The 72,089-nt window shown below is 39.9% G+C and overlaps 1 long non-coding RNA gene across 1 annotated transcript; it reads right to left on the minus strand.

Annotated features, from left to right (window-relative positions):
- Positions 1 to 31,045: 31,045 nt before the first annotated feature.
- On the minus strand, positions 31,046 to 39,549 carry LOC132210563 (uncharacterized). Its single transcript, XR_009446698.1, has 3 exons — positions 39,480 to 39,549; positions 39,172 to 39,405; positions 31,046 to 32,680 (listed from the first exon to the last, which is right to left on the minus strand). It is a non-coding gene; the product is annotated as an uncharacterized LOC132210563 (long non-coding RNA).
- Positions 39,550 to 72,089: the final 32,540 nt, after the last annotated feature.

Below are 72,089 nucleotides of genomic sequence, written 5' to 3' on the forward strand. Positions count from 1 at the left end.
AGTTGCCTTCCAAAAGTGAGATCAGAATGAGTTGGTAGAAGGTCAAGTCAAGTTAATTATAAAAAGTGGATAATTAGTAGTGAATTATACCATATAAAGACGTTGGCAATGTGCCGGCAGCATGCGATGAAATGGAATTTATAGGAGGATCTACAGACACTTACGTGAGATGGCCTTGTGGTATTAGTCACTTAGCTATTAATCCAGAGACCCTGGTAATACCTGGGTTTGAATCTTGCCAATGGCAGATGGTAGAATTTAAATTCAATAAATATTTGGAATTAGGAGTTCAATGATGGCCATGAAACAATGATCAAAAAACCCTTTCGGTTCATTAATGCCCTTTAGGAAAGGTAACAACCATCCTTACCTGATGTAGCCTATATGAATCCAGGCTCCCAGCAATGTGGTTGCCACTTAACTGTCCTCTGGGTGTTTAGGAATGGATAAAAAATACTGGCCTGGCCAGTGATGTCTACATCATGTTAATGTATAAAAAAAGGTGGAAATGTTGGATCTTGGCAGATGGTAAAATGGAGATGTGCACAGACCACCTGGAATGTGCATGGAAATATTCGTGTACATTACCCTTGTACATTAAACAACAGCATAGCGTGGAAATTTCCGGGCCAATACCTATTTTAATAACTGTATGTCGCGCACAAATAAATAGAGCCCTTCATAGTGCTTATAGTGATTTACTAATCTGCAGTGCCTATCATATGAAATTCTAATGGTCGTCTTACATGTTAGCAAAAGGTAGAATTCAGTTTATCTGAAATAAAATACCTTTCTACTAAAGAGGCATTATTCAGCTATAGCAATGATTTTAGCTTTAACTCAGTTACTTCAATTTGAATTTTGATATTGGTCTTTCTAACACTGATGGATATCAAGGTCTGCAGACTCTGTGGAAGGGACCTCACTTGAATCGAGCAGTTAGGCACATCCATGATGACTGCTACACAGCAGAAATGTAACTCTCTAATTCCTGGCCATTTTTTTTGTTGGTGATGAAAACAGGCAAATACTTAAAACTCAGTTACAACTATTCTGCTATTTTATTTCAAGTGCTAATACCTTTACCTTAATTTATTAAGTACCTGGCCATAAATTAATCTTGATTTTTTTTAGGTTACAGACTCCAAAACTGTTAGTTCCAGTTCTATCTTTATTAACAGTATTTCAACTTTTTTTTTGCCAATCCTGGCAACTAATCAACAATATTCAAAGTACTTTGTTTAAATTATATCTAAATACAAATATTGCTTGTGTAAATTCAGTGCCAGTTGTATTATATTTGACCAAAATATTTTCAATCAAATATTTGCCTAAGAAATGTATCCTCTTTATTTACATTGAATACAAATTGATCTGCTTTCAAATAATTTTCATTGTACCTGGAAACATGAAGCTCTATTCAAACCTAACTCCGAAGCAAAAACAATTCATTAGATCAACAATAGTAGAACTTGCTTTGCTGTTAGAAAGTCATTTGAAGGATTGTCCTAAATGGTCCCTTCACAGTGGTTGAAGAGTTGGTACAGGAGTCACAGTGCGGTTTCTGGCCACAGAGAGGAATCACAGATATGTCCGTCATTCTCCCAGAATTCAAAACAAAAATGCAACAAACAACATCACCTGCCCTTTCCTCTTGGACTATATTTTGGTTAACTGTCATGGATTATAGAGTATCGTCTTCTCATTTTTCTGCCTGACATTTATTACTGTCCTTCAAGTATTTCATGATAGCTTCTAAATTATGATTCTCCCCAGCAGGACCACCAACATTGAAGTCTCGGTTTAACAAAAAATGTTGAATCAAAACTTTTCTCTATTTCCTCACTGTAATATTGTACTTCACTTTCATTAAATGATGCACAAGGGTAGACATTATTTACAGGACAGATACAAAACAGATCAATCTATACTGCCTTCAGTCCAAACTATCCTACCTTCAGTCGCGGAGCTGAGTATACAGATGACACTTGTGTGCACGGCCACTGAGAAACTTAGCTTCAAGCCATAGTTGACTTCTTCTCAGAAGTATATGAGGTAAAGGTACTTTCATTAAACACCCAGAAAACTCGGCTCTCTTCCAATGTGCCCAGTGCACTATCCACCACTAAGATCAACAGTGAAATCTTGGAAAATGTGGAACATCTTCCATATTCCATAGGAGTTTTTTCTCAGCAAAGGTAGGTATTGTTATTAAATTCATCATTGTTTCCAAAGGGTCTGTTCAGCCTTTATCCTACAGGACCAAAGATCCTAAAATTGAGACAAAGATTACTATTTACTAGGATAAGGTAAACGACGTGTTCTAATTCTTCAGCTTTTTGAACAAGCTACTGAAAGTAGGCACCTGAAAAATACTATTACACTGCCTTCAGAAAATCCTCCAAATCAACATTCTTTCCTAAGCTGATTGCTCAGCACCAAAGCATGAATCACTCAAAACTAGCTCCAACATTCAGAATATGTTCCTGACGTCAAACTCCCAAAGCAACTGTTTTGGTCGGACTTTACATTACAGTAGAAACTCTTCAGGGATGTCCTCAAAGCATCCTTGGAGAGATTACACCTCGCCATTGACTCTTGGGACTACTTGTTTTGTGATCAACCAAAATAAAGGAGGTTGACTCAAGAAGGCATGAATCATAGAGAAGCTTCACTGGGAACAGGCACAAACCTCCAACTGTTTCAATTATCAGACACTTCAAGTAGTTGCCCTACGCAGCAGCTTATGGCAATCATACGTTGAATCTTACCAACCATTTCCGAACCCATTAAACACCAGTGGAGGAAAGTTATCCTTGATCCCAAGGGACCAATAGAAGATTTTTTTTAAAAAGTTAGGGAAATGATTCAGGCCACATCACCAAATGCTGTTTATTTCCACATTGTTGCTTGTGGAACTTGTTTTTTTTTCCAATTTTTTTACCATATTTCTTACATTAAAATAGTGATCACTTCAAGAGTACTTCACTGGCTGCAAATGCAGTGATGAATGAAAATCTTTCTTTCATTATCATATCTTAAGTCATAGGTCACTTTATTGGAATTATTCTGAATAGCTTTTTTATAGAAGATAATTGGAGGTTAAGTTACAGGCGTCAAAAAATCTTGAAAAGCCTAAGCCAATCCATGATGTCAATTACCAATCATTTCACAAATTTGTTAACAACTAGTTGGAAACATACAAAATATTTATTTTGCAGTCATATACAGTGAGGTTTAAAAAAAAGATTCTGGCTCTGTTACAATAAGGCTTCACAACCTTCCAGAAGACTGAGGGGAAATGTGTAAAATAATGAGGGTTGTATATAGATAGACGGCGATGCGTGTTTTTGGGACATTGCAGTTCATTCAGTTGGACAGAAGGCTAGTCTGTGGATCAGATTAAGACCTACTGAATTGAGTTCCACCCCTATTTCATCTCGTGTAGCCTTAAAGCCAGCTTTCACCTTTACTCACTTAGCTGTAATTGTGTGAATAAATTGACAATGATGGATAGGGAAGAACCTATTACCTTACCAAAGAGGTCAATAAACAGGAGGCATGGATTTAAAGCAATTGGTGGAAGGGTGAGAGAGGGATTAATTTTTTTTTCCCACCCAGAGGGTGGTGGAGCTCTGGAAGATATTGCCCACATTTGAGAAATAAAACACTTGTTTATATATTTGAGACACTGTTAACTAGAGGCCTAAATAGCAACTGTTTGAAAGTGGCTAACACAAACCTGATGGCTGAATCCCCATATATCTTTCTACATCATTTACTTGCCAGTCTTAAATTGTAGTCTGCCTATGGATCCATTTTAACCTTGCTGAATCACAATTTTCTCAGGATCACTGCTTAATACTTTGACCGCGATATGAGTAACTCAGCAACATTTAGAGACCGACTTGAATATCACAAAGGGTATTTTTCACGACAAAATGAAGGGAATGCCATTTTATAAAGGAAGAGACAGGATACCATGTGACACGCAGTGAATTTATTCCTGTACTAAAGTAATACTGCGTGGAAGTAATCTGTATCTTTATGACTAGAGGGTATAACTGTTATAAATTGGAATACTCTGAGATAGTTTGTAATCATTTGTAGACAGGCAGCTGATTCAAAAGTCAGTGCAATCAACAAGAAATTATTGCATTTCCTTTTTTTTCCCCTGCTTCTGACATTTTAAATGCAACACCTATGTGTTAGTCACAAGATTAGGACAGCATCAGTGGCAGTATTGACCTCTGAAGGGAACCTGCGTACATCTATCACACATACCAAGAGATGTTGGAATAAATGCAATGCTTTGAGGGTAAATGAGACTTTTCCCTGCTGGTGTTCAGATAATTCCACACTGCACAGGAAGATTAATAAATTTAGGGATGCTTATCCAGTCAAATCGTTCATCAGCTTTTTGAGACCTCTTGAAGGATTATTTATGGAAGTAACATAATTAAAAATCAACAAAAAGGTTTAGACAGGATGATCCCACAACTGCAGTGTGAGGCCCACTTAATGGAGCAGGGGTGAGGTTTATTGAATGCAAGTGTTGTGTCTTTTCACTTCGTTGGTGCATTAAGTTTGCCTTTGTCACTAACAACCCTTGATTGGGCACCACCCACCCCAAGTGTTCAGATTCTCCGTCTAATCTTCTGCTCTCATCCCAAATCGTAAAATCTATTCTGTAAGCCTTACAAAGTTCCCTGAACCTTCTAAGGTTTTCTACAAGTCCTCTGACCACCCCTCAGCATCACCACACATGCCACAGTAATGCAGATATGGGCTCACACTTGGATTGAGAAGACCAAATTTGTGAGAATTTTAAAGAAAGCTGGAAGATGCACTCATATTGTACATTAAGGTAAACCTCCAGGGAAAATCATAAACTACCTTTCACGATAAAGTTTAAAAGTTCCCAGCTTGGGAAAGCAAAAGAATGGAATTAAGTCTGTGGGAGCTATGAATTATGATCAACTAGGTTCCAGATAATTGAAAGATTACTGATGGAGCAGTGTTAGATAAATCTTCAAAGGTGTTAAAAGCAAAGAAGAAAGTTCAATTTTGTAATTTAAAGTACAGGTTGCCTACACAAATGGTAATTAGTCAATATTTCTTCAATTCCTTGGTTACAGTAAAAACGGTGCTTTACTTTTATTTGTTAAGTGGGAATTGCCTGTTTAAATAACCAACTCAACACAGAGATTACAGTTGGTTTGAAAAAAAAGGTGCTATATGAAGGCAGGAGATGTCAAGATGTGGAATCAAAAGCGTATTAACTGCCCTATGTTTGATTCATGAAGAACTAAGTTTTGTGTTTTTTTTCTGATTGTTACTGCCTGGGTGCCCATGTTAAAATAATGGGGGATGAAACTTGAGCATTTGCAGAATGCCCATTGGAATGAAAGGAAGGCTTTTCAGCAACTCCTTTAGTCATGTAAGCTTAAGTAAGTTCTCTGAGGAGAAAGCGAGGGGAGTTTGTGCATGGAGATGTCATTGTTTCTTGAGGCACTTGAAAGGATTTGGCCAACCGGCTATAAGCTGGAAAAGGGCTTTCCCTGTACATGCCATAGTTAACATGTGCCCCAGTTGACATGATCTTATTAAGCTCATTTACTTTGCCCAGCAGCTGAACCATCCAAGAAATTAATAATATCAGGAAAAGATTGAGTTCTGGCAGGAACATCAAAAGCCCAGACCTTCCAGTCTGATAGTTAAAGGTTGGTCATATAATTAGAGATACATGTTTGACAATTCAGCAGTCCCAATGCATTGACACTGTGAGAATTGCACAAGAAGTTTGAACTGCAGACTGGTAATTCCCTTGCTCCCATGGACACCGAATGAAGTCTCCAACTCTGAATCAGCAAAAGACTTCAGAGAAAACCAGCCCACCTGCTGGGATGGTTACCCAGGAAATGTTAATCCGATTAAAATCATGTATAACTCTGGAATAGCTGTAAAAGTGACTCCCCTTTGATTCTTTCCTCCACACCACAACTGTCTTGATTGAACCTTTAGTTCCCCTCATGAGCCCAACTCCCCACCAGACTGACCTGGCTACACCACTCCACTCATACCTAACTTTATGATCCTAACCCCAAAGACAAGATCCACACCAACCTGACTAGATCAAACCATCTAGTTCTCCCCCACCAACACCCCCCCACCCCCCACCCCCCCCATCAACCTGAATCATCTATGACCTCAACCTCCTGCCCAACTCAGCTTGTCTAGATCCTGCCACAGGCTACCTCTGAAACTGGATCCTTGACTTTCTGACCCACAGGCCGCAATCAGTGTGGATAGGCAACTGTGCCTCCTCCACAACAATCCTTAAACCCGTGCCTCACAAGGCTGTTTACTCAGCACTTTACCCCACTCCCTGTACACTATGACTGTCTGAACTCCAGCCTCAAGTTTGCTGATCATACCACCATTAAAGGCTGGATATCAAACAATGATGAGACAGAATACAGGAAGGAGATAGAATGCTTGGTGACGCGATGCAAAAATAACAACCTCTCCCTCAATGTCAGCAGAACCAAAGAGCTGATCATTGCCTTGGGGAAGCAAGGGGGAGAAAATGCCTCCCGCTCTTTGTATCAACGGAGCTGAGGTAGAGATGGTCAAGAGCAACAAGTTCCTTGGAGTGATAGTCACCAACAATCTGTCCTGGACCACATACATTTTTGAGCTGTCAAGCAGGCACAACAACACCTTTTCTTCCTAGGAGGCTAAGGAAATTCAGCATGTCCATAAGGATCCTCACCAACTTTTACAGAGTCGCCATAGAAAGCATCCTATCTGGGTGCATCACAGCTTAGTACAGCAGCTGCTCTGCCCAGGGCCATAAGAAACTACAGAAAGATGTGGGCACAGCCCAGACGATCATGCAAGCCAACCTTCCATCTATTGACTCCATCTACACTTCTCATTACAGGCAGGTAGCTAACATCAGCAAAGACCCCTCCCACCCTGGCTAGAATCTATTCCAACCTCTTCAATAATGCAGAAGACGCAAAATCTTAAACACGCGTGCCAACATGTTCAGAAACAGCCTTCTGTCTGTAGACAACTGAATGGACCTCTCAAATTTCAAGTCTAATGTTGATTTTGCTTTTTGTACACTTTCTTTGCAGCCAAAACTTTGTACTCCTCACTCTGTTCAATCACCCTATGAACTTTGTGTCTTTGTATGTTGTGATCTGCAGTACTGCATGCAAATCAGAACTTTTCGCTGTATTTAGGCACTAGTGACAACAAAACAAATCAAATCAATGTCTCTGCTGAGTTGATGAATTTCAAAGCCTTTTGAGTAGTTGCTTTCCATTGAACCTGGAAGACTTTTCTCTCTGTCATTGCATCCTAAAATATTTCACACGAAATGCGACTCTCAACAGCATAACGGCAATGTATATCAGTTTCCCTTGCTTGTCTGACATGTCCGGATGGTCTCTGCAAATGAAATATTCTTTGCAGATATTTTGGAGACCTAGAAGTAGTTTGAAGAAAATGCTTTGATATGGCTTGTGGTTCAACTCTACTGTCTTCTTGTCTCTTCTGAAAAGGCTATAAAATGCATACAGCAAGTACAGTTGTTGCGCACTCTCTCAACATGAGTGCAGTGTGATTCAAATTACACACTGACCCTGGATGTAAATAAAATAAAAAAAACCTCCAAAGGGAAAAATGAATCACCTTTCTCTTCCTTCAGGTTCCAGGGGCCTAACTGTGGACCCAAAGCCTTAGCCTGTCCCTGTGAGTTTGACCCGGGAGATTCTGCCCAACACATGCCCCTTGCTGCCAGGGGACCCCAGCTTAGCATGGAGCCATGTCCAACTCATCTTGCCGTTGCTGCTGGTGACATAAGAGAAAACAAGAATAAAATGAAGGGAAAAGTAAAAGGGCAAATGTAAAAAGAAAAGGAATGAAAGCCGACAGGATGCGGATGAGTCCCGAACTCAGCCCCTTGACTCTAGTTGAAAATTGTAACATGCCAGAGTTGAAAATTGCAGTTTTTATTCTTTTTCACTGTTTCCATTTTATTGTGTTTTTTTTCCCACGGCAGCTGCTTCCCTCACTGCTGACAATTCACTCAATCTTAGCTTCACGCTTCTGGTATCATGACTTGGACATTCCAATCAGGATTGGAAATCCCATTTCTGATCAAAAATGCATCCACTTATTTTTAAATGGCTTCCATGCCAGAAATTATGAGAGTGAGGTCTTCTATTTTGAACGTCAAATCTAAAATCGGAGATAGTCATTGTTAAAGTCCTGCTCCCATTCATAGCATTGAGAGACATATATTGAAATTCAGTTGTCCAGCAGACACACAGTTATCCTTTCACAGGAGCTGCATGTAATGAAAGTGGAAGAGATAGCTTGGGGGGTGGGTTGAGAGGGAAAATTGTCATCCCGTTGATATTCGATAAGCAAGGTGCGAATGGGAGGTAAGGTCTTGTTTTTGAAGGCAGACTAAGCATCAAGATTTAATAGCCTGTATTCAACACTTTTACCCAAAATGGTTGATGGAATAATAAAGGCATTGGTGAAAATATTCCAGAACTCATTAGATTTTGGAAGGGCTTCAGCGGGCAAAAAAGAAGAACACTAACGTACTGCTTTATTTTAAGAAGGGTTAGAGACAGAAAGCAGAAAACAACCAATCAGTCAGCCTGGTATCTGTCATTGGGAGAATACTAGAGACCATTATTCAAGAAGAAATAACAAGATATTTAGAGAAATGTAAGACAATCAAACAGACTCAACGTGGGTTTGTGAAAAGGAATTCATCTTTGACAATTTCACTGGAATTCTGAGGATATAACTAGCAGAGCTAATAAAAGGTAAAGGACAGAAGTGGTATACCTAAATTTCCTGAAAGCCTTCGGTAAGTCATGGGGGGTTATCTGGTCAATATGGGAACAGGAGTCAGGTCTGTTCGGGTGATATCACATCCGACAGGGGTGTGTTAGGTTGACTGTGTTTAAGATCAGGAAGGGAGCTGAGGTGTTGGGTTGGGTTGGAGAGTGATGGCAGGTTAAAGCATGTCAAATCCGGGGGGATGAGTGTCATATCTGACGGGGTTTGGTGGGAGATGTTATTGGTTTGGCTGTTAGGCCTCTTGGGCCCAAGAAGTATCGGAAGACTAATGGGGCAGTTTGCAACCATGGCCAGTGGCGAGCTGCGGTTCACCTTCATAATTACCCAGGAGTTAAAGCTGATTTTTCATCTACCAGTTAAGTAGTAAGCCTGATAGTTGGGACACATCATCAAGGTTTTGAGGCTTTTTTTGGAGAATTCCAGATGTAGGCAGATTGCTGATTGGAAACTTCAACGTCTCAGGCAATTGCCTAAGAATTAGCTTCATTCGGATTTTCACAAGGTCCTGATGTGAAATTGCAGTCGAAACTGCTGCAACCATCTGGCCTTTGAAAGACCTGGACCCACATTTCTTGCAGTGTTTTTAATGACTGTCATAAGCTGGTGAACATGCTCACAAGTTAGGTAGCGGTCATGACTGAAGCAGACCGACCAGTAAAACACCATTTTTCCAAACTCCTTCCACAGAAATCATCCAGGAGCTCTGATGCTGCATTGATACCACATCCTGTAGACTTCAGCTGCCTCCTCCATACAGAATTTAACTCATTGCTCCTAAAAGAAGCGGTATGCATTTTAAATTATTCATCATCAAATGCTGCAGTGAAGCACTATCAAATTTTTAAAAAATTATAAAGTTGATGCTGGTGTCCAAAAACAATGCATATCTGCGATACATCATACTCAATTATTGAAATTCAACCTGGTTTGTCTTGAATTTTTAATTTAAAAAGGATCTGTTAATTATTCACAAACATTAGAAAGGATTGTTGAGAATTATTTACGTAATGGTGCAGCTGAAAATCTTATAAATTATAGGCACTTTTGAAATATTTGTTAGCCCTATAGTTCCTTCTGAGCACGAGATTTGCGAGCTAGAATATTTTAATGCAGCCAACACTTCTTTGGGGAATTTTTATAATTCAATCACGGTTGGTTATGGACTAGCCTCAATTTAATATTCATAAACTGCAGCAGGGTATTTCACCATATATTGTATTTGTTGGTTATTGTTTTAAATTGCATAAAGCTCTTTTTTCATGTTTTATTGAAGATCATCCTTTGGAGTGCCTCAGTGCAGTAACTTACAAGTGATATTCAGAATAATGCGATAGAGAATTAAAAGCTTCCTAGATGTCAGATTATTAATACACCAGACTCTTGATCTTCAGTTTAGGCTTCCTTTCTTTGTTTATTGAAACTATCAGAACCTTCATTACACGTACATGTCTGGATGAGGAACTCTTGTTCTGTCGCCTCTGCACTATTTCTTTGACTGGATATGTAACCTACCTGCTGCTGACTCCTTCTCCTGCCTCCAACAAAACCCATCCTCCTCTACGCGCCCCCCCCACCCCGCCATGGCCTCCTACCCTCCCTTGGCCTCTTCATCTCCAACTGCCATCGCAACGTTAACAGCATTAACTTTCCCACCCCTCTCACTCACTCCAACCTCTCCCCAATGGAATGCGCAGCCGTCCGCTCCAACCCAAACCTCACCATCCAACTCATGGATAAGGGGGAGGTCGTAGTGGAATGGTGCGCTGACGTCTACATCATGGAGGCTAGGAGGCAACTCTCTGACACATCCTCCCACCATCCCCTCAATTATGACCCCACCCCTGATAACCAATCATCTCTCAGATCATTCATGGCCTCATCACTTCAGGAGACCTCCCACCCAAAGCCTCCCACCCAAGTCATGATTTCCCAACTCTGCACCACCCGTTGCTATCTCCTTCCCAAAATCCACAACCTGACTGTCCCGGTCGACCCATTGTCTTTGCCTGCTGCCGCCCCACTGAACTCATCTTTGCTTTGAATCTGTCTTTTCCCCACGGTCCAGGAACACCCTACCTACGTTCAAGACATTATCTATGTCCTCTATCTCCTCCAACACTTCCAACTCCCTGGCCTCCAAAACCTCATCTTCACTATGGACTTCCAATCCCTGCACACTTGTATCCCTCACACAGATGACCTAAAAACCTTCCGCTTCTTCCTCTTTCGCAGGCCCAAACAGTCTCCTTCCACCGACACCCTCATCTGCTTGACAGAACTTGCCCTGAACCTCAAAAACATTTCCTTTAACTTGTCCCACTTACTACAAACTAAAGGGGTGGCCATGGGTCCAAGCTATGCCAGCCGCTTCATAGGGTACATGGAACAGTCCCTTATCTGCAGTGACACTGGCATTATCCCTCACCTATTCCTCTGCAACACTGATGACTGTATCGGTGCTGACTCTGCTCCCATTAGGAGCTTGAACATTTCACCAACTTTACCAACATTCTTGACCTCAACCTCAAATTCATGTGGATCATCTTTGATACCTTCTTCCCCTTCCTGGACCTCTGCATCTCCATATCCGGTAACCATCTCAGCACCAACACCTACTTTAATTTCACCGCCTCCCACAGTTACCTGGACTACACCTCCTCTCACCCACTGTCCTGCAAGAATGCAATCCCCTATTCTCAATTCCTCTGCCTCTGCTGCGTCTACTCCCAAGATGGCATTCCACTCCCAGACATCCCAGATGTCCTCCTATTTCAAGGACCACAACTTTCCCCTCCATTGATCAAAAATGCCATGAACCGCATCTCTTACATTTCCTGCACTTCTGTCTTCAAACCCCCTTCCCCCAACAATAATAAAGACAGAATCCTTTTGTTCTCATATGCCACCCGATCAACCTTCGCATGAAGCACATCATCCTCCACCACTTCCACCACCTATAATTTGACCCCACCACCAAAGAGAAAGTTCCCTCCCCACCCCAATCTGCCTTTCATAGGGATCGGTCACTTTGCGACTTCCTCGTCCGCTCCACATTCTCCACCTCAACCGCAGGAGGTGCTACATCTGCCCCTACATCTCCCCCCTCACCTCCATCCGACAAACTTACCATATCTGGCAGGGGTTCACCTGTATATCCTTCAACCTGGTCTACTGTGCCTGTTGCTCCCAATGTGGTCTCCTCTACATTGGTGAGACCAAGAGCAGATTCGGGGACTGATTCACGGAGCACCTGCACTTTGTACGTTATAATCAACAACATCTTCTGTTGCCAACCATTGGTGACATGTCCATCCTGGGCCTCCTCCAATGCCACAAAGATGCCACATGCAAACTGGAGGAGCAACTCCTCATATTCTGCCTCGGGAGACTACAGCCTGATGGCCTAAACGTGAAATTCACCAGTCTCAAAATCTCCCCACCCCCGGCCTTGTACCATGTCCAACTGTCCCTCCCATTCCTACCTCCTTGACCTGACACAACCTGTCCATCTTCTTCCCCACCTATCCACCCTATGCTTTCCCACAGACCAATCCACTACCCCTGACCTGCATCCATCTATCACCATCCCATCTAAATTCTCCAGCCCCACACCTCCTTCTATTTATTTCCCAGCTCCCTTCCCCCTCCCAGTCCTGAAGAAGGGTCCTGGCCAGAAACAACTACTCTCCTGCTCCTTTGACGCTGCCTCACATGCAGCGATCCTCCAGCTCCACTCTGTATTCGCTCCATCAGAACCTTCTCCCTGTCTACCTACTTCATTGTCAAAATCATTGCTTATAATTCTCGAAGAGGCAGAGTCACATTCTTAATTTCCAGTGGATGAAATGAAACCACCAACAATCCAAGTGCTCAAAATATTTAAAAATGCAACAATAAATCTTTAAATAAATGTACAAGCTGGTGTCGTAATAAATTTCTGATTTAGTTTAATCCAAAACAGAACGAAATCGTACACTACCACATGCAATCTGATTTCTTAAACTGAAAGTAGAAATTTCATTTTGCAATTGAATCAGAAACTAAACTTCAAAAAATTGCCAAAGCTTGCTTGGTCAGTTGTTGCATAAAATATTGAAGTTATAGAAACTGCTAGAAGTTATTCTGTTACTTATGGTTCTTCAGGAAAATGTTATTTGGTACCTTTTCTGTTCTTCATAATTCTGGTACCCTTGTTGCGCATGTATTCAACTAATCTTTGAGATTCAAAGTGGATTTGGGTCCAGTTAGGAAATGATCTTTTAAGTTTCAACAATCAAATGAGTAATTGTAACTGAATTGTTGTGTATAATCAAGAGCATATAAATGGGGTCTGAAATACTTAAAATGCAAACTTAATTTCTTCATTGAATGGTTAGTTTAGTTAATTGATGAAAATGTGGTGAGAATTATTGATGGTATTGCGCTTTTTCGGAATTAACTCTGGAATCAGATAAACTGATCTTGACAGAACTCTCAGAGCAGATCTGTTTTAGAAAATGCTGAATTATGTTGTTACAGAATGATATAAAAAATTGTTTAGCCATTGGTTAATTTATCCGTCAATGAAATAAAGTCCGTAGCTCGGGTATGATTTAAAAAAAACACGTATGTCAGACGTGGGTGTCTCTGGCTGACTGACATTTATTGCACAACTCTAGTTGCCCTTGAGGAGGTGGTGATGAGCTGCCTTCTTTAACTGTTGCTGTGGGTTGACCCACAATGCCATTAGGGAAGGGATTCCAGGATATTAACCCAGTGACAGTGAGGGAGTAGCAATATATTTTCAAGTCAGGATGGTGAGTGGCTTGGAGGGGAACTTGAATTTGGTAGTTTTCCCATGTACCTCCTGCCCTTGTCCTTCTAAATGGAAGAGGTAGTGTGAGTGGAAGGTGCTGTCTGAGGATCTTTGGTGAATTTCTGAAGTGCATCTTGTACGTAGGACAAAATGCAGTGGTGGACGGAATGGGTGCTTGCGGATGTAATGTGAATTAAGCGGGTTGTTTTGTTCTTTGGTGTCAAGCTTCTTGGTTGTTGTTGGAACTGCATCCATCTAGGCAAGTGGAGAACATTCCGCCACACTCCTGACTTGTGCCTTGCAGATGGTGGGCAGGCTTTGGAGAGTCAAGAGCTGAGTTACTCGGTGCAGTACTCCAAGCCTCTGACCTGCTCTTGTAGCCATTGATTCAGTGATGGTAACACTGTCAAGGGACAATAGTTAGATTGTTTCTCCTTGGTGATGGTCATAGCCTGGCATTTGTGTGGCACAAATGCTACTTGCCATAATTAACAAATTTAATGCTTAAGGTAAGGTTTGCTTCATTGATATCTGTTCCTATCTATTGTCTGTTTTGATACTGTAATTGTTTTTACTTTTCTACCATTGATGGTTGTTTCCAGGATTTTCTCTTTTCTTAAATCAAAGATGAAAATAATATTCTATGCAGCAAGCTTTAAAACGAACAAGGTGAACACTCACTGACATCTTACACTAAAGAAGTAGAACCTTTGGCTGAAGTAAATGCATATTCTGAATTATGAGGAAGCCAGAAGCCAATTCACCCACTCAGTGCATAGAAGAAAAGTATTGATCCCACAGTAGAGCTTGTTGGTTTTTCAGCACACAAGCTGTTGAATGTGCAGTTTAATCAGCCAGAATCAATGGGTCAGATAAGATCAAGCAATGTACTACAACTCTTCTTAAGTGAAGCTAGTGTAATGAAGACAGCTTAGATGCTCACTTCTTATTCAAGAGAGGATTAGTAATGTAAGTTCATTTGATCTGTAGAACAGAAGCTCAGCACTGCCATTTTAAATACCTTTCAGTAAAATCATGTTGTCTCATCAATAAAGACAACTTAAAATTAAAGAAACAGGCTACTCAAACCACCATGCACACAACCACCATCACAGCTCACCATCAAATTATTTGATTTCACTCCCTTTTTGTTAAATCTAACTTCCACTATGCTATCTGCTTCAACTTTCCTGTGAAAAACGTTTTTTATCCAGATTGTGTTGTATTTTCATGTTATTCTTAGCAGCTGTTTTCGTCTAAACAAAGTGCATGAGAATTGGTTCCAGGTAAGATGGAAGTTCAAGTCAATCTAGCTTTTTAATGCATGGATGCAACAAATTCTGAATACTTTTTCACCCAGATATCTTTTAAAACAATCAAGGGCAAAACCTTTTGAAAGTAGACTCATACAACATATTTTGTAAAAAGAATAACTACCTCTTGACTTCCTCTAAAGATATTTTAGCAATGGCTAGCACCATTGCATTAACTTAATCAGCTTTCCATATTAAGAATAATCTTTAGGACTAGACTGTATTCATATCATTTAACATCAGAATGGCAAGTTGGCGTTCAGCTTCTGATCAGGACCAAGGAGGGTGAGAAGACCCATGAGTGATATCTATTGTACTCATAAGATTCTATGAATCCCATTCATTATCCTAAATCCATACTCAAGCACAATAGTATGTTATTGTATACTTCAATGATAATTCACACTAAGGCCGGTATTTTGTATTCAACAACAAATGCATTTGAAAATTAATCCATTCCCAGGGAATACAATTGTAATTACAAATTCAGTTTGAGATTAAATGCTTGATTATCATTGTAATATCATGTAATATCATGGCAGCCAGAGGAATTTCATTAATAAAATCCTGGAATTCAAAACTAGTCTCAATAACATTCATCATAAAAGCCCATCTGGTTCACTAATGTCCTTCAGGGAATAGATCTGCTGGCATTTATGTGATTCCAGATGTGCAGCAATGTGGTCAGTTTTTAAATGACCCAGCAAGCAGACTTTTCAAGACCAATCAAGGATAGCAAACTGATACTGTTCTTTCCAGTAATACCTTCGTTTTTTTTGAGGGAAAGTAGTATGTGCTTGTAAAGGACGAATTAATGGAATATTTGTTGGTCCAGCTTTCTTACATTTAACATGTTAGTTGCTTTCCCTACCACAGTCTGTTCAGCACTGATCTTGAAAGTGAAATGATTCCGCACACAGTTTAATAATTGTAAATTCTGTCAACCATGAATCTTTCTTCCAGTCTGTCATCTTCTACATTGAGCCAATGTTTATATTTATCAGTTGGCCTATCTTGCACTGCTTATAATGGCATTCTTTATTTCCCAATTCATCGGTCCCTTCTGGCGTATGGATTATTTTTGGTCCTAACTATTAGCTGTGGGCCTTTGGGATAAATGGCCTTGTTCTGCATCTCTGTATTTCTATTTGCACAGCAAGTGCATGGTGCCTTATAAATTTCTGCGACTTGTCCAGACTCTAAGTATGCAATCAGTGATTTTAAACCTCAAGGAATGCAATTCAACAAATTCGCTGCTATGTTATGAAATTCCTGTTTCACAATCACTAACTATTTCTATCCTTCTGCTTTTGCAATATACAACATTTCTAGGATTAAAATTTATTACAATGATTTTGTATAATTCTGTCAGGCTTATTGGTGTTTCTCCAAAACAGTCTGAATTTTCCATCCCGGATGAATGAATGACTTTCGGCTTGCATGCAAGGCATTCAAGTACTTGGGAATAATGGAGCTAATTGTAGTTACTTCCCAATCCAGTGATGAGCATCCATAATTAAGGGGAAATTTTGGATTTCTTCCAAGAATTAATTGATCTGGATTGTAGACCCAACCATTTGTAATGAATTCTTTGTGTGGGCTGACTGTGCCAATGTAGAAGTTAATTTAGCCTTGTAGGGCTTTATGAAGCATCACATCTTTAACCTTGTGATTTCTTTTACACTCCATTACCATTTCTCTACTATAATTTTCAAATTTTCACACATTGCTTAAAATTCAATTTTGCCAGACTACCTTCATTGGTTAAATTCCTAACTGAGAGTGTTCCAGCCCAATCCTTAACCACTTGTCTATTACCTTGTCAACTATTACCTTTTCTCCCTACCACTAATTATTGTGGACTTACGATATCCAGTTGTCACGTCCAAAAAATGCAAGATGAGATTGCTCTTTTCCCTCATCCCATACTTTCATACTGGGCCAAGGTTTTACCTGGGTTTTCTTTGGCAAGAACATAAATTGTGTTCGTATAGCCACTTTATGTTTTCATTAATCATACTGTTAAGCTTTACCAAACATTGGTAAGATATAATAGCCTAACATTTGGTTTTAGCCATTCTGTATGAAAATAATTCAAGTGAAAAACTTCAACTAACTAGACGGCACCTTCCAGTGTCAATTTGGACCCAGGATCAGTGAACCAGAAAGCCAATTTCCATTCCATTGTCAGATAGCGTTTACTAACTGTTTAATTTTACAGCTCCTCTAACCCCTCACCCAGTGCTGCAGATTATTCTAAATATTTGCTCAGACACTTGGTAACAACAACTTGTTTCTTCTTTATCAAATATGAAGATATGAACATATATAATAAGGTGATTACATGGGTGTTAATTGGATAAAGGAATGCCAGGGAGAGAAAGACGAGCTGCAAATGGGACCAAACAAGCCACCTCATCCCACCTGCTTGACCTGTCCGTCTTCCCTGGACTGACCTATCCCCTCCCTACCTCCCCACCCACACCTTCTCCACCTATCTTCTTTACTCTCCATCTTCGGTCCGCCTCCCCCTCTCTCCCTATTTATTCCAGTTCCCTCCCCCCATCCCCCTCTCTGATGAAGGGTCTAGGCCCGAAACGTCAGCTTTTGTGCTCCTGAGATGCTGCTTGGCCTGCTGTGTTCATCCAGCCTCACATTTTATTATCTTGGAATCTCCAGCATCTGCAGTTCCCATTATCTCTGAAGCCACAAGGTTCGACAGGTTGTAGAAAAGTGGGAAAAGAGGCTCCAAGAGGAGTTTGAGGGACTATAAAGGGAGGATGGGACTGCAAATAGTATTTATAAAGCAGGGAAATGATCTACAGAGGAAAGAGAACAATTTTAAACTTTTCAAAGGATTAGAAGCAGGAAACTGAGTTAATGAATTTATTATAGATGAATACATTTAACACTGCAGGAACCACTATATTAGAGAAAAAAGTAATGAATATTATCATAACGAACACCATCAGTTGAATAATTTAACACTGAATAATTTGAAATATTTACATTTAAGTGTCATTACATCATAACTCACCACAGATAATTGAATTATTTTCAGGGCATTGATTGTGTTGGGGAAAAAAACATGCAACTATTTAGCTGTGACAACAATAGGTGGCAGAAAGAAAGTGTGAGCACAGCTTTCTGTGTACATAAATGTGTATCAGTTACTTTTTAAAAACAAAATTATGTTAATTTGTCTGTTATATTGTGCCATTTTATATGTATGGCATCTAGGAACTTATGCCTTAAAATTTAATGAAGCAGTGAAGTGGAAATTGATTAATTCACCTAATTCAGTTCCTGCACAAGTCCAAATATTCCATATGTCAACTCAAATAGAGAAGATAAAGTTATTACGTGACTTTAACATCTAATGAATAACTCTGATTGAGCTGTATAATGTACTGAGGGGCACAGATAGGATGGATAAGGAGAACCACTCCCCCTTAGCAGAGGGGCCAATTACTACAGTTTAAGACAAGAAGCAGGAGTTTAAGAAGGGATTTGAGGAATTTGTTTTTAAACCCAGCAGATTTAACCCAAGGTGTTGTAGTTGCTAAGTGGCTAGCACTGTTGTCTTACTGCTCCAAGGACCTAATTTCGATTCTGGCTTGAGTTAACTGTGTGTATGGAGCTTGCATATTCTCATTGTGTCTGAGTGGATTTCTGCCAGGCGCTTCAGATTCCTCCCATGGTCCAAAAATGTGCAAATTAGTTGAATTGGCCTTGCCAATGGGCCCATTGTGTCCAGGGATGCGCAGGTTAGGTGGATTAGCCCTGGTAAATGTAGGGTCACTGGGAGAGGGTGAAGCAAGGTTTGGGTGGAATGTTCTTCAGAGGGACAGTGTGGACTTAATGGGTTGAAAAGTCTCTTTTTGCACAGTAAGGTTCCTGTGATTGAGCGTATTTGTATTTGTAACACAGTGCTTGAAACAGTGGTAGACACAGATCTTTAAGAATGATTTAGATGAGTAGTTGAATTGCTGTAACATAAAAAGGCTTCTCAAAAGTTGAAAAGTGGAATTAGAATACAATTATTGGCATGAACGCAATGGGCTGAGGGAACGTTTTCTATGCTGTAAGACTCTATAACTCTTTTTGACTCCTTCCTTAAATAAAGGCATTGCATGAGAGTATTGCTGAAGAAAATAGCATATTTTGTCAAAGGTTTTCATCTTGCATTTATCAGGACACGTGCAATAATGCCAACTGAAGGAGTAACCTTTTGTACTGCATGAGAGGAAAGTATTGAATGATTGGCAAGGGACTCTGATTGGCAAAGATTTTGCCTGAAAGAATACATAAGTTAATGCTGATTAACAGTTAACTGTCATGTTTTGGTTAAAGTTTAAACCAGGCAGGTTGATTGTGACTGCTTCATTTCTCAGGACAACGCCTTGACCAAGAAGTGCAACTCCCTATTTTGTTGAGTTGAAGCGTACACATTGTCTTTCTGTCTCCAAAGACCAGGGCCTGAAATTGTTCTGGTTGCCTGAAGTAATGCAATGTTGAAAAGTACAATTTTCCAGGAATCAGTCTCACCACCAGTATTTTAGAATAAAAAGGTTTACTTACATCAATGTGTCACTTGATATGAGAGGTTAACTGGTACAATGTGTATCCACAGCTGCAAAAGTCATTATCACATTAAAAAAACGTTAATCAGAAGCATGTCTACGCCACCAGCATGTAACTTAATTTTAAATTACCAAAATATAATTCCCATCCAAATTGGGCAAATGTATATGACTTTCAATGATGTACACTGATCAGCTTTAAATATTTTTTCTTATCCTGTATGAACATGGACACCATGCTGATTGTTTCATTATGGTATATAGGCTTTCACTTTCTGGTGGGGCCGCACTCCAATGCAATATTTTTAAACAAGTGTTTTGATCATGGGAATCAAGTTGTATTCAACCTAAACAGTATTTAATTTCCTGTCACCTTTTACACTGATTTAGCTGATTTCAAGTATAAAGCCACAGGACAGTACCTCAGTTACAAGGACAAAACCATAATATTAATATACAGTGAGCAGACATTTCCTAAAGGTGGAAAATGTGAGATTATAACATAAACTTTTATTTTAACAACGCAGGATTATTGATTCTCGATCACATCTTGAATGATTCGTTTTCAGGTTTTGTTTTGTTAATTGTAGATTACTGCTGAATGTAATGACAAGTATACATGAAGATGTTAAGGTGAATGCAATAATATCAGATGCCACATACATTTTTATGACATAACGTGCACACGTATGTTCAAATATTGAAAAGAGCACTCCATTATATTCCTTCCCAATAAATCTCATCTGGTTTGTCAAAATTACTGCTGAATTTGCTGCCTGCACAGAGGAACAGCTTCTCAAACCTTTCATTTCCACATAGATTGCAGAGACACTGATAATGGAACATCAATTTTCCGAATAATAGCCTCTAAATTATTTTAACAATAGCCACATAGACAAGATTATTTTCCTCGACAATTATGAACAAGGTTGGAATATATTTCAATCACTTAGATGACTACTTTGAGCTGATTTAAATTAGATTATTCTTGTTTGATATTCAACCCATGAAATTCATTTTCAAATGATTTTGGTGCTGAAGTTATTTTTCAACTCTTTAATGTCTTTCTTTGCCCCTCCTCTCCCAAAGTCATCGACTATTGCTGTTTTTACAGATTGAAAGAGTGGAATCTGAAGAAAGCAGGAACTGGATATTGAGTTGGATTGTCACCATGATCATATTGAATATCAGAGCAGGCTAAAACTGCTGAATAGCCTACTCCTGCTATCTTTCTATCTTTCTATTTACATTCAGCATTGCCTCGCTTACTGTACCAATGATGAGATATATAGACTGCCTCTTCAGTGCAATGTGTGCCATATATAGCTTCAGTCAGGCAGTTTGGAGTGCATTGGTGGGTCTTTCTCTGAAATCAGAGGCCAGCAGCTCTCCCACACAGTAACTCCACTGAGAACACTATTGCTACCTTCAAGGAGTGGCAGATGAAGTTAAATTTAGATAAATGTGAGATGTTGAGTTTTGGTAAGGCAAACAAAGGCATGACTTATACAGTTAATGGCAGGGCCCAGGGGATTGTTGCTGGACAAAGTGACCTAGGGAGTCCAGATGCATTGTTCTTGAAAAGTGGAATTACAGGTAGATGGTGATAACAAGGTGTAGAGCAGGATGAACACAGCAGGCCAAGCAGCATCAGAGGAACAGGAAGGCTAACGTTTTGGGCCTAGACCCTCACAGGTAGACAAGTTGGTGAAGAAGGTTTTGGCACACTTGCCTTCATTCGCCACAACATTGAGTACAGGAGTTGGGATATCATGTTGCAGCCGTACAGGTCATTGGTGAGGCCATTTTTAGAAAACTTTGTTCAATTCTGGTTGTATCAGAGATAATGAGAACTGCAGATGCTGGAGAATCTGAGATAACAAAGTGTGAAGCTGGATGAACACAGCAGGCCAAGCAGCATCTTAGGAGCACAAAAGCTGACGTTTCATGCCTAGACACTTCACGGGTCAGCTTTTGTGCTCCTAAGATGCTGCTTGGCCTGTTGTGTTCATCCAGCTCCATACTTTGTTATCTCAATTCTGGTTGTCCTTATTTAGGAAAGTTGTTGCTAAGCTTGAGATGGTATAGAAAAGACATACAAAGATGTTTCTGGCACTGAAGAGTTTGAGTTACTGGGAGAGACTTAATAGGCTTTTTTTTTCTCCTTGGAGCATTGGAGACAAAGGTGTGGTCTTATTCACGTTAGGAAATCATGAAGAGCATGCATGGGATGAATAATCAAGGTCTTTTTCCAAGGGTGGGGGAATCCAAAACTAGAGGACATAAGCTTCAGGTGAGAAGGGGGAATATTTAAAAAGGACCTGAGGGGTAACTTTTTCATGTAGAGGGTGGTTCATGTTGGAACAAGCTGCCAGAGGAAGTGGTGGAGGCTGGTACAATCATAACATTTAAAAGGCATCTGGATGGGTACATCAGTAGGAAAGGATTACAGCAATGTGGGCCAAGTGTGGGTCCGGGTGGGATTGGGATGTCTAGTCAGAGCAGATGAACTGTATCGATGGGCCTGTTCCCACACTCTATGCCTCAATGTATATAGGAGGAAAACCTGCATAACATAGAAATAAACTTTAAATTATCTCATTTGCTAAAGTGATTTGGTAAATTACAAATATAATGGAAAAGCAATTTAGTAAACCAACATAAAATATGTGCCAAAGTAACTTAATTTCAAACTTTTATAAGCATTATCTAATGACCTTATGTATCAACCTACAATATATGGACTGCAATTGTTCACCAGCACCTTCCAAAGGGCAAGAAGGGTTGGGCAATAAGTGCAGGCCAGTCAGTGATACTCAGATCCCACATATGAATTAAAAAATAAGTTGCCAGATTACTAGATGTTGGCTAATGTGGTGCCACTATTTAAGAAAGTTGATAAGGAAAAGCCAGGGAACTGTAGACTGGTGAGCCTGATGTCAGTAGTGGGAAAGTTGTTGGAGGAAATCCTGAAGGACAGGATTTTCATGTATTTGGAAAGGCAAGGACTGATTGGGGATACAAAATGGCTTTGTGGGAAATGGTGTCTCACTAACCTGATTGAGTTTTTTGGAGAAATAATGAAGAAGATTGAAGACAACAGAGCAATGCATGTGATCTATATGAACTTCAATAAAGCTTTCGAAAAGGTTCCTTGTGATAGACTGGTTAGCAAGGTTAGATCACATGGAATGTAATGAGAACTAATCATTTGGATACAGAACTGGCTCGAAGGTAGAGGACGGAGGGTAGTGGTGGTATGTTGCTTTTCAGACTGGAGGTCTGTGACCAACAGTGTGCCACAAGGGTCAGTGTTGCGTCGGCTGCCATTCATCATTTATATAAATGACTTGGATGTAAACATAGGAGGTATGATTAGTAAGTTTGCAGCTGACGTCAAAATTGGAGGTGTAACGGGCAGCGAAGAAAGTTACCTCAAAATACAACAGAAACTTGATCTGATGGGCCAAGGAGTAACAGTTGGAGTTTAATTTGGATAATTGTGTGATGTTGCAATATGGTAATGCACACCAGGTTATGATATATACAATAAATGGTAATACCCTGGGGAGGTTTGCTCCACAAAGAGAACTTGGATTGCAGGTTCATAGTTTCTCAAAAGTGGAGTCTCAGGGAGACAGGACAGTGAGGAATGCATTTAGTGTGCTTGCTATTATTTGTCAGTGTATTGAGTATGGGTGTTGACCTGTACAGGACATTGATGATGCCAGTTTTGAAATATTGCATACAAATCTTGTCTCCTTGCTCTGGGAAGGATGTTGTTAAAATTGAAAGGGTTCAGAAAATATTTACAAAGAAGTTCCCAGGGTTGGAGGGTTTAAGCTATTGGGAGAGTCTGAATAGGCTGGGGCCATTTTCCCTGGATTGTTGGAAGCTGGCGGGTGACATTATAATTGTTTATAAAATCATGAGGGGTATAGGTAGAGTGAAGAGCCAAGGCCTTTCCCTCAGAGTGATGAGTCCAAAGCTATTGCCACACTCAGTCAAACATCACCTCAAACTCAAATACAGTCACTCTCCCCTCAGTTCTGGATTTGAGGCCTTCTGTCTGTGTTCAAACTAATGCTGTGATGACCTGAGTTAACCTAACAATACTCAAACTTAGCATCAATGAGCAGGTTAGACAATAGGTCACAAGATATAAAAGTAGAACTTGGCCATTCAACCCATTGAATGTTTTCCACTGTTCAATGAGACCCTGGCTGATCTGATGATCTGCAACAACAAAAACAAATTTGCTGGAAAAGCTCAGCAGGTCTGGCAGCATCTGTGAAGGAGAAAACAGAGTTAATGTTTCTGGTCCGGTGACCCTTCCTCAGAACTCAGATCTCATGATCTTCAACTCCACTTTCCTGCCTTTTCCCCAAAGCCTTTAATTCATTTGCTGATTAAAAATCTGGCTTATCTCAGCCTTGAATATAATTAAAACCTGGACTCAAGAATCCTCTGCAGGGAAGAAAAAGAGAATCATGACGATCTGAGAGAAAATAAAATTCTTTATTTCTCTCTTAAATGGGCCACACCTTACTCTAAATTCAACCCTCTGGTCCTTGAGTTTCAATAAGGGGAGCATTCTATTTGCATCAATCCTGCCAAGCTCTCCAAGAATCTTATATGTTTAACTAAGGTCACCTCTCATTCTTCTGATGAACTCCTATAACTACAAGACCGAACTACTCAACCTCACCTCATGAGTATGTGTCTCCATACCTAGTGCCAGCCTACTGAACCTTGACTGGATTGCCTCCAGTGCCAGCCTATGTTTCCATAGATAAGTGAACCGATATTGTTCAGAACATAACAAAACAACAAACTGTGGGGAGTGGAGGTCTGAAAGAAACAAAAACAGAAGTTGCTAAAAAAATTCTGTAGCTCTGACAGCATTTGTGGAGAGAAAACAGAGACAACATTTTCCAGTTCCTGTTGCCTAATGGTTGATTTTCTTGCATTTTCTTCTACCCACTGTCTTACTGAGTAAAGAAAGAGACATTCTGTTGAAGATTTTCCTCGCATTAGCACAGAATTATAAAATAGGAGCTCAAAGTGTAGAAATAACAGTTCAGCATATATATGAGAAAAGCCGGCAGAAAATAGAAGGAAATTTTAATGGGTCCTTTCCCAATGCGCTGGCTGTGAAAAATGCAGTCCCACAGGGGTCAGTTCTTGATCCACAGCTCACAATCGGTGTCTACAATTCAGATGAGGGAAGCAAAGACATGGTAGCTAATTCTGCAGATGATACCAAGAGAAGTCAGGAAGAATGCTGTGAAGAGGACAGAAAGGGGATAGATTTTTTTTTCTTTATTCAATCATGGGATGAGAGTGTTGCTGTTAGGCAGCATTTATTGCCCATCCCTAATTGCCAAGATGTCCACAGATAGAGATAGTTTGAGTGAGTGGACAATAATCTGGCAAATCAGATATAATATAACAAAATGTAAAAGTTGTTCGCTTTGGAAAAGCAGAATATTACTCAAATGGAGAACAATTGCATTGCATTTAGATTCTGAGCGATCACAGTGTCCTGGTTCTACCTTCAGGAAAAGTTAGAATGTAAAATACATAATTGAGAAATCAGATAGAATGCCATTCTTTATTACAAGAAGAGCTAAACATAAAAGCAAAGATGTTTCATTAATGCAGGGCATTGGTGAGATCACATCTTGAATACAGTGCGTACTTTTGGGCTCCTTATTTAAGGAAGAATGTCAATGTTTCAAGATGGTTCGAGAGGATATTTACAAGATTGACACCCAGAATGAATAAGTTGAGGGAAGTTTGGACAGATTGAGTTTGTTTTCCACTGGAGTTTAAAAGTGTAAGGGGTGATTTGATTGAAGTATGTAAGATTCTCAACGTCTTGACAAATGTGAACAAAGGAAAAATGGTCCCCCTTGTTAGTTAACCCAGAACTAGGGGAAATATTTTACAAATGAAAAGCCCCTTTAGTGCAGAGGTGAGGAGCTTTGTTTTTAATTTCTCCCCAGAATGGTGTGCAACACTGGAACTCTCTCAAAAGGCAGAGTAGATGGGGTGTTTAAATGTTTTTAAGGTGGAGTTAGATAGAATCTTGTCAGGCAAGAGACTCCCAAGATTCTAAAGTTAGATGGGAATGTGGAATTCAGAACACAAACAGATCATCTATGATTTTATTGTACAGCAGATGAGGATTGAGGATTCAAATGGCCTACTTCTGCTTCAAATTCATATCTTCCTTAATTTATAATAGCAAATCTAAAGTGAACTATTTGTTTATCATGAAAAAGCGATGCTGATTCTGTGTCAAATAAACACTGATCTTTACCAATTCAAGAACAATTGTCAATCATATCCGCATTCTTTGCTCATGCTATGTAAGTTGTTGTTCCCATTAGATTGAATATTCTGGTGATTCTGTCCCTGTGGGTGCATGTTAAAAAGCTTGGCTACATTTCACTTCTGCCAATTCTCAAATTCTGCAATACCAAGTGATAAATTGTTGTTTGTTTTGTTTCATCTTTGCTTCTCCCCAATACTTTCTTTCATTATTTCTGGTGCTATTTTTAATGAACTATAATTTCCTTTGGAAATTTCTTTCAGAGGTTTTTTTTGCTGCTGTATGATTGGGATGAGAACTTTGAATCAAAGGAGGAAACCATTGTGTCGCCAAAAACGGCTGAGACACTGTTTCGGAAAGCCTCTCTATATAATGCCACTATAGATAAGAAAAGGGATGTTTATACTACCACTCTTGTATGAGCTGCTGTGCTGCCAAATCTGCTACAGAATGATTTGTTGAAAACACTTAGGATGGCCATGGCTTTGCTCAAAAGGTGAGGATGGCAGGCCAACTAGCAGTTGTGCTTGGAAGTCGCTCCAAACTGCTTTTGGGGACATGTACTACTTCATCCTCATGAGCACCTTTTCCAGTCTTCTTCTCTGACTACCCTCTCACTCTTTTCTGTATTGAAAGAATATTGAAAATCTATTTGTATCAAAAGCATTGCTCCCCTTTCAGTTTTTCTTTGTTCCTCAATGTCTACTTGTGGGCATTTCAAATTTATTTAGTTCATGGTAAAACTTCCAAGTTTTTTTAATTCTTAATAGCATTTATCCACTCTGCACACTCAGCTTTTGCCGTGAAAGGAATGCCACTTGTCTTTTGAGATAATGGGAACTGCAGATGCTGGAGAATCCAAGATAATAAAGTGTGAAGCTGGATGAACACAGCAGGTCAAGCAGCATCTCAGGAGCACAAAAGCTGATGTGTCAGGCCTAGACCCTTCATCAGAGAGGGCGATGGGGTGAGGGTTCTGGAATAAATAGGGAGAGAGGGGAGGCGGACCGAAGATGGAGAGAAAAGAAAATAGGTAGAGAGGAGAGTATAGGTGGGGAGGTAGGGAGGTGAGAGGTCAGCCCGGGGAAGACGGACAGGTCAAGGAGGTGGGATGAGTTTAGTAGGTAGGAAATGGAGGTGTGGCTCGAGGTGGGAGGAAGGGATGGGTGAGAGGAAGAACAGGTTAGGGAGGCAGAGACAGGCTGGGCTGGTTTTGTGATGCAGTGGGGGGAGGGGACGAGCTGGGCTGGTTTTGGGATGCGGTGGGGGAAGGGGAGATTTTGAAGCTGGTGAAGTCCACATTGATACCATTGGGCAGCAGGGTTCCCAAGCGGAATATGAGTTGCTGTCCCTGCAACCTTCGGGTGGCATCCTTGTGGCACTGCAGGAGGCCCATGATGGACATGTCATCTGAAGAATAGGAGGGGGAGTTGAAATGGTTCGCGACTGGGAGGTGCGGTTGTTTATTGCGAACCGAGCGGAGGTGTTCTGCAAAGCGGTCCCCAAGCCTCCGCTTGGTTTCCCCACTTGTCTTGCTTTGTCTTTTGTCAGGATTTTATGGTGAAACCTCATTCACATGATCTTGATTAATTTGCTCCTTTGTTTCAAAATACTCTCTGTTTATTGCTAATCTCCAGTATTTCTAAATCACAGCTGATTTCAACTGAAAAAAAAACTGCATATACTGGAGATCTGAAATAAAAACAGAAATTACTGAAGAAGCCCAGGAGGCCTGCCAGCATGAATTAATTCCACTTTCATCCCACTGATGCTGCCAGATCTGCTGAATTTCTCCAGCAATTTCTGTTTTTGCTTAGACTGTAGCTGCTATTACCCTCACTCCAAAAATGCCAGAGCTTCCATTTGTTTGTGTTTCTAGATCGGTTATTAATCAGCCAAGAGATGCACTGCCTCTCATGGTTTTCCTTAGTTTAGATTATCTATTTTCATACACTCACCTTTTTCGTAGAAAATCTGCCTTCCTTATATTTTGATCTGAAATTCAGGCATCTCAACATGGATTATTTATGTATAAAGTTTAAATAAATCAAATGTAGATTTTAGATTACATTTGTAAGCCATGCAGCATTTCTCAGGTATTCTCCTTCGCTCCAAAAATTATTCTTTCTCATAACTAAGAAAGTAATAGATGGTTTCAGTTACTTGCATTTGACAGATGGTTCCCTGCTATGTGGTTTGAGATTTAGATTAGATTAGATTAGATTCTCTACAGTGTGGAAACAAGCCCTATGGCCCAACAAGTCCACACCGCCCCTTGAAGCATCCCACCCAGACCCATCCCCCTGTAAGCCACACGCCCCTGAGGACTACAGGCAATTTAGCATGGCCAATCCACCTAACCTGCACATCTTTGAACTGTGGGAGGAAACCGGAGCACCCGGAGGAAACCCACGCAGACAGGGGAAAATGTGCAAACGCCACACAGACTCAAAGTGACTTTTTTGACTAGTAATCCTTTGCTTCAATGTAATCATTATGCAGTTTGCTTGTTCAGAACTTTGACATTGTTTCATTAATCACCCTTTCATCTTCCCCTCTCTATGCATGCAGTTCTCCTAGGAGCTATTTTTTTAAACTGAATTGGCTGTATATTTTATGTAAATACGGAAAGAAAGCTTGACTTGTTCTGATTTGTAATCCTAAAACTCATCCTGAGTCTTGTTGTGCAGTGGAGCCTTAATCTACTACAAGCATGAGGTAAGTGCATCAGTAACAATTCACAGAGGACTGACAATGCTGGTTCTACACGTTAGAAAGTGCATTTAAAAAAATGTCAAACTATTAAACTTATTTCCTTGAGACAGAAAGAAAACAACAAAATATGGCACAGATATTGAAAGAAATAAAAGGGTTAGATTAGAGTGTAAAAAGCAAACTAATTAACTTGAACAAGGAGCACAGAAGTAGAAGTTTAACAAAAATTCACAAGCTTTGAGCAAATGGAAAGATCAAAGAAAACATTTGTCCCTGCAGGATAATGAACATGCAGAACCGAATCAGAGAAAGAGCCTGGATGTGAGTTTGCTCGCTGAGCTGGAAGGTTAGTTTTCAGACGTTTCGTCACCATTCTAGGTAACATCATCAGTGAGCCTCCGATGAAGCTCTTCGTCGGAGGCTCACTGATGATGTTACCTAGAATAGTGACGAAACGTCTGAAAACTAACCTTCCAGCTCAGCGAGCAAACTCATATCCAGAACCTCACCCTGAGCTACAAACCTTCTCAAAACTCGCTAGAGAAAGAGCCCTTCAAAATCCTGAAGATATTGATCGCACTGTGGAATTAGCCAAAATTTTTGTTTTATTTTGTTTGAATTAAATATATAAAGCCAAATTTTAACAAAAAATGGCTTTGGTTTTATTTCAAGAGGTTCTAATGTTTGTGCTCGCATGAGAATTCGCAGCAGTCTCAGCAAAATAACATATTAAATTATATTTGAAAATTAAATCCATGTTACTTGGGTGGCATTGAATCTAATTTTGCTTTTCAGTTGTGGAAAGTCATTATTGACCTTATTATGGATGAAAGATAATGGGAACTGCAGATGCTGGAGAATCCAAGATAACAAAGTGTGGACCTGGATGAACACAGCAGGCCAAGCAGCATCTTTTGTGCTCCTAAGATGCTGCTTGGCCTGCTGTGTTCACCCAGCTCCACACTTTGCTATCATTGACCTTATTTTACGCTTATTTCTTGGTTGGAAACATTGGCCAACCTTGAAATTGCATTGGTGTCGTGCCTGAATCCTACTCAACTACAAGACCAGTAGAAAACTCAAAGAAAAAGGTGAAGAATTGCACCTCCTCTATCTTTACAGTTTCCTGACTGTCTTGCAAGAAATTCTGCTTAGCCTTCACAAGATAGAGCAGAATAGTTCTCCCTTAATTTAAAACTTGCCGATGCTGCTCCGAACACATGCGCTCAGAGAATCATGGCTTATTCGTGCTCTACACTCTTGCATAACACAACAAACTGCATGAAACTCCCAAAGTAGCCGAAAATATTTCTTTTTAAGACTATTCAGACAGGTCACTTGCCCAAGGAGTTATTTGGTCACAAGCTTAATTTTGGGAGTTGGTATAGCTCTACATTTTTGTTCCTTCCCAATCTATTAAAAGGAGAGATTCTTCCACTCAGTTACATCAGAGTAGCAGGTTGCTGAATATAAAACTGCAAAAAGTTGTTGGTGCATTGGCCAGTTCATGTGTGCTCATCTATTTTAAATTGGAACTTCATTTTCTCATAGAAATAAAGAAAAAAATGACCAAAAAATGGTAGCTCCACTTTTAAGTACTTTCTCCTCAGATGGAAATAATATCCACTTTAAAAGGAGTAGTAGAATGAGCCAGAAACATGGCAGAGGAGCTGGGAAATCAGGATTTTCATTTTCATATCCTCCTTAGCATGGGTTTTCGATAACCAATCAAATTTTCATCTGTTGAAGAATAAAGTACTGCCACAAAACTGAGACCAAGATTCTGTGCTGTCTGTGTTATGAGCAGGGTGATTACATTTTTTGGAATTCTTGTTAACCTATTCTCGAGCTTGTCCAATTACAATGTTAAAACCACTTCTCTTGGCCAAAACAATCATCCCATTATTCTTTCTAAAGTCGGATTATGCATTGGCAGAAAAAATATGTACAAATTAATTTGTCTATTTAATTTGTATACTTCTGAAGCAGCAATTCTCTCTCTCGGTAATGAAAGCTCAAATGCATTCTGAAGTTCAAAGTCGACTGCAATTCTCCAACTCGCCAAGATAGTCTATACTCTCCAAGGAATTATCATCAATAATGAAGAAAAAAGTGAAAGATTCATTATGGTGATTGTTCAGTCATTCTCATCTTATCTAGTATGATTCACTCATGCTGAATTTCTTACTTAATGCTCAAGAACACAAATTGTATTTTGTCAATAGAAAATGCAATGTGCATTGCTCATAAATTGCTCATATCTTTGCCTCCGTGTCTTAGGAATGCATTTTATTATGTACATTTTATTGACAAATAGGAATTGATCATTTCCTTTAAAAATTCTAAGTTTAATAATCACTTGACAGTTCACTACATATCACTGTGACACCTCTGTAATTATAACCGCCAATAATTTATAACCATTAAACAATGGATCATCTTTGACACACAGAATGATTTTCTTCAGTAAATATCCACTTAAATGAGCATAGAAATTACAAAGTAAAACAAGGCCAAACCTTAGATTCCACAAAACACAAACATACAATGATGCCTCCACACTTCAGAAGATAAAAGCACCTCATAAAATGGACACAAAAATGAAAATTCTCACAGAAGCTTTCCAGTTAGCCATTATAGATTTGACAGTTATGGAGATCTGCAGCACAAACAGCCATTTCGTATGTGACAACCGCCTAATTATTTAATCTGATTTTTCAGCACTTGACACATAGCATCGAATGCTTTGCAAATGCAAGTCTGAATATGAATACTTCTTAAATATGTTGACGGCTCTTTTTTCCCCTCTACCACCTTTACCGTATTGACTTCCAGATTCCCACTAAACTCGGAGTGAATTATAATTTCTGTTGTTCCACGTCTAATTGATGATCATTGGTCAAAAGGCAACTTAGATTCACATTGTTATAATTTCAATTTGAGCGGAAGCAATAGTCTCACTGATCAAAATACCCAATATCTAGACCGATTTAAGCATTGAGACCAGATAGACAGTGAAGACTGATTCTCAGCTGTGCTCTTCTCAATATGTATAATGGTAGCATTGACAGAAAGCCAGCATAATAAACATTTCTGCAGGAAATATACACACCTACACAATGTATTATAAAGTTGTCAATGAAAAGTAATTCTGCGCTGTTTGTCACTACAAGAGTCTACAAGATACTGCGGAATCTAAGAACAATATAAGACATTAAGATTGAGATCTCAGAGACATCAAAACACATTACTTTACATCACCTTTCCAACTCTCTGCACATGTGTGTATAAAAACTGATGACTTTCTTGTAGATTCAGTGGAGTGGCCATAGAATTAGGTACCTGTAAGGTTATTAATAGTCTCCTCAGAGGTAATGATTACCCTTTGACAAGAAGCCAGCCGACACTCAACAACCACTGTCATTCCCTGGCTTCCAAATCCATCCTTGCAACTCATTCTATTTACTTAGTCTTCAGAGTCACCATGGTTGTTGGTCCAGTCTAGCTGTAATACCAGCAGTGGCCACTGCTCATGGGGATGCTGCTGGGTTGGACAGGTTGTTGGCACTCTGAATAGCTAGTATCTCTTGGAAGTGGATCATAATCTTCAAAAAGAGATAGAGACTGTGTTGCCCATCAGTTAATTGCCCAATAGCTATTGAATTGCATCCAACAGAAATGACCCTTTCTATCCAGGTCATTGTTGCAATTCCTCCATTGCCATTAATTTCACCCCTAGATCTTACCAAGAAGTGAATCTGCTGTTTGGAATAAACTCAATAAAGTCCCACTAACTAGAAAAAGTGACATAGATGAAAAAAAAACTACTTGCAATCCTGTTTACATTTTTGAAAAAATTGATTATGGAAAGTTGAAAGATTTTAAGTAAGAAAATGTCCATTTGAGACCTTGTCAGTCCAGTAGATATAAAGAAGTAGGAATTGATAATTCCAGATCTCCTATTGCATTCAGATAAAATCCATCATGGTGGTCCATCTTCACTGAAAGAGGCAATTCTTAGTGCTCCCACCTCATTGTTGTTCAACTGTGAAGTAAAGTATAGAAATTGAAAAGCAAGACATTTAAAAATCAAGTATTAGCATTATAGAGTCAAAGAGATATAGAGCATGGAAACAGACCCTTCAGTTCAACTTGCCCAGGCCAACCAGATATCCTGCATAAATCTAGTCCGATTTGCCAGCATTTGGCCCAATTTCCTCAAAACTGTTCTGGCTGGTCTACCCATTCAGATGCCTTTTAAACATTATAATCTTACTAGCCTCCACGACTTCCTCTGGACCCTCATTCCAAATATGCACCACAAATTGTCCCTTAGGTTCCTTTTATGGCTTTCCTTTCTCAACTTAAACCTGTGCCATCTAGCTTTGAACTCCCTAAGTGAGGGAAAAGAGCTTGTCCATTTAACCTAGTCATGGCCCTCATGATTTTATAAACATCCATAAAGTCACCCCTCAGATTCCGATGGTCTGGGGAAAATAGCTGCATTCTATTCAGCCCCTTCCTATAGCTCAAACCCTCCAACCCTGGGGCCTGGCAACAGCCTTGTAAATCTTTTCTGAGCCATTTCTGGTTTCGTAACATCCCTCCTATTGCAGGGAGACCATAAATGATCTAAAAAAAAGGAGTTTTATAATACTCAACCAGCGAAGTGAGAGAAAGGTGGAACGGAAATAAATAGGAGGAAATTGAATGAAAAAAAAGCAAAAGAACAGAAATAAAGCAATCAACTGCAATCATCGACAGTCAAATTCTTGGTCAAAAATTCCTTTGATTAACCTTCCTGCTTTCTTTCAATTTACTGGTCTAATGATTTTATTCTTACTGAAATACTCAGGATAATCTATGCTATTGTGTTTGATTTAATAGTTTTCTGAAACCATAAGTTGTTTCGACTTGGAAACATTGACCAGGATTTTCTGATGATCAGATCTGCCTGTCACACCCCTACACTCCTGGCCCAATTTCTCTCACCCTGCCCCAACCTATTATGAAAACTGCATCATCGCATTTTGCAATTTTGCATTCTGGCCTCTACCTACTTGCGACCTAACAGCTGATATTCTACTTACAGGTCACCCTATTCCTCTGGCATTCTATATATCTGGCATCCTGCATCCTACCTGTCTGATCCTGCTCAGCTGCACCCTATCTACCTGGCCCCGTCCCCAACTAGCACCCTGATTACCGGGCACCCCATCCCTTTACTCATCTGTTACTCTATCCTCCCAACACCCTTACCAACGCCCATCACATTTACCTTGTGTACTTTGTCTGATTATAGCTGTCAAAAATGTTTGTCAGGATCCCTTACATTTCACAATACTGCAGCTGACTGGTTTACTTTACCCGACAGTTCTATACTTTTAAATTCAGATTAGATGTATGGCTCCACATTTCTAAGAAAGAAATGAGTTCTGATGGAATCTCCACTCAGAAATACAGAGCTCACTTCTTTAAAGAATAAAGAATGTTTATCCATCATTTCATTGCTTTCTGGCTTACTTTGGCTTCCAATCTGAAATGCCGTGATTTTAAAATGTTCACTTTTACTTTTAAACCTTCTGAACTCCTGATATCTGATCCCCCTCAATGCCACCACCACTCAAAATCACTGCTATTCAACATTCCTGCCTGCTTTCAATAATAATGGCCTTTTGAGCATCACTTTATCATTAGCAGCATGAATTTAAGTGCCTAAATTGTACATCCTGAAATTTCCTCCCCGAAAAACTGATCCTTTCTTTTTTGTTTCCCTCTTTGAAATTCTCTTCAAGCCTTTGAGCAATCTTTTGCTGGATTTTTTGTGGATCAGTGTAGCATTTTAATTGTTAATGCTCCAAAGAAGTGTCATCGAAAATTTGATAAAATTAAACATCTTATATAAATACAAGTTGTTGTTGTCGAGAAGCATTCTTTTGTCACAAAATTATCATTGCCCTAAGGAATAAGCTAAACAATTCAAAGTGTTTCACTGCTGTTCATGTAATGCCGGCTGCCTTTACAAAATAAAACAAATACAACCTGAATTAGCTGATTTGTTTGCTTTGGGATTTGGTTCTCAAGCATACTGAGGTGACTGAAATGAAATCTTAGGTTATTGCAATCAAGATAATTGTTGTCCCCAGATAACATGCCCCCTTCACAGACACGTTTTGAAAAGCATTGTTTCTAAGTCATATGATAATGGGTCAATGTAATTATCGCAAGTCAATTTGAATCTATTTCCAAAATCTCTAATTATTATGTGGAATGGTTTATGTTTTGGTCCAATTGCATTTTAAACATAGAATTTGTGTGATTGACTGTCACACATCTTCTTAATTGAGACATAATATTAAGCAATTGTGAAACTTTTAAATTACAGTACCTTTGGCAATTGGCACCAGCTGTCTATTATTTGCAATTGTCCATATTTTCCAGATAGTCATTGTAATATGTAACATGTAGCCTTGTCTTATGTAGTCATTTGTCAATGGATTTTATCTGATGTATAGCCACATACTCTGCCAAACAAATCTTTCTGTTAAGTTTGATTTTATTTAAATATCAACAATCGACCAAAGCTACACAGACCTAATATTATTGTTCAAACGTTGAAGAATAATAACAAAGTTACAGATGCGAGAGACAAAAAACTGCAGATACTGGAATCCAAGATAGACAAATTTGAGGCTGGAAGAACATAGCAAGCCAGGCAGCATCTGGAGAAAAGGAGACATCAACATTTTGTGTGTTACCCTTCTTTAGATGTGAGAGTTGCTGGCACTGACATTGCAATAGTATTAGACATAGTGCGGTATCAAGGATAGCCAAGCAAAACTGAATTCGGTCCGAATAAGGAGGAAAATGCTCCACTGGTTTGAGTCATAGCCAGCTTAGAGAAACATGATTATGTTACTGGAGACCAATCATCTTCAAGCCAGGACATTACCTCGATGTTTCCCCGAGGTCAGTATCCCAGGTCCAAACATCTCCAGCAACTTAATAACAACTGTCTATCTACTAAAGTAAAAAAAAGGCATTTCCCAGATGACCACAGATGGAATGTTGTTATATTGGCTAAGTCTACAAGTAGGCATTACTGTGGAAGGAATGCTTGATATATAGATAGCAAGGTGTGGAGATGGATGAATACGGCAGGTTAGACAGCATCAGAGGAGAAGGAAAGCTGATGTTTTAGATCTGGGCCCTTCTGCAGAAGATCAGAAATGTCAAATTTCATGCTCCTCTGATGCTGCTGGGCCTGCTGTGTTCATCCAGCTCCACACCTTATTATCTCAGACTCTAGCATCGGCAGTTCCTACTATCTCTCTTGTTTGAGGGATATGCTGCCATCAATTCTCCTCTGCCTTTGTTTTAGAACATAGAACATAGAATATTACAGCACAGTACAGGCCCTTTGGCCCTCGATGTTGTGCCAACCTGTCATACCGATCCCAAGCCCATCTAACCTACACTATTCCATGTACGTCCATATACTTATCCAATGACGATTTAAATGTACCTAAAGTTGGCAAATCTACTACCATTGCAGGCAGAGCGTTCCATTCCTTACCACTCTCTGAGTAAAGAAACTACCTCTGACATCTGTCCTATATCTTTCACCCCTCAGTTTAAAGCTATACCCCCTCATGCTCGCTGTCACCATCCTAGGAAAAAGGCTCTCCCTATCCACCCTATCTAACCCTCTGATTATTTTATATGTTTCAATTAAGTCACCTCTCGAACTTCTTCTCTCTAATGAAAACAGCCTCAAGTCCCTCAGCCTTTCCTCGTAAGACCTTCCCTCCATACCAGGCAACATCCTAGTAAATCTCCTCTGCACCCTTTCCAAAGCTTCCACATCCTACTTATAATGCGGTAACCAGAACTGTACACAATACTCCAAGTACGGCCGCACCAGAGTTTTGTACAGCTGTAGCATAACCCGAGATCTCTCTGCTCATCTACACTACTAAGAATCTTACCATTAGGCCAGAACTTTGCCTTCCGGTTACTCCTACCAAAGTGCATCACCTCACACTTGTCTGCATTAAACTCCATTTGCCACCTCTCAGCCCAGCTCTGCAGCTTATTTATGTCTCTCTGCAACCTACAGCATCCTTCGTCACTATCCACAACTCCACCGACCTTAGTGTCGTCTGCAAATTTACTAACCTACCCTTCTACGCCCTCATCCAGGTTATTTATGAAAATGACAAACAGCAGTGGACCCAACACCGACACTTGCGATACACCACTAGTAACTGGTCTCCAGGATGAACATTTCCCATCAACCACCACCCTCTGTCTTCTTTCAGCAAGCCAATTTCTGATCCAAACTGCTATATCTCCCACAATTCCATTCCTCCACATTTTGTACAATAGCCTACTGTGGGGAACCTTATCGAATGCCTTGCTGAAATCCATATACACCACATCAACCGGTTTACTCTCATCTACCTGTTTGGTCACCTTCTCAAAGAACTCAATAAGGTTTGTGAGGCACAACCTTCCCTTCACAAAACCGTGCTGACCATCCCTAATCAATTTATTCTTTTTGAAATGATTATAAATCCTATCCCTTATAACCTTATCTAACACTTTACCAACAACTGAGGTAAGGTTTTGTCTTGGGCTTACCTAGTAATAAGTGGCAGAGGATACACCACCAGAGATTATCTACAGAAAAGACACTGTTCCTCAATGAGAAAGGTGTTTACTAACAAGAAATACAGCAACATTTGACCAGGGATAATAAATTAGTAATTAGGAAGTTGAGACAGATAAATCTGCTCTCTCTGAAAACTGGTATGGAAGTCCTCTCTATCCACAGATTGTATCCAATATCACTGGAATGGGTAGACTAAGGATAATATGAATAGTAATCCCTTCAAAACAATTACCTTGTACATATACTCTCCAAGTTTTCTTCCCCATTATACAGCCATGTACATAACATTACAGTTGACATTATCTATCTTCTGCTACATCTGACCTCAAATGCAAAAGTCTGTAAATTTAACTTTTTTTTTTCAGAAAACAATCGCTTCAGACTTGAAAGATTGGGAAGTCTCTTGCTTGAGGACTGATGACCCTAATTTTGATGTATGCATAAAATCTTTGCCAGATTATTTAAAAAAAAGTCTTGTGGATATCATTGGCAGAGGATGCATTCTTTATAGACATGATTGTTGGCCCATTACCTCATCTAGGGGACCGTCATACTTCTGAATTTCCGTCCTGAAAGTTAGGAATAAGCACTTTCTTCCTTTAATGGCTTAAATTTCTGATTCAGGAAGTAACTTTCTAATTGGGAGAGGCAGTCCTTTCTTTTTCTGTAACCTGGCTACATAGATCAGGCACTTTCTTCAAACATGTATTGGATCAATGGACATTGGTCTGACTCTTCGGAGTCATATGCACTTTATACTGTCGGATTGGTGATCAGACTAGACACCTTAATCCATCCAATAGGGCTGTTTGGTTCATGCTGAAGTAAATCTTCTCAGACTGTCATTCATTGGATTTTTGGAAGTTTGCTACTCACTCAGCATTCACTGGCATTGAACATTCTGCTTTAGAAGAAAAGGGATTGAACATTTTCATCACTCCTGTGACGTTTGTAACTTCCTCAATGTTCACAATATTCAACAAGTTTTTTTTAATCAATCTGACAAATTTAAATCAAGAATTCCAACAAATCTTATGAACTCTGATCACAAAGCTCTATTTTCAGACTTTTCCATTATTCTGTGGAGGTAATTAATTAATTGTCAATGGATTCACCTGAAAACAACTTCTCTGTTAAATCTCTCTTTAAAAAAATGTTATTTGGTCTACATTGAAGTAATTATCATCACTTTTAGTCATCCTTAAATGTGCTTGAATTCTTTGTTATTATTATCTGTTATAACTGCATTACTAATTTCTCTGTTGTAATTTATTACAGGCTTTATAATGCATCTCTGCACAGCTTACTTAATTTTCCAAGTTTTAACACGCTCTTGTAGTGGTCCACATGTCGATTACCTGTTTCATCTCGAGTTTTAGCCTGCATTCTGCTAATAAAATGAAGTTTTCCCACTTCCTATTTGAAACAATGTATTTTTCCCCACTTTTCACATTCTCCAAACTAAGCACTTCCCTGTTTATTTTTGTAAAAATCTCTCTATCTGCAACCTTTAGAAATCTTTATAAACTGTGAAGTTCACAGCTTAATTATTAAATCCTGATCCTTTTAAGTGTTTTTTTTCTATTTTTTTTCTTTCTTTTGGTGCACTCTTTCACCAGTAAAGAGGTCTTGGTAAATTTCACTGTTTAAATGTGCTAATTTTCACATTAACTAAATTCTGAGGCCTTCCTAATTCAGCAGCTTACTTTCTAGCCGAGCCACTGTTTGTTGCAGTTGTATCTCATCAAGCCTCATGTTCATAATAGCAATGCATGTTGTCAGAGGTGGCATTTTCTTCCAAACTGCCTTTCACTTCTGGTCTTTGTGCTGTTTTTACTACTCCTTTTTCTTCTTTAGCTTACCTCCTGTAGCTTTCAGTTATTCCTTATAGGCACTTGAATGCCGATGTCTCTATGCATTTTCAATACGTGACTTTTCTCTCTTTTTACCAGCCCACTGACTTGGCTCGTCGTCTCCTTTTTTTAAAAAAGAGTGTTGGGCTTGTCTTTTTGCTGTTTCCATTGTTGCTGTCACTCTCTCTCTCGCCTGCTAGCGAACAATTCAACTGATAATAGGAACTGCCGATGCTGGAGAATCTGAGATAACAAGGTGTAGAGTTAATGATTAAATTTTTTTTAACGCGGTAATGCTTTCAAAGTGGTCGACTCACCTTCATAATTGTTTTTTCTTCTGACTCTGCAGGGCTTTCTGTCCTTATGGTCGGGTCAGATCTGTAGCACTGCCGTCACATGGTATTTTCCCATATGATCACGGTTGGGCCCTGTGATACTTACCACCTCCACTAGTGTTTGGTACTGAGAGAGGGTTGTTTGAGGTAGTTCACTGTCAAAAATCGTCTTTTGTCTTTGCTTTGTTTTGAGCTATTTAATGATTAATGGTGCAAAATATGCCACGGCAGACATTTCATAAAAGATGCAATGTTGACTGCGTGAGAGTAATGGATTACAACTACACTTGATCAGGCATAATTACTACCTCAGGGACCTGGTCAAGTCATATCTCCTTCTTCTGAAAGTTGAGGAACTCCTTATCTGCACTCAAAGACTATGTGGTGTCAGTAGGATTGTTGGGGCTAATGTAACAAAACACCAACTCTGTCAAAAACACTACTTATGCATCAAGAAATGGGAATATTCGGTGATAATGACTGCACTATTGTATTCAATTGTATTCGCAAACCCTCAGATACTGAAACACTTCATACTTGCAGCAAAATAAGAAAAACAAAAAAGACAATGAGAGAATCTAAACAATGCCCCATGACTTTCTGCGTCCTTAATATCGCTGAATTCTCCCCCCACCCTGCTGCTGTCAATTTCCTGGGGCTAATATTGGCTAAAAACCTAGTTGAACCAACCATGTAAATACTGTTACTGCAATGCTGGTCAGAGAATGCTATTGCATATAACTCACCTCCTTACTTCTCAGAGTCTGCCGACCAGTTACAAGGTGCAAGTCTGTGAGTGTAATATTCTCTAGAGATAGTAGGAACTGCAGATGCTGGAAAAACTGAGATAACAAGGTGTAGAGCTGGATGAACACAGCATGAACACAGAACCAAGCAGCATCAGAGGAGCAGGAAAGCTTGATATTTCAGGTCGGGACCCTTCTTCATAAATGGGGGAGGGGAAGAAAATTCTGAAATATGTAGGGATTGGGGGGGAGTGGATAGAAGATGGATAAAGCAGAAGTCAGGTGGAGAGGAGACAGACTGGTCAAAGAGGAAGGGGTGAAGCCAGTAAAAGGTGAGAGTAGGTGGGGAGTTAGGGAGGGGATAAGGTCAATCCAGGGAGGATGGACAGGTCAAGGAGGCGGGATGAGGTCATAAGGTAGGAGATGGGGGTGGGGCTGGAGGTGGGTGGGACGGATAGGTTGGGGGAAGGACAGGTGAGGGAGGTGGGGGCAAGCTGGGTTGGTTTTGGGTTGTGGTAAGGGGAGGGGAGATTTTGAAGCTTGTGAAGTTCACATTGATATCATTGGGCTGCAGAGTTCCCAAGCAGAATATGAAGTGCTGTTCCTGCAACCTTCGGGTGGCATCATTGTGGCACTGCAGGAGGCATGGACATGTCGTCTGAGGAATGGCAGGGAGAGTTGAAATGGTTCACGACTGGGAGGTGCAGTTGTTTATTGCGAACCGAGCGTAGGTGTTCTGCAAAGCAGTCCCCAAGCATTTGTTTGGTTTCCCCAATGTAGAAGAGGCCACACCGGGAAAGTGGATGTGCAGGTGAACATTTGCTTGATACGGAAAGTCTTCTTGGGGCCTGCGATAGAGCTGAAGGGGGAGGTGTAGGGGCAGGTGTAGCACTTCCTGCGGTTGCAGGGGAAGGTGCCGGGTGTGGTGGGGCTGGAGGGGAGTGTGGAGCGGAGAAAGTAGACCCTCCTGGAAAACAGATAAGGGTGGGGAGGGAAAAATGTCTTTGGTGGTGGGGTCAGATTGCAGATGGCGGAAGTGTCAGAGGATGACGTGTTGGATCTGGAGGTTGGTGGGGTCGTACGTGAGGACAAGGGGTATTCTATTTTTGTTGTTATTCCGGGGAGGGGGAGTGAGGCATGAGTTGCAGTAAATGCCGGAGACACAATCGAGGGCATTCTCGACCATTGAAGGTTGCAGGAACAGCACTTCATATTCCGCTTGGGAACACTGCAGCCCAATATCAATGTGGACTTCACAAGCTTCAAAATCTCCCCTCCCCTTACCACAACCCAAAACCAGCCCAGCTTGTCCCTGCCTACCTAACCTCTCCTTCCCCCCACCTATCTCCTCCTCCCACTTCAAGCCCCACCCCCATCTTCTACCTTATGACCTCATCCTGCCCTCTTGACCTGTCCATCTTCTGTGGACTGACCCAACTCCTCCCTAACTCCCCACCTACACTCACCTTTACTGACACCATCCCCACCTCTTTGACCTATCTGTCTCCTCTCCACCTATCTTCTCCTCTATCCATCTTAGATCCGCCTCCCCCTCTCTCCCTATTTATTTCAGAACTGCCTTCCCCTCCCCCATTTCTGAAGACGGTCCTTGGCCCAAAACGTCAGCTTCCCTGCTCCTCTGATGCTGCATAGTCTGCTGTGTTCACCCAGCTCTACACCTTGTTATTTCTGTAATATTCTCTACTTGCTTAGTTACAAATGACAACTACAAGACTCAGAAGCTCAGCACTGTTCAGAATAAAACAGTCTGTATGTTTGGAGCCCCAAACTACACCTTAAACATCAATTCCTTCACCACAATCACCTAGCGACAGCACTGCAAACCATTTAAAATCTGCACTGCAGTAAATTACAAGCATTGATTACAGCTTCTTCTATGTCAAAAGACAAAGACACCAAATGCATAGCAACACTAACTGTAACTCCCCTCTCACCCTTTAAGTCATACACCTTCCAGGCTTTGATCTATACTGCTATTCCTTCAATTTCACATGATCAAAATCCTGGACATAATTATCTAACAACTCTAAGTTGTAAATCTCTTAGATTAACTGCAACTGCAATTAGGAATGACCACCAAATGCTTCCCTTGCCACTGGTACTTCGATGCAACGAATGAAAATAAAGAAAAGCACAATTTCTCAATTTTACAATTGAACACTTTCAGTCATGTTTATTTATTCATCTAGCATCATGTAGAACATAGAACACAGACCACAGAACAGTACAGCACAGTATTGGTCCTTCGGCCCACGGTGTTGCGCCGACCTATTATCCTACTAAGATCAGTTTACCTTGCATACCCTACATTATACTATCATCCAAGTGTCTTTCCAAGGATTGCTTAACTGTGTCTAAACTATCTGACTCCACTCCACTGCCGGCAGTGCATTCCATATGCCCACCACTCTCTGTGTAAAGAAAATAGGGATATGGAGGGACAGTGATTGATAGCTAAGCAGTCTGAACATCAGTCTCCATGTAACTTCCAGCAGATTCAGCTGTGCTAATTTGAGAGCTAAAATCCGATTGAGGCTTTGTAGAAAGCAAATAAGCGGATCTCATGCATCATGGAAGCTATTTTATGGCATCTCAGAACTTTCACAGAAATGTTACCAGGTGTTTGCTCCTATTTTGAATCATAATTGCTATGATCATCATAGGCACCTCCGTAAGAATATGAGTTAATAAAATGTTGCTCCCAGGACTCATTCAGTCAATGGCAACATCATTGTCAAAGGAGCTCCAGAGAAACTTGTGGAAACAGTTTTGATCATGGCAGTGATGATTTGATTGAGAGGTTGAAGACTAGAGGTTTTACCAGGTAATAAATTGTTCAAAATCATAAGGATTCTACATTCCAAACAACCCTTCATATTTACTCACCAGCATCACTGTGCAAAAGGGATTTTACACAGATCTGCATCAGATTTTTTTAAGGTGCAAAATATGATCAGTAAATGGAATTTGGTAATTTTCACAGAAAATAATTTGTGTCCTTTTTTTCAGAATCCCTTTTGAATCTTTCGTAGTGCAATGTTTTTGTAAATGTTTGTTTACCCATTGATAAGCATTCTTAGGACTAGGTTTCACTTCAGTTTGAAGCATAAAAAGTCTTTCAGATAGGAAAATCAATGCAAATTGAAATAGGCATGTTAAGCTGCAAATATTTTCTATTAGCTAATAAAGAACAGAAGATAACAGCCACAAGAAAATGCACAAACAGTTTACAATTCATGTGGTCGTTCCTCATACTCAAGGCAAATGTATTGGATCTTCTATTTATTTGCTCCACCATTTCATTTGAGTACGGACCAATCCAAATTACACTCTCTTCATATCATCCAGTAAACTTGTAAATTATTTGCTCATGTGATGATATTTGAATGTTACAATTCTAAAATAACCTGCCTCTGTAAATCTACTCTTCAAGATCCCTGCCAGGAAGCATAAAAAATTTATGCATTTTCATATTCAATATTTAATGCAAATTTTCTTCTATTGACCATAGTAAAGGGTATTTCTTTCAATGTGGTCCAAGCAAACAAAATAATTTTGTCTGCCAAATTTACCCCAGGATTGGATGCATGCATTCTTCCCATCTCTAATGTGTGAACAGTCATTAATTAGGCACATATTTACATACACCTTCTTTTCAGTATCATGTGGGTATTCTATTTCCTGTCACCTAATCACTTCAAGGAGAATGACAGGTTATGAAACTTGACACTCAAATATTTACCTGGAATACTGGTTCTGTAGCAACCAAACTCATTCATTAAGGAAATCAACTGAACAGTTTCCAATCATTCATAGAAAGCCACTTTTATTCAAAGGTGAAGTCAATAGGATAACACTTTACATTTGCACATATGATGCAGGCATCAGTGCCTAGGCCTGCATTAATTGCACATCTATAATTGTCCTGGACAAGGTTATGTTGAGCTGCCTTCTTGAACTATGGTCAGAAATCGCACGGCACCAGGTTATAGCCCTACAGGTTTATTTGAAGCCACAAGAGCGCTTTCAGAGCGCTTTCCCCTATGTCAGGTGAAGAGGCAGTGCTTCAAAAGCTTGTGATCGCAAATAAACTGATTGGATTATAATCAGGTGTCGTGTGACTTCTGACCTTGTCCACCCCGGTTCAATACCAGCACCTCCACTTCTTGAACCATCACAGTCCTTTGCTTAGAAGAAAATCTATAATGCTGGAAGGAAACACATTTCAGCAGCTTGATCTGGCAAAAGTGAAGGAATGACAATATAGTCCCAAGTCATGTTGGGGTGTGACTTAGAGGGAACGTTGTAAATGATCATGTTCTCCGATATCTCTGTTTGTATCTAAGTGACAGAGGTAGCACGTTTTGAAGGTGGAATCAGAGAACCCTTAGTGAATTACTAATGTGCACCTTGTAGATGGTACATACTGCTGCTGCAACGATGCTGAAGGGAATGAATGCTGAAAGTGGTGAATGTGTTCTCAATCAAGCACACTGCTTTACCTTGGATTGTGTCAAGCTTCTTGAGTGTTCATCCATACAAGTAAGGCGTATTGCATCGCATTCCTTACTTGAGGCTCAGGGATGGTGAAAGGCTTTTGGGAAGTCAAAAGTTGAGTTACTTGCTGCAGGATTCCTAGCCTTTGATCTACTCTTGTAGTCATTGTATTTACATGGAAAATTCGCGGTTGAGTTTCTGGTCAATGTTAACCCATCGGATGTTGATACTGGGGGATTCAGTGACGCCATGGATTGAAAAGAAGTAATGGTTAACTTCTTTCACACAGGAAATGATCATTGTCTGACAGTTGCTGCTTATCAGCACTTGTTCTCCCTTAGCTAGATATTGTACAGAATTTTGCTGCATATTGCAATGGACTGCTTCATTACCTGACAAGTCATGAATGATGATGAACATTGTAAAATCATCAGTGAACATCCCCCCTTTTGACCTTGTAACAAAGCAAAGGTCATTAGATCAAGGAGATTAACATACGTGAAGGGTTTGTCTGGTAACTTGGTAGTGTCCCTAGCTTTGAGGTAGGAGGCCTAGTTTCAAAACCTATCCACTCCAGAATGAGTGTTAACTTTGTCGAACAGGTTGATGAGAAACTATCTACCTGATATTGGTAACCTAGATCCTGACTTACCCTGATCCTAATCAGTTCAAAGTGAACAGAATACCTCCATGCATCATCCCACTCTGAATAATCAGCAGCTGACAAAGCACCGGAGATATTAAAAACATGAATTTCTGCCAGTGCTAATTAAAGCATTATTAACAAAATATCCCCATAAACCTTGGTACAAATTGGACTATGTTGTTGGGAATACTATGCAGAGATTAATTTTAAATGATAATGAAATACAGCCTCCAGGGCACTGAGGTGCAGGAATAGTCGAATCAGAATATATTTCTTCCTCCAATACTAGACCACAAAAATAGGAGTGTGGCGTCAACTTGTGCAGTTGAATATAATGAAATGAAATTGATCTGTGAAATTCATTTTCCAACAGATTTAAATAAAACAAGGTTGTCTTTTAGTTAACACACTTAACATTTGTTTTAATTCTTACTTGGACCACAAGGGAGCAAGGAAACAAAGTTCTAGAATGATGGAAGCTTAAGATTTTCCTGATGTGCCAAGGTTAAAACTGATTATTGGCCCAATATTACTGGAGGCCCGTGACCTGCACTTGAAAGTCTGCTGCTGTCAATGTGGTACACTAAATTGCTGAACAAACTGAATAAATAACAAATAAATTTGTATAATGAAATAGCTGGTTATTATTTTCTTCCTCAATCAAACTGAGAAAAGCATCTTATTTCATATTTACACAATACACATTGTCAAGTTGTTGAGAATTGTCAATAATCAATTGCTGGTCAAGGATTTGCACATAAACATTCATCCAGGCAAAAGAATTTGATCACACTTCTAACTTGTACCTTGTTCAGTGGTAATGTCTTGACCTACTGATAGAAGATAGCCTTTGGGGAGTTAGGTTTTGATTGATAAATAACATTCCTTCTTTGAGACCTCCAGATTTATTTTTTAAGTGTGGCTGCTGCCATTTTTCTCTTTTCTAAGAACATATTCTTGTTCTGGTGCCACTTACCAGCTTCAGAATGAAGTTTAGCCTTTGAAGTGTTGAACTTGCTTTTTTTTTGCTGCTGCCCCAGCTGCTGCTGTCACTCACTATTGGTGAGTATGTTGCAACTGAATATTGACTATTTGCCTCTTCTTGAAGCACCTATATGCTTATTTTATATTTTGTTTTGCTTCTAAGTCTTCTGGATTTTCCCTGTCTATGATGTGGGTATGGTTTGTACTATTTAAACCTTACGATACTTTTTCCAAACAACCACGCCCAGTACTTTGTGATATTTGCCTTCCCCACCAGTATATGGTACAGGATGACGGCTGTTCAAAGTAGTTACTGCCATCAATCCTCCTTTGTCTTTGCTTTATTTTGGGTATATCTAGTGATTGGTGGTAGAGGATACACTGCTGTAGTGGAGACACACTGTTCTTAAATAACAAAAAAGGTTTTGCTACAAATAAATACAGCTTGATTCAGTTCAACACGATTACAGGACTTAAGGAAATTGAGACAAATCCCTGAGAATGCATGGAAAGAATTATTTGTCATGACCCACAGACTGTGTGAAATATCAGTGGGATAGGTGGTGGTAATGCACATGAACATTAAACTCTTCAGAGCCATTACATTATGCAACATTACTCGCTGAAGAATTCATAGTCTTTGACCGGTTCAGTATTCACACTTTCTTTATCAGTGTCAGGTCAATGGTAAATCACAAGATGTTATTGGAAACTTCGTGAGGTTAATGCTGTTGAATGCCAAGGATGATTGTTAACTTCTTCCTTCTGGAAACGGTCATTGCCTGGCACTCATGTCATGAATGTTGCTTAGTACTTCTCAGACCAAGCTTGAGTAATGTCCAGACATTGTTACATACAGATACATGTTTCTTCAGGATCTAGGGCATGACAATTGGCACTGAACACTGTAATCATGCATGAACATTCCCACTCTTTACCTTCTGAGGGAGGGAAGGTCATTGATAAAGCAGCAGAAGATCATTAGGTCCAACACACTATTCTGAAGGACTGCTATGGAGATGCCATTGGCCTGAGGTCTGTATTTTGCACAAGCTCAGTAAAACTTCAAACTGTGAAGAATTCTTCTGATTCCTGTGGAACTCAGTTTTCTTAGAGCTTCTTACTCCCAGAGAAGCTTATATACTGCCTTATGTACTGCCACTCTCTCCATACCTCCTCAATTAAGCTGTCTTTTCCATGTGTGGACGAAGGCTGTCATGAGGTCTGGAGTCGAGTCAAATCCAAACTGAGCATTGGTGAGTTGCGTTAGTGTCATTTGATTGTATGCCAATGAAAACTTCAATTAATTTGTTGATTTTTGAGACTTGTCTGAATGAGCTGCAATTGATTAGATGAGATTTGTCCTACTTTATTAAGCAGGAGAGAGCTTGAAATTTTTCAGTACAGCTGGAGAGATGGCTGTGTTATAGCTGCACTAGAACAGAATGGCTAGAAGAATCGTTAGCTCTGGAGTCTTCAATACTACTAAGTCCCACAGTGCCCTTTCTTTCCCATTGAGGTCAAATATATTTTGCTTCACCTTCTATAAAATTAGGTACAAACACAGATTTTTAGTTAAATCCAAATCATCCTCTGCCCTACTACCTTTTCTTTCTTATTTTACTCTAAGATTTATGTCAAACAAGTTATATTGCCTCATTTCCCTATTTCCTTGGAGTTCAAGACTTCTAAATTCAACTCGTTTTAGTTTTTCTATCTCATCTCTTTCCAGTTTTATTTTCATTTCATTCACTTCTCTTTCCATTGCTCTTTTCTGCTCTTCATTTTCTAAATCAAATTTGAACTGAATCTTAGGGTGTTTCAGTAGTGATATCTCCCATTTAGATTTTCCCAATTCTAAATGCAGGATAATTGCTTAAATCTGCCATCATTGCAAGATCTGTTGCTATTTTAAATTTAAGCTTATTCACTAACTCTTGCAATCTAGCTTGTATCAAAGATTTTAAGTAATCTACTCTTTTATGCTTCCTACTCCCAGAACAGCCAAAGCAGTTTTGAAATTCCAAATCTGTGCAATAAATGCCACAATTACTCCTAATTTCTGTATAATTCCCCTGCATATCTGTTTATTTAAACATTTATAGATCTCGCTTAAGTTCAAAAGATTTCAAATTTGCCAAGTGCCTCAAACCCCATCCCTATGATCCCAGCTCATGTTTATACTGGTCGATTCAGTTCCGAGAGTCAAACATGGATTTATGAACAATATGTTTAATTACTTTAACAATATAGTCCGCATTGAAAACATTCACATGATTCTGGTAATGTACTTTTAGTGAAACTGACGTAAGTTTGTTGCACAAAATAGTTTTTTTAATAAAAGCTATTTATATAGAAGAACAATTTTGAAACATATTACTTAAACAGCAATAAAAAAGACTCAACCCATTTGTCAGAAATATCTTTACAGCCTCTCAAACCTCGTGAAGTATCATTTCTATATTCACTTTAAAATTCATTAGAGAACTGACATTCAAACACTTCCTTTTGAAAATTTTCTGCACATTCCCCAGATAGCCATTACTATCTTTCCCCAAGATGGACTTACCTGACATGAAGGAGAGGTCGACATCCCTCTGGCAACTAAAACTAAACCATCCAGAGAAGCTCACCTCACCACATAAACTGTTAAAAGAAGTGAGAAGAGTGCTTTAACCTGCCAGCCACCCCATTCTGTTATAAAGGGGAGGTTAAATGAAATGAACTCCTGACAGTCACTCGATAATCAACAAGTAATAATTGGCTTTGCTAACTCTAACAGTGAACAAATTAAGAAAGCTACTAATAAACCAAACAATTCCCCCCTTTTAAGTACTAACTATTCTTGAATAAAACAAAATTCTAATGGTGCGCTATTCCAATAGATATGAGAATCACTTATATAAACCAAATGAATTTTTAAAAAAATAAAATTTGGTCTCTTGGAATTACAGGTAGGTTACATCTCCTGGAATGTTCAGTGTCTTCCCTGCTGTTCTTCTATCAGGACTACCTTTCTTGGTCAAATTCAATGTCAGGAGCATTAGCTAAGAGTGTTCTGTACCTTTAATCAGATGATAGTTTTCTGAGAGCTTAGAGAATCCTGTGAGACCTCATGATTTTTCTCTTTAGGGCTGTTGATTGTTAACTCTAACAGATGGAATTGCTTTCACACTGATTTTCAAATACCATCTTCTTTTATACCCTTGATGACTGATCAATTTCTTACAATAGGGTTGGTCTGAGGTATTCAAAGTCATCAGATTGAAATTTAATTGTTTGTTAATCTCTAAATGCCTGGTTTAAATTAATTTGGCTGATATTCTAACTGGTTGCTAGGAAAATTTTCATTGATCGCATTTATCACAAACGAACGTGAAGGATTATTTAGGACAGGGTGGGCATTCATTCAATGACTGTGATTCAATGCATGAAGCTGAATAATGAGACCAGAGGACCCTTAGTTATTAGGCTTCAAGCTACATTTCACAAATTAGCCAAGTTGTGAGGAATGAGGGGCAGCCACAGTGTTAATGTGTGACTTGCAATTGGGCTGCCAGGAATTCTTTTCATGAGGGAAATGAAGAAAGAGTGCCATTCAGCAACTCAAGAGGATTGGTAAATAGTGATGTTTGGAGAATGAGTGGAAACTTGATTGGTCGGATTGAGCAAGTCTGCATATGAAATGGTGACTGCAGCTGTGTTTTTTTTCAAAAACATGTCATCAGGAAGTTTTGCATTCAAGTTAGTAAATTTCAAAAACTGATATTCTTGGCTACAGTCAAGTTTTGCAGAGTGCAAACTGTGCTGGTCTCATCTGAATTGTAAACAAATGTGTTAGTGAGGTTTTCCAATTGGAGTGGGCCTCCTATTTTCACATGAGTAGGGTTTAACACTTGTTTTGCCTACAAACTCTGCAAGTTAGTCTTGGCTTTTTACCAGACAGTGCGCTTCAGATTTTCAAAGGTACACTTCCTGACTGCCACTCTAGAAATAGAGAAGGTTGTCTACCTTCAAGCATGCGAAGGCCAATTGTCAAGGCAGAAGCGAACAGACAAATTCACAGAACTGTGTAAATTAAACTTTTGACTTTAGAATAAAAGTATGTAAGATATAATTTAATTACATGAAGCAACCTTCATACAGGGTGTGATGAAGCTCAGATGTAACAACCAAAAAATTTTACATTTTATTCAGATGCTGCTTTGGGATACTTTTAAAATGTATTATATTGTTCTTCTTGCCTTCATCATTGTAGTCTTTGAGGTTTTGAATGCAGCGGCCACAAGAGAAATCATGGATTTCTCCACAATTTCTCATTTGCTTTTCTGAGTATAATCTATGGCTATGAATGGAAACTGGTGGAGAGGGAAACAATAGAAGTTATGAAATAATGTTTGGAAATTTTCTGATAAATGACTATATTAATTTAACTGCTTGCACAAGGAGAGAATGAATATTATCAAAAGATTTATGCTGAGTCCTCAGCTTTATTTTGTACCAAGCTCTTTGATATATAATAACATAATATAAATTAAATAATGTCAGCAAATCTCTTAGTTCCTAATGCTAATTAATTGCAAGCGGGATAATCAATCTCAATTTGTCACTTAATCAATTGTGGCAAGTGGTTTGTGTAACAATATATCAGCAGTCAGTTAAGAGTAGGTGAGATGACATAATTAACAAATTTATGGCGTTAATTGGGTCCTGTACACTGTCTGGACATATGTTCTATTCCATAGAGGCTTTTTTCCTTAGTTCTGAAGTTGAATTCTTAATTTGAAGCCAACAAACATAAAGGCAAGGAAGGAGCACAGCATAGATGCTGCACAGATGTTTACAGATATCTCAGGATTGCATTTTTGCCTGGGTAGATCAGAAATATGTATTCCAAAGCCTTAATAGAAAGAAAAGCATATACTTAACACAGTATTTTTCACAGCTATAGTACTTCGCAAATCACTTTCTGCTTCTGCTTCTGATCCAACATTACAGCCTAAACCATACTCTGCCAATTATTTTATTATTTGTGCGGTTAACACTGTGATAATGACTACATTATCTTTTTGTAGTGAAGTTTATTAAAGGGTTAATATTGGCTAAATCTTTAAGGATAACTCCCCAGACTCCTTTTGCCACTAAATCTTTTATGTGCATCTGAGAGGACAGGTAGGTCTTCAACTTAGCCTCTCATCTAAAAGACTTCTGTCAAACCACACTGGAAAATCAGCTCATACTTTATGCTCGAGCCCGAGTGTGGTGCATAATCAAACAAATTTATAACTCATTAACCAGATTATTACCAAATGAACAGTGGCTGATGTTTCATGTCACTCTAGACACCTATGGACAACTTCAATCAAAATTTTAATTTGTGTTAAAAAGTGAAATAAGAAATCAAAAACCAGAAAAAGTTACTGGAAAGCAGTAGATTCATGGAAAGGGGAACAGTGGGGAATGTGTTTATTGATACATAATTGTGCAGATGGTGGAAGCGGAGGAAAATGAATTGATCGATATGAATGCTGCTGAGATGAAATCAGAGGCAAGGGGAATCTTATCATTTGTTCTACATGCAAGCTTTAATAGCTTTGCTCCCTAATCTGAAAACAAATACACTAGAGGTAACATGACAATGGAAAGTTACAGTGCACAGTTACTTGCTTCTGAATTTTCATCTTTTCACAAAGCAAAAATATATGTGCAACTCAAAGTTAAGTGACACACATGGTCTACAGAGAAAATTAAAACACATGCACAAAACCGTTTGCTCATTCTAATCTGTCCCATTTTCATCTATCTATTGACATCCATAATGAGGTCTCTAAAACTTTCAGGCCTTTTAATGGCAGGCAGGTATGATGTTTTCTTTATAACTGGCCATCTGATGTGTGACCATTCTTCAGGTGATGTTCTTTCTCCTGCTTCAGTGAATATCTTTCAGTTTGTATTGATGTCTTGGGTACAAATGCAACTGGTTGTCCATGGGGTTTGCTCCTGCCTTGCCTGCATTAGATCAACGCAAGGTAAATTCATTGTTGATATCATTGCACCTAAACACTGGCAATGCTCATACTAGTTTGCTTCTGCTTTTCAAAGCTGCTTCTGTTCCGCATTCCAAGAACAGTGCATAGTCTTTGCTGTGAGCATATGTACATGTTTCGCACTCTGACGGTAAGTTAACAAGAACTTTTCTAGATAGTTTACAAATCTAACTGCACCACTTTCACATATGTTGTTTGATGCATCCACATGACAGATCAGGATCTAGGCAAAATTCTTTTGCCATCTGCACATTTTTTTCTTGTTCGCTTTCATGCCAATCTGGAAATTTTTGTCTGGCAGTCTCACTGGAATTTGCTGAGTTTCTGTCAACTGGAATGGTAAATCGTTATGTTTCTCATTGCTTTACACTCTGAAGTTATTTTGTTTCCTTGGGATGAGTATTGCACCATCATATGACCTCTCCTTTAATTTTCATGCCTTCATTAATGGGGTGACCATTTTCAGGCATTTCATACAAATCTGGAACCCAATGGCACAGCTTCAAAGTGAAAGGAACTTGCTTTAGAACTGAGATGAGGAAGAATTTCTTTCAGCCAGAGGGTGGTGAGCCTGTGGAACTCATTGCACAGAAGGGCGTGGAGGTCAAAATATTGAATATGTTTAAGACAGAGTTTGATAGCTCTTGATCACTAAGGGAATCGAGAATCAGGAAATGGCTTAAGAAACATATCAGCCATAAATGAATGGTGGAGCAGGCTGGATGGATATATGGCCTAATTCTGTTTCTATATCTTATGGTCTTATGTACAAAGCTTATGATATTGCTCATGGAATCTATGTCTATCTGGCATTTCACATAGATTTGATACCCTCATTCTGTACTCACCATTTAAACAGTCACAAACCGTATAACTTGTGCCAACTTGTTCTATGGTGTAGTGTGACTTGTCAGAATCATCCTCAGCTTTCTTTTCAGCAAAAACTTGCACACGAAATGATTCATCATCTTGCAATCTGAGCACAGCTTTCCCCAGGCTGGACATATTCTTTTCATGCATTGTCTTTTGCAATATCTACATCTTGCTGCTGGTGGTGTGTTCGTCACTGTGTGGTTGCTTTCCTAAGAAGGCAAAGGCAGAGCTGGATGCAGAAGGAGTAATCCCAGCGGCAGGCTGCAACAGAGGATGAGAGGCACCCAAATCAGAGACAGTTCACAGCCACAGGACCCATCAGGATGCTTGGGGTGTGCAGAGTTTTCTAGCCACTTTTCTGTTTCCTGGGGATGAGAGAGACACAGGCTCCCTATGTCCTGGGAGATAGTGACAGAACCCTGTCAGATGTTGGAGCGTAACTTGAAGGCTGCGAGAGTGAGAGACCATCCTCTTCCAGTGACTGCAAACATCACTGTGGCACAAAACATCAATGCGACTGGCTCTTTCCAGACAATAATGGGTGGCTCATGTGGGAGCTCTCAGTCAGCACCCACCCATGAATCAGGACATTGACCAAAGCCACCTGTGCGAGATTGCCCTGGATCATTTCATTTCCCAATGACGTGATTAGTGTTGCAGCCCAAGCAGTAAGATTGGCAACACTGCTGGCTTCTCCTATGTACAGGATGCCAGCAACTTCAACCACATGACACTGAGAGAGCAGTATCACAACATTCTGAAATTCTGCAACAGTAACGGTTTCCAGTTGATTGATGTTCAGATGATCTATTATCATCGTTACCACTTCTTTACGGTTTGTACCCTCCACCCTGGCAGCTGCTGTAAATCCTACATCCTGGCACAGACTCATCCGCCTGGTGCATTTGGGGACCTAGGGGCTTACAAGGCTGGTAATTGGGGAATAACGGTCACCCGGGCAACCTTGGCTCATAATGCTATTGTGCAATTCCCTAACCGATGTGGAACACAGTTTAATGTTGACTACGCTGAGTGGTGAATTGTGGTGCTTGGTCAGATGGGGCTGAAATCAGATGGGAGAGATGGCAGGGGGTAGGATAGCAACTAATGGAGCAGGTTTTGTAAATCCAGGCAAGAAAACCAACTAGACTTCATGATGAGAAACCCTCCAAAACAAGCAATGTGATTCAGAATTAGCTAAAAAAATTGTAAACTTCAACCCGTTTTTTTCCGCTGAGTTTGGAAGAAGATCTAATTTGGTCAAACATCCCATTTCACCTCCATTGGAGTGGAGACTGGAAAATTCAAATCCGTACTGACTTACCCAGGAACACAAATTGATCAGGTCTACAATCCCCATAATTTCATTGTCTTTTTTTACACGAACAGACTCTTTGAGTTACCAAACTTCATTCAATTTCAACCATTTACTCCTGACACCATGCTCCATGTAAAAGCTTCACTGTCATCTCTCTCTAAATGAAAACAACTCAGTTGGTGTCATATGACTACAGCAAGGCAAAGCATACAAGTACGTTTCTGTGATGGTTCTGTGAGAGCGAGAAATGGATAAAAACAGAAGTGTTGGAAATGTGGTAGACATGGTTATGGGCTCAGTTAATCATAAGGGGGAAGGAATCCCTGGTTGAGAGGAACAAGACATATTGGATGCATGGTAGCAGAGAGGTGCATCATCAGATCAAATGCAATGCAGGAACTTGTAGAGGGGAATGGAGTGTTTACAGGGGATAAGGTACACAAGAGTCTGAGGAACTTCTTCACAAGCAGCTATGAGAGTTAATGAGCTTACAATAAATATTAGGAAAGGAAAGTAAGATTTGGATATAGAATGTGTGAATTTAAGGGATAGATGGAAATTAGATGGCCAATTGATAACATTTTGAATTCAGGGCATGAGTACGACAATGTACTGATACAATATCAATACATTGGATAAAGAATCAAGGAACAGGGCCTGAGGAGGTCAGGAACAATGAATGCTTCTCGTAACTAAAGGAAAGGCACACATAATTAAAACCCCTAAGTGCACACATAACAACATCTTTTATTTGGAGGATGCGAGATGCGTTTGAACAATTTTTCATCTATGTAAAACCACATACTTCAGGTGGAGGGGGATGCTTGAGTTAAAATTTTAAAGTGACAGAATGTGTGTAAAATGTCAGAGACACTGTTTGAAAGAGGCCTGAAAATTGAAGAAAAACAATTGAGTCAAGATTTGAAGAAATGAGCTCAGTGGGGCAGCAACATGTGGAAGTAGTAGATCCACTAGGATAGTTCTGTTTATGGATCTTGGGGAGGGATTAAAAGTGACCTGTATGGGTTTGGGGAACTATGAGGTGAGAAGTCAGGGACGGAAAATTGCAGGTAGAGATGTCTTAGCTTGATATCAGGGAGTGGGGTCAAGGTCCAAGGGATCATATTAAGAATTGCTAAGATGTTGGCTGAGTACTGATGGAGCCAGCAGCATGGAAAATGCTTGGTCTAATCCTACAATCAGGTAATTGAGGTGTCAGCATTAAATATGCAAGCAGACTACTTCCACATGAACAGGTATGGGCAAATATCGAATTGAATTGTATACTGTGTTTTATGCAATCTCTTCTGCAAACATTCTTAGATATTACATTCATGTACCTTTTGTGCTGTGGGAATCCATCATCAACTCTTAGAACTGTTCCCTTTTTCTGGTTACCACTTCTCGATCTCTACGAGCTCTAGTACAGCATTATGCTTGAGAAAAGGTCTCTCAGTCTCTTCAGTATTGTATCACTATTTAATTACATCTATGTAATACAAGTGACTGAACACAGCTCTCTATTGCAGTGGCTAAGGCATTTCTCTTTACATACTTTCATCTTTTACTCTATTTTGTTCTGGTCTGCTTTGATGACAGAATAGCCTAATCAGTTGCATCAGTACCATATGTATAATCCATTACCCATTATACTACTAATTGCAACTAAAATAATGGTGTGAATAAAATTGTACTCAAAGGCTTAATTTACTTTGGAGACATATCAGTAAGTCATAGAATCACAGTCATAGAGCTGTACAGACCCTTCAGTCCTACACATCCATGCTGATCAGATGCCCTAAAAGAATCTAGTCCCATTAGCCAACATTTGGCCTCTATCCCTCTAAACCCTTCCTATTCATGTGCCCATCCAAATGACTTTTAAATGTTGTAGCTGTACCTACCTCTACTACTCCCTGTGGCAGCCCATTCCATACATGCTCCATGCTCTGCGTGAAAAGGTCACACCCTAAGTCTCTTTTAAATCTTTCCCTCTCACCTTAAACCTATGTGCTCTAGTTTTGGACTCCCTTACACTGGGCAAAGACCTTGACTATTCAACCTGTCTATGCCCCTCATGATTTCATTAATCTCTATAATGTCACCCCTCAGCCTCTGACACTCCAGGGAAAATAGTTCCAGAATACATAGCCTCTCCCTGCAGCTCAAAACCTCCATACCCAGCAACGTCCTTGTAAATCTTTTCTGAACCCTTTCAAGTTTCACAACAACTTTCCTGTGGCAGGGAGACCAGAATAGAATGTAGTATTCCAAAAGTGGTCGAACCAATGTCCAGAGATAATGGGAACTGCAGATGCTGCAGAATCCAAGATAACAAAGTGTGGAGCTGGATGAACACAGCAGGCCAAGCAGCATCTTAGGAGCACAAAAGCTGACGCTTTGGGCCCAGACCCTTCATTGGAAAAGGGGGATGGGGAGAGGATTCTGAAATAAATAGGGAGAGAGGGGGAGGCGGACACAAAAATGGATAGAGGAGAAGATAGGTGGAGAGGAGAGTATGAGTGGGAAGGTAGGGAGGAGATAGGTCAGTCCGGGGAGGATTGACAGGTCAAGGGGTTGGGATAAGGTTAGTCGGAAGGAAATGGGGGTGTGGCTTGAGGTGGGAGGAGGGGATAGGTGAGAGGAAGAACAGGTTAGGCAGACAGGGACAAGCTGGGCTGTTTTTGGGATGCAGTGGGAGGCGGGGAGATTTTGAAGCTGGTGAAATCCACATTGATATCAATAGGCTGCAGGGTTCCCAAGCGGAATATGAGCAGCTGTTCCTGCAACCTACGGATGGCATCATTATGGCACTGCAGGAGGCCCAGAATGGACATGTTGTCTAAGGAATGGGAGGGGCTTTGAAATGGTTCGTGACTGGGAGGTGCAGTTGTTTACTGCAGATTAAGCGTACGTGTTCTGCAAAGTGGTTCCCAAGCCTCTGCTTGGTTTCCCCAATGTCGAGGAAACCACACCGGGTACAGTGGATACAGTATATCACATTTGCGGATGTGCAGGTGAACATCTGCTTGATGTGGAAAGTCTTCTTGGGGCCTGGGATGGGTGTGAGGGAGGAGGTGTGGTGTCAGGTGTAGCACTTCCTGCGGGTGCAGGGGAAAGTGCCAGGTGTGGTGGGGTTGGAGGGGAGCGTGGAGTGGACAAGGGAGTCACGGAGAGAGTGGTCTCTCCGGAAGACAGACAAGGGTGGGGTTGGAAAAATGCCTTTGGTGATGGGGCCGGGTTGTCGATGGCAGAAGTGTCGGAGGATGATGCATAGTATCTGGAGTTTGGTGGGGTGGTGTGAGAGGACAAGGGGGATTCTGTTTTGGTGGTTATTGCGAGGGTGGGGTGTGAGGGATTAGGTGCAGGAAATGCAGGAGACACAGTTGAGGGCTTTCTCGACCACTGCGGTGGGCGGGTGGATGTTGCCGTTCTTGAAGAATGAGGGCATCTGGGATGTGCGGGAGTGGAATGCCTCACCCTGGGAGCAGATGCTGTGGAGGCGAAGGAATTGGGAATAGGGGATGGAATTTTTGCAGGAAGGTGGGCAGGAGGAGGTGTATTCCAGGTAACTGTGGGAGTCGCTGGCTTGATATCGACATCGGTTGTCCACTTCAATGTCCAGTACAGCCACAACATGGCCTCCCAACTCCTAAATGCATTGCACTGTCCAATAAAGACAAGCAAACCAAATGCCTTCTTCGTTATCCTATCTACATGTGACTCCACTTTTAAGCATCTATGAACCTGCACTCCGAGGTCTCTTAGTTTGCTAACACTCCCAGAAACCTATCGTTAAGTGATTTGCCTTATCAAATCAGTTGTTATATGTTTGACTTAAAAATAAACATTTGTTTTTCACTGGAAGAATATTATTTTTTAGGACTAGAAAAATAAAATTTTGCAATCCCAGTAACATTTACAAATTAAAAGCTAAAGTTTTAGGCAGAATATTTAAAATGATGCATGCCTGTAGGGCAATATATCTTATAGAACTTAATTTAATTCATCAGTTTGAAACAAAGATGCACCCCCAGGTCATATTTGACTCAGAGTATATAGTGACTATAGTTTCCATAGCAATGTTCCTGTTTTCCTGGTTATTGCATTCATTAGGAAGTGCAGAACCAACGTCAAATTAAATGTTCTCTCACAGAAAATATGGAACAGAATAGTTTATTAGATTGTGTCATTAATATTTTAAGACTCCAAGAAACGTAACAATGCACGACTGTAACTTGATCTGATTTTCTGAAATTCCTTGCTAATTACAGAAGTGGGCAAAAGTCTCCAATAAAAATGCGGGTAGATAATACCCAGAATGAGGCATTAAAAATTTGTATGCTGTTAACATCATACTGGCCCCTTATAACATCATCTGAAAATGATGTGCTGATGAGTCCAGCTCCATTTCACCACTGTCTCATTTGACCCCTCCATTGTCTTTAAGTTGTCAGACTGTCCAACATTCGGTACTGGTTGAGCAAATTTTATATCCAATTAAATACAAGGAAACTGAAACTATTTATCTTGATACTCCCCACAAACCAGATTCCCTCACCATTGAGGCTTTGGCAATTTGTGTATGGTCCCTTAGAATCAAGGATGATGTCTGTCAAGTTAGACGAGTCCTCAGATAACAGAAGCCCAATTTGTGATCCAATAGTTTTCTTGCATGAAGGCACATTGTTGTATGAGGAAGTAGAACTCCCAGTCCTATGTTGGCTGTTTCTCCTTTACCCTAATGCTACTGTGTGCCTTATTTAATTAGATATACTTTTGACTACATATTATGTCAATATTAAAATCACCTATTCCCCCCTCTGTAACATTGCCCAAATCTGCTGTTACATAAGCTCATATGCAACTGAAATCCATTTCCAATCCCTTGTTACCTCAATAGAGACTAGTTTAATGTACTCTCCACTGACCTCCCAGATTTTCCCATCACTAAACCTGAGGCCATCCAAAATTCTATGGATAGTGTCCTAATCCATGATGAATCCCGCTCATGCATCGCCCTTGAGCACGTTGGCTGATAACGCCTTAATTTTAACATTTTTACCTTCACTTCCAAATAATTTCATGACTTCTCTGCTATTTATCTCTGTACTTTTCTCTAAGATTACATGCTCTGGGATGTCTTTGCTTATCTATTTTGAAATTCTTGAATATTAGTTTTAATTATTCCATCATAAGTGACCATTCATCAGCTTCATGAGCTGTGATCTTTGAAATCATCTCCCTGAAACATTTGAATTCTCAACCTCACTTTGCTGTTTGAGATACTTTTCCATTGTTTTACTACAGTTCTGTACGATGTGTGATTATCTCTCAACGTTGATGCGTGTGTGAGAGAGAGGGGTGTGGGGTTTAATGATTAACTTGCCATTATTTCTGTTACTGTTTAATTTTTCAAAGAGTATGAGAGATTGAATCTCTGAGTTGATAATGGAATTTGTTTGCAATGGGGGGGTTTTAAGAACAGACAGAATGAACATTGAAGAGCATTAACTGTATCGGCGCCGCCTCTTGCTCCCCAGAGGAGCTCGAACAGTTCATCCACTTCACCAACACCTTCCACCCCAACCTTCAGTTCACCTGGGCCATCTCCAGCACATCCCTCACCTTCCTGGACCTCTCAGTCTCCATCTCAGGCAACCAGCTTGTAACTGATGTCCATTTCAAGCCCACCGACTCCCACAGCTACATAGAATACACCTCTTCCCACCCACCCTCCTGCAAAAATTCCATCCCCTATTCCCAATTCCTCCGCCTCCGCCGCATCTGCTCCCACGATAAGACATTCCACTCCCGCACATCTCAGATGTCCAAGTTCTTTAAGGACCGCAACTTTCCCCCCACGGTGATCGAGAACGCCCTTGACCGCGTCTCCCGCATTTCCCGCGACACATCCCTCACACCCCGCCCCCGCCACAACCGCCCCAAGAGGATCCCCCTCGTTCTCACACACCACCCTACCAACCTCCGGATACAACGCATTATCCTCCGACACTTCCGCCATTTACAATCCGACCCCACCACCCAAGACATTTTTCATTCCCCTCCCCTGTCTGCTTTCCGGAGAGACCATTCTCTCCGTGACTCCCTTGTTCGCTCCACACTGCCCTCCAACCCCACCACACCCGGCACCTTCCCCTGCAACCGCAGGAAATGCTACACTTGCCCCCACACCTCCTCCCTCACCCCCATCCCAGGCCCCAAGATGACATTCCACATTAAGCAGAGGTTCACCTGCACATCTGCCAATGTGGTATACTGCATCCACTGTACCCGGTGTGGCTTCCTCTACATTGGGGAAACCAAGCAGAGGCTTGGGGACCGCTTTGCAGAACACCTCTGCTCAGTTCGCAACAAACAACTGCACCTCCCAGTCACAAACCATTTCCACTCCCCCTCCCATTCTCTTGATGACATGTCCATCATGGGCCTCCTGCACTGCCACAATGATGCCACCCAAAGGTTGCAGGAACAGCAACTCATATTCCGCCTGGGAACCCTGCAGCCATATGGTATCAATGTGGACTTCACCAGTTTCAAAATCTCCCCTTCCCCCACTGCATCCCTAAACCAGCCCAGTTCATCCCCTCCCCCCACTGCACCACACAACCAGCCCAGCTCTTCCCCCCCACCCACTACATCCCAAAACCAGCCCAACCTGTCTCTGCCTCCCTAACCGGTTCTTCCTCTCACCCATCCCTTCCTCCCACCCCAAGCCGCACCCCCAGCTACCTACTAACCTCATCCCACCTCCTTGACCTGTCCGTCTTCCCTGGACTGACCTATCCCCTCCCTACCTCCCCACCTACACTCTCTCCACCTATCTTCTTTACTCTCCATCTTCGGTCCGCCTCCCCCTCTCTCCCTATTTATTCCAGTTCCCTCCCCCCATCCCCCTCTCTGATGAAGGGTCTAGGCCTGAAACGTCAGCTTTTGTGCTCCTGAGATGCTGCTTGGCCTGCTGTGTTCATCCAGCCTCACATTTTATTATCTTAACTTACCTTCAGTTTAGAAGTATCATGACATTTTCTTAAGGGAAAATCCCATAACTTGAAAACCTTTTTTGTTAAGTTCACAGAAGTCTTCATTGAGGTTAAATGTATGAAACAGATTTTCCTAGAGGAAGGAATACAAAAAAAAGTTTGGAAATAGGCTACATCTATGTATGGATTTAAGTTTGAAAGGTCCAGACCAGCAGTGTTTGATTAAAACCCTAAAAGGGCTATTTGAAGCTTTAAAAAAAATGTGCAGTTATGGGACTAGCCAACATAGTTGTTCAGACCATCAAAGTTAAATCTTTGGTGTGATGAAGCAGAAAACTGTCTCTGGGGTACTGTAACTTGAAGTTGTTAGGATAGATGCAATTATATTTTTACAGAGCTTTTGAATATCATTCAAACTGTGCTAGATGTAAATGTGATCTTATCCCTAACCCTATTTGGTGTCCTATTTTGCTTTATTAACTTCTGTTTACTTCATATAACGAAATCTGCAGCATTACGTGCTTACCCAAAGACCTCCTCGATAAATAAATGAAATATGGCCGATCAAGCCAGATTTCAGTCTGTGATTGGATTCCCTAGTAATACATTAGCAAAGATATAACACTATGCTGCAAAACATTCCAAATGCATTTGCTTACAAGACTGAACTGTGAGAAGCTATTACATTGTTAAATTAAAAATTTTAAAATATAATAACACATGTGTTAAAGAGACTTTCTAGCCCTGAGTCTAATGCATGACATGGGAACAGCATAAGTTCAAATTGTTTGTTTGGCTAAATTATAATGTGCCCAATTTTTGCTCTGCTGAAATCAATGGAGCACAAAATCAGGCACCCAACCTGAACATGCAAATAAAGTTCTGAAGAAGCGTCACTGGATCCCAAATGTTAACTCTGAGTCCTCTTCACAGATGCTGTCAGACTTGTTGAGATTTCCCAGCAATTTATGTGTTTGTATGTGTTAGAACCAATTTTTCCAAGACCTATAGATAAAATGACAAGCATTTGGCTAAAGTGTGAGCAACAAGATGCCAAAAGCTTGTGTTTAATCTCCATTCTGGCTTTAGTAGTTATAGATGCTTGCCTCCATGTTAAGTCTCAATACAAAGAATTATATAACAAATTGTGCCTCGCCAACAGAGATGTCAATCCTTGTGGATTATGGCTAATTACCCATCTGTGAGGTAACTTAATTTATCCTAAAATTTATGAAGTTATTGTACTGTGAGTCAAATGTAAAATAGCAGGAAAACAACAATGCATGAATATATATGCATAATAATAAAGGTGTATGACAGCTAACAATTTGTATATTTCCAAGTCTCAGTTTAATATCACAACTTGCAGTCTCATTCTGAAAATCTGCAAAGGGCCATAACTGAAGCACTGCATGCAAAATCCATATATACTCGAACCTATCTTTAATCCCAACCCTGAAGAGACGTGTATTAATATCGGCCATCATGTATGGACTTCAGTTTGTTTTTTCTCTCATCTATGATCAACTGTGGCTTGTTGCTGAAAAAAACAAAGGGAAAGACTTGTACTTACGTAACTTTTCTGTGGTCTTGTGGCATCCCAGGATGTGCTATCACAAATAAACTAATTTTAAGTTCAGCTACTGATGCTATATAAGATTTGCACTTATTAGTTTGAGCATAACAGACCCCTGTGAAGAGAAATTTAATAATGTCGAAATAACCTCATTGTAATTTGTGACCTAAAGATAAATGTTGGTTGGAACACAAGGGATAACTCTTCTGCTCTCCTTCAAATTAATTCCCAGAAATCTATTAGATTAGCTTGAGAGGTGGAGGAGAGGAGGTAATTGCTTAACATCTCAATTAGAAGACAGCACCTTTGCATTGAGCATATCCTCAACAGTCATGAGAGTCACAGCCTGCAACACCATGCTTAAGTCCTCAGCTGGAACTTGAACTCTCAACCTTCAGAGCGGTGAGAGGACTACCAACTGAGCCACAGCTGTACATTCATTTCTATTTTTGATTTGTATCTTTTTCAGGAGTAAAGATATTTTTGCCTTTGCAGTATATAAACTTCAATACTTCCAGCATTTTCAATTTTTACTTTAGTTTCAGTAGCGTGGTGGAATTTTATGTTTTGTGTATTCATTTCTTCGGCATATATTTTGCTTCTGGGTGATTCTGCAGGTATTCTGTGATAAAATTTACCCAGTATGAGAGAATGGGGGAGGATTATAGTACGTCGGGAAATTTGTTATGATTGGCTGTGTTCTGAATTTATCCTGAGTGTTGTGGGTAGCATGCCTGTGTATCTCTGGAGAACCATTAGATTTCTACTTTGTTTCTGGATTTTTTTTAACTTGCCAGTGACTGTATGATCAGTATCACATGACAGTTGAGAGGCCTGAAATAATGTTATGGAAATAGGTCAATAAATATTCTGTATTTACAATTGCTTTTATATCTGCTTGATGTACATACACTGCTCATCCAGCATGGTTGCAAACTTTCGCTTTGACAGTTAGAAGCAAGCTGCTAAATTTTGACAGCTGAGATGCTCATGACCAAAATCTTCTGAGTTCAGGAGCTGGTGAAGGCCCCAACAAAGTTTGTTGGACTTCGATATACGCCAGGTAAGTATTGGGAAACAAGGGGGGCATGTGGACTATTGGCAGAGGAGCGGACTGAGAGTGAGAAGTTGAAAAAATTGTGGTAAATACCTCCTTCAACGTTTCTTTATCATTTCTAAATCCCTGCCACACTTCACAGCCATTACTCTATTATACACACAATGGCTTATATCAGTGCAACTACATAAAGCCAAAAATTTGGATATGTATCATTTTTACGAAGGTGACAGACACTTTAGTATCCAGAGTTTAGATGTTTAAGTCTTGCAAGGAATCATTTGTTTGGAATGCATAATATTCAATGACACTAGTCACTAAAGCTTAAATAAAACTTAAATCATATCAAATCAGTCCAGGGAAGAATGCATCATCTCTACGGCCTTTTACCTTCTCACACCCTGCCTCATTTTTGAAGTGGCTTTCTAAATCTCCTTATCATCACAGTGAGCCTAATTTGAATGCTTCCGCCTCTGGATTCAACAACATCTAACTAAACGCTCATTATATCATCAGCAAGCTTCTGTTTCTAGGGATAAGTAACAATCTTAAAATCCTCATTACTGCAGCAGCAGATCCCAGAAGGTATCACTGAAACAGAGGACTGTCATTGCTATTTTCCATTTAACTGCAGAAGCCATTTACACAATAGACTTACATATAATATAGCTTTAGAGTGGTTGAGAGTTAAAAACCTATTCTATCACAAGAATAAACAAGTCGGTGTAACACACACACTAATTGTGAGTCAGTGATCAAATCCTTCATGACTATTTGTGTTGAAAATGGAAACCTATGGCGACTTGACAGAAATCAAGTTGTGATAAGGAACATTTATCACCACACATTTTCAGAACAGTATCAGTGAGTCAATCTGAGCCGATAAGAGAGACCAGCAAAAAAGAAGAACTGCTGAAAAGATTGTTCCAAAAAAATACCTTTTGACCCTCAGTCCTTTAAGCCTCAGTCAGCACACAACTTCCTTGAGGCCCTGTTGGGAAAAGATCCTGTTGGATGGTTCCTGAGCAGATTGCCAAAATTAACAGAGAAGGGTTCTTCCCATAAATTCATTCGTGCACAGACAGACTCTCTACACGATCATACACTGCTGTTAAGATGACAACAGGAAAGAAAAGATCATTGCACATGTCCTTGTCTGCCTTTGTGAAGAAGATCTGGAAAGGAATGCAATGATTTTTTGTCAAAGTTCATCCTAAACAGTTCCATAACACAGAACTCTGCATTCTGCATTCGACAAGCTGTTCTTACAGACTCACACAAGTCAAACATTAACTGTGCCTGAAAGGCAATGATCTCAATGGAACTGTTTTTTGGTTCGTGCAAAACAAAACACTGCTCTTTCAGTGTAAAAAGTTGTCCTTGATCAAGCATTGCACACTTGCATAGCCCAAGGTCCAAGACTGCATGCTAAGGGACACACTCAAGCTTGAGGCACCTACAGCAAAGGTGCAGTAGAGAAGGGCTACTGTCTAAAGCCTTTTAGACATAGTACACTGAAGAATCTGTTGTTTATAAAACCCCACAGGCTTTATGCTTGTAACTGAAAGTATGTAGTTTATGTCACATTTACTTAATGTTACAAGTTTGTAATTGGATTCAGTCACCTAGGACTATAAAATGCTCAACTGAAAAGTGGTGTTTTATTGAATTTTCAATAACGTCCGTGCTGAAATGTTTTGAAATGTATTTGGAGGTATTTTTACGAATAAAAATAGTTAAACAACTAAAATCCACTAGCAGAGTACTGGGACAAGCTTTCACATACTGATTTGAAGAACCAAACCAAGCCTTTACATTCCAGGTTCAATTACACCCTGAGTGAAGTTTAAAAACTAGAACCTACATAGTCCCTACATAGTCATTGGAAAATTGCAAATTTACGTGTCCTTAGTCTACCTTAAATAATGATCAGACTTGCAAAATTTCAAACTTTTGCCTCTGGAGATCCAGGTATAATAATCATTGTTAGACTTGAAATGGGGCCTGTCACAAGTATATTTATTATGAGGAAATAATCATTCCCATTTTTTAAGCACATAAGAAAATATGTCTTCAGACAATTCCCAAAGATTACAGCTCTCAAGGATTTAAATAATTTTCCTTTGAAATATATCAGTTTGTGATTGGTCATGAGATAGAAAAAGGGGGAACCATGGCATCATCTTTCCCCTGTCTGTACTAGGGCCAGTTCAACCAGGAACTTAGATTCCAATGTACTGTGCTGCTCCCTAGGATTGTTTTTGAATGTTTCCAATCCACAGCTGAGTTGTTGGGAATATTTACATTCATGGGCAGTTTATCCGTTTTGCTGATGCAACGCAATGGACAGTCGTGTTTTTACTGCTGTCTGCTGATGAATCGCATGAACATGTTATTTTATCATGAAGGACTTTTGCAAGCCTCATGTTTAATAAATATATCCACATTCTGTAAGGCAGCTGCTGCAATAAGCTGTTGTTCTTTTTGTTTTGTTGGTTCTAGTTCTGGTCAAAGCATTTTGCTTTGATTTTGATCTCATCTGATGACTGATAATAGTATGCATATATACGCTGAGCTGAAAAATTAAGGCTGACTCTTAATATGACTATTACATTAAACATGTGTTTAGAAGCTGAAAAATGGATTAGATACTTAAGTCTTCTAACATCCTCTTTGGCACTGAAAATGCCATATGTACTTCGACCTATGGAATTTGGCAGCCAAGTTCAATTCTTTCAACTTGGGTTTCCTGCTGAAGGAAGGACATTATGAATCTTGAAAGGGTTCAGAAAAGATTTATAGGGGTGTTGCCAGGGTTGGAGGGTTTGAGCTGCAGGGAGAGGCTGAATAGGCTGGGGCTATTTTCCCTGGGGTGCCAGAGGCTGAGGGGTGACCTTATAGAGGATTATAAAATCATGAGGGGCATGGATAGGGTGAATAGACAAGGTCTTTTTCCCTGGATTGAGGGAGTCCAAAACTAGAGTGCATAGATTTAAGGTGAAAGGGAAAAGATTTAAAAGAGACCTAAGAGGCACCTTTCTTCACACAGAAGGTGGTGCCTATATGGAATGAGCTGCCACAGGAAGTGGTGAGGGTCGGTACGATTACAACATTTGAAAGGTATCTGAATGGGTGCATGAATAGAAAGGGTTTTGAAGGATGTGAGGCCAAATTCTGGCAAATGGAACTAGATTGATTTAGGATACCTGGTCAGCATGGACAAGTCAGATTGAAGGATCTGTTTCCATGCTGTAACAGCACTATGACTCCTTGGCTCTAATTTGTCTATAAGAATAGTTCTTTAAACAATAGAGTTTAAATTAGCCACGGCCACTGCCTGAGTGAGAAACCTTGAAATAAACTGATAATGTGGTTGTTTGGTTTGAAAAAAAACACAAGCCAATGGCAGACATGCTGTATTTACTTTTGATCTCTCACACACCTCTGGATCTTCCCGCATGTTATTAAATTTGAAAACTAAAGAACTGTTGCAGTGGTAAAATTTTGTAAATCTTTGACATGCTAAAAGGAACGTGCTTTAGAAAATTTATTTGAGGAAACAGATTTTTTTTAACAACTCTTTCACGTGCAAGTCTTTATAAGGTGGTTATGTTTAAACTTGTCCCTATTAATTCTGGCAAACTATAGTATTGAAGTGAGGCAAGTGACATTCAACCAGTTCTGCCTGACAATAATCCTTCATGAACCGGTTGCTATAGGGACTTGAGTCCAGATCAAAAATTATTCAATGCCACTTGCCAGATTTAACATTTGAGCACAAAGAAAGATGCAATTACTTTTGTGTCTTAGACTTACCGCCTCAAAGGGTATGTTCAAAGAAAGAGAGAAAGGGAGTGACAGACAATTAAACTGTATGTTGCATTCTGTGAAATAGGTTCCGATAAAATCTGCAATTCTGTGGAGAATGCAGCCCAATGTTTATGCATGGTATGGGGCTTTTAGTTATGTTAAAGGGAGAAATGAGTGATATATTTTCTTTAGTTTTGTGTATTGGTTGCCAATTAACAAATATTTTGTCAATGTTTGTTATTTTAAAATTTTAAAACTCTCTTGTCATGTTATCTTTTGGCTTGGTTACTTAGAATTCATAATTTTTTTAATGTAATCAATCTACAAGGATATCATAATGCATTTTATTTTATATATTTGTTATTATCCTTTTAAGGCCCATAGAAAATCACTAATTAGTCTCCCAGTGAAGCTTATTGAGTATGAATTTGCTTGTTCGCAGATAATGGTCTGCTGAACTGGAACTCATCACCTAATCCATTTATAAAGCAGACCCAGGTTGTTGTGGCACAATGGTAGTGTCCCTAACTTTGAGCTAGAAGGCCTAGGTTCAAGTTTCATCTGCTCCTGAAGTTTGTTTGTTTTTAAAATACTATTAAGTAGACCAAGGAACTATAAATAAACCAGACACCGGTCACTGGCTTGTTGATCTAGGAATATTATTCTTACTTTGGGGCTTATGTTAAACGTGAGGGGCCCTGGGTTCAAATCTGGGAACTGCCCTGATTTAACTTCAATTTAATTGGAACTATAGTTAGAAGTGTGGAAAAATCTGAAAGCTTTCACAGAAAATGTGTTCCAAGGTGTTGGCATAATAATTCTAGTTCAGACCTCTCCCTGACCAGGTATGTCTCCACGTCGGCAGCAGAAAAACAAACATAAAGCAAATCCAGGGATAGGCCTGCAGAGCTGTCTGTCCTGGGCTGGCACCAGAAAGAACAAAGAACAATACAGCACAGGAACAGGCAATTTGTCCCACAAAGCTGGGCTGCTTCTACTTCTTATTTAAATCTGCTACTTAATTCTCATACACAATTTTACACTACTGTTCACCTCCCATCCATCTATCAAGGTACGCCTTAAGCCTTACTCCCAGCAGTGATCCCTGAAGAACACCACTAGTTATTGATCTGCATTCCAAAAAATACCCTTTCACCGCTACTGTCTGTCATCTGTGACCAAGCCAGTCCTGTATCCATCTATCCAGCATACTCTAGATCCCATTAGACTCTACCTTTTGTACAAGCCTGCCATGGGGTGCCTTATAAAATGCCTTCATAAAGTCCATGTAGACAACATCTATTGCCCTTCCCTTATCAATTGTTCTTGTCACCTCCTCAATAAACTCAATCAGGTTGGCGACACATGACCTTCCCAACACAAACCCATGCTGCCTTTCATTAACAAGTATTTTTGCTTCCAAATGTGAACAACTCCTGTCTCTCAGTATCTCCTCCAACAATTTCCCACCACTCTCACAAGGGTCACCAGCCTGTAATTACCTGGATTGTCTTTGTTTCCCTTCTTTAAACAAGGAACAACACTGGCCATCCTCCAGTCCTTTGGAATCTTGCCTGAGGCTAAAGATATCTATTAAGGCCTCAGCAATTTCCTCTCTCATCTCCTACAGTATCCTGGGATAGATCCCACCCGGCCCTGAGAATTTGTCTACCTTAATGTATTTTAAGGCACCCACCACTTCTTCCTTTATTACGTTGACCTACCCAAGGGTTTTCATACAACTTTCTCTCTCTCCCATCCCTCGCTTTGATGAATACCTACGTAAAATACGTAGACTCATTGAGTCATAGAGATATACAGCTCAGAAACAGATTCTTTAATTGAACTTGTCTTTGCTGACCAGATAGCTTAGATAAATCTCATTGCATTTGGCCCATGTCACTCCTTTTCATAATAATTCTATACATAAATCCATCCAGATGCCTTTTAAATGTTGTAATCATACCAACCTCCACCACTTCCTCGAGTAGCTCATTTCATACATACACCACCCTCTGCATGAAAAAGGTATCCCTCAAGTCCCTTTTAAATCTTTTCCCTCTGACCTTAAATTTCTGCCCTTTGGTTTTGGGCTCCTCAACTGTGGAAAAATTACCTTGTCTAATCACCCAATCCATGTCACTCATGATTTTATAAACCACTGTAACTTCACCCCTTAGCCTCTGACACCCCAGAGAAAATAGCCCCAGCCTATTCAGCTGCTCCCTATAGCTCAAGCCCTCCAATGCCTGCAGCGTTCCTATAAATATTTTCCAAACCATTTCAAATTTCTCACCATCCTTCTTATAGCAGAAAGAACAGAATTCCACACAATACTCCTAAAGTGGCCGAACCAATATCCTGTACAGCCACAACATGGCCTCCCAATTCCTATACTCAATGCACCGACCATTAAGACAAACATACCAAACACTATATTCTGCATTAACCGAGCTACTTGCACTCCACTTTTAAGGAACTATGAGCCTGCAGTCCAAGGTGTTTTTGTTCAGCAACACTCCCCAGGATCTTATCATTAAGCATATAAATCCTGCCCTGATTTGTGTTTCCAAAATGGAGCACCTCACCTTATATTGATATAAATTAAACTACATCTGCCACTCGCTGGTCCAATGGTCTATCTGATCAAGATCACCTTGTACACTGAGGTAGCTCCTTCACTGTCCACTACACCTCCAATTTTAGTATCATCTTCAAACTTACTAACCACATCTCCTGTGTACACATTCAAATCATTTATACTGGTAGCGCTGATATAATGCGTGTTTCATTAATGCAAATTGCTGTAAAATAATTGATGAATAGTACATCTGTTTGGATAACGCAAACGTCCAGCTGTACACATATAGTGATTTTCTATAGCAAATTCCTTATAACACAATTTTCTATGATGATATTTCATAGCGCAGTTTTCTACAGCGCAATGTCACATAAGAATGCAGCTAGCGCATAATAGGAGAACTACCTGTATAAATGTCAAAAAACAGTGGACCCAGCATTGATCATTGTGGCGCGTTGCTGGTCTCAGGCCTCCAGTCTGAAAATCAACCCTCCACCACCACCTTCTCTCTTCTACCTTTGAGCCACATCTATATCCAAATACCTAGCTGTCCCGGTATTCCATGTGATCTAAATTTGTCAACCAGTTTAACATGAGAAACCTTGGTGAACACCTTAAGGATTTCACCCACTTCCTCTGGGTCTACGCGTAGCCTCCTTTCTTTATCCTTGAGTGGGCCTCCTCTTCCCCAAACTATTCTCGTGTTCCTAACATATGTATAAAATGTTTTGAGATTCTCCTTAACTGTGCAGGCCAAGGACATTTCATGGTCCTTTTTAGCCCTCCTAACTCCCCATTTGAGCACCTTCCTATTTTCTGTATATTGTTCAAGGACTTTGTTTTTAATTGCCTAGACCTTCAGTACAATTCCCTTATACTGAGTATCATGAGCATGTCATTAGTAGTGACTCTGTTTTGATGTTCAACAACAAACAATGTTCCTTTCCAGTTGAGACTCCTGAACATTACAGTATTTACACAAAATAATACTTGTTTACATTAAACAGCACATCATTTGCTTGATTACGAACATGAGAAATCCACCCGTTACTACATATTATTTAAGTTTATTGCAACTCTGACAATAGAAGATTGACCTAAAGAGCAATTACCTTCAACATGTCTGGCAGATTCACACTTGTATTTAATAGGCCTTAAAGAGTTTTTTTTTGACAATTACAGGCATATACCCTCTAATTGTAAATACGTGATTTCAAATAAAGATTTACCACTTGCAAAATCAATGTTAGCATAAAACGTAAATAACAAACAAAAAGTTCATGATTTGTATGTTACTTTCCATTGGCACTATCAACTGAATGATTGAATTCACTCCTAATTTCGAGAAAAAAGTTTAAAATGATATTCATTGCTTTACACTCAACCACCAAACCATTAAAATTAGAGAATGGAAAACTTTTGCCTTTTGTCA

The sequence above is a fragment of the Stegostoma tigrinum genome, chromosome 15, assembly GCF_030684315.1.
Source record: "Stegostoma tigrinum isolate sSteTig4 chromosome 15, sSteTig4.hap1, whole genome shotgun sequence".
NCBI lineage: Eukaryota > Metazoa > Chordata > Chondrichthyes > Orectolobiformes > Stegostomatidae > Stegostoma > Stegostoma tigrinum.